This window comes from Nicotiana tabacum, chromosome 15 (genome assembly GCF_000715075.1).
Source record: "Nicotiana tabacum cultivar K326 chromosome 15, ASM71507v2, whole genome shotgun sequence".
Classification (NCBI taxonomy): Eukaryota; Viridiplantae; Streptophyta; class Magnoliopsida; order Solanales; family Solanaceae; genus Nicotiana; species Nicotiana tabacum.
In genome coordinates this window covers 127974864-128046952 of record NC_134094.1, presented here as the reverse complement: position 1 = coordinate 128046952, position 72089 = coordinate 127974864, and the positions used below count along the sequence as shown (strand labels likewise).

The window sequence follows — 72089 nt, the reverse complement described above, 5'->3', positions numbered from 1 at the left end:
TTACAATATACAACCTCCCAAGACTGGTCGTACTGAGTCACGAACTTTAACTGAATACATGGAATGATTACAAGGATCGAACATACAATATTGTTTGATTACAATTTAACAGTACAATGAAATGAAAAGACTCCAAGGAACTGCGACGACCAAGCAGCTCTACCTTGAATCCTTACGATCCCGCTTTAACTCTGCTCAAGTCCGTTATCTTCAATACCTGGCTCTGTACAAAAATGTGCAGAAGTGTAGAGTGAGCACACCACAGCGGTGCCCAGTAAGTATCAAGACTAACCTCAATGGAGTAGAGACGAGGTACAGTCAAGACACTCACTAGTTTAAAAACCTATGCAATATAATATACAAAAATAATAGGAAACAAATAATAATAAAGGTAGTATAAAACAACCAGTGATATGCACAACAGACAACAGGAATACCAATAATATTACTCAGCAATTAATAAACACAATAACACTCAATTAAATCAAGCCTAATTCCTCTACGGACTTCCAAATAATATTCCGGACACATTCCTAAGCCCAAAATCACCAAACAAAGCTAACGGAACCGTCAGAACTCCATTCCGGAGTCATTTTCACACATTTCCAACTACGATCAAAATCATAAAACTTAAGCTTCCATCTTAGGGACTAGGTGTCCCAAATCACTCCGAATCATCCGTAATTCCAACTCGACCATACACACGGGTCATAATACATATTGCAAGGCTGTTCGAAACCTTAAGTCACTGAACGGGGCATAAATTCTTAAAATGACAAGTCGGGTCGTTACAGTTTGGAGCCCTGAGGGCTCGGGTGCCATTCGGGCAATGCGCGAGTTGAGTTCAAACCTCAACAAAGCTGCTGGTGCACCAAATTTGGTATACCCGCACTTGCGGACTTCTCTCCGCAGGAGCGGGACAGCAAAAACGGAACCCTGTTTGCAGGTGCAGCCCCAGTTGGCGCAGTCCTTTTCCGCAGAAGCGCACGTCCTGTCCGCACGTGCGGATGCACAGGTGCGACCAAAGCACCGTAGGTGCAAAGGTCGCTGGGTAGTGAGTTTATTTAATTCGGACTCGAGCCATCTTTTCTTCTCGTTTCAAAAGGATAGGAGGCCTAGGGCGATTTTTCAAAGACATTTTCTTCCCCAAATCATAGGTAAGTGTTCCTTAACTCATTTTGTTCAATATTTTACATCATATTTACAAGAATTCAACCTAAAATCTAGAGTTTTCATGGTATAATTAGGGGTTAGGGTAGAAACTAGGAATTTCGGAAATTTTGGGATTTAGACCTCAATTTGAGGTCGGATTCCAAAAATAATTACATATTCGAGCTCAGGGGTGAATGGGTAAAAGGATTTTGGTCCAAACCTCGGGTTTTGACCAAGCGGGCCCGGGGTCGATTTTTTGACTTTTTGGAGGAAAATTTGGAAATTTTAATTTATGCAATATAATTGATTCCTTTAGCAATATTTGATATTATTGAGTCATTTTTTAGTAGATACGAGAGGTTTGGAGGTGAATTCCAAAGGAAAAGCTGTGATTGAGAATTAAGTGGCCTTCGGAGCAAGGTAAGTGTTGTGTCTAACCCTAACTTGAGGGACTTACGAACCTTAGATTACTTGCTAAGTGACATTCATGTGAGCGGCTTATATGTGAGGTGATGAGTTCTTATGTGCCACCAATTTACCTGCTTTCCATGTTTCTCTATTTTTCTTATATTGTCTCATTCCTATGCCAAATTGCTATGTGTTATACTAGTGTTGTTCAATTTATCGTTCTTATCATGTTTACGGATTTTTCTAGTGATAATTGAGTTTTTATTTCAAAGTTGAGATTGATATTATGGAACTAAATGTTGAAGTAAGGTTTGTACTTGTTATTCTATCTCCCTGTTGTTATTTATGCATTGCATTATGGTAAGGGAGAGTGTTAATGCACGAAGGGTGATGCCGTGCCATATTGTGAGTGTTAATGCACGAAGGGTGATGTCGTGCCATATTGTGAGTGTTAATGCACGAAGGGTGATGCCGTGCCATATTGTGAGTGTTAATGCATGAAGGGTGATGTCGTGCCATGATATGAGAGTTAATGCACGAAGGGTGATGTCATGCCGTTTCTATTTATTTTATGGTGAGATTGAGAGTAAAAGCACGAAGGGTGATGCCATGCATTTTTCCTTACTGTATTCACTATTCCTGTTGATTCATGGTATATTGACTGCTCCGGTGATCATTCTGTTATAGTTCTTTATCTTGTATTCCCCTCAGTATGTTCCTCTCCCGACATTTCCTGTTTAGTTCTTCATTTTTGTTATTTGAATATACACTGTTAAATTGTACAGGTTGATTTGTAGGTGCCTTGCCTTAGCCTCGTCACTACTTCATCGAGGTTAGGCTCAACACTTACCAGTACATAGGGTCAGTTGTACTGATGCTACACTCTGCACTTTCTGTGCAGATTTTGATACCGGCTCAGGTTGATCGAAATTTGCTACTGGTCCGCTGTCCGGAGACTCAAGGTAGATCTGTCGGCGTTCACAAACCTTGAAGTCCCCGTATACTTTTATGTCTTACTGTTTCCTTTCATTCAGAAAGTTGTATTTCTTTCAGACTATTACTTGTAGTAAATTCTAGAATGCTCGTGAATTGTGACTCCAGATCCGGGTGGTAGTAATTAATACAGTTTTATGATATTCCGCACTTATTATATTTCATCTAAGTTAATTTTTGTTATTTACTGAATGGAAATAAGGAATTGGTTTAACGATTTTTCTAACGTTGGCTTGCCTAGCAAGTGAAATGTTAGGCGCCATCACGGTCCCGTCGGTGGAAAAGTTTGGGTCGTGACATGCAGATGGATTACGAGAAGCCATAGATGCTCAACATTGCCTCAACGTGTGGTTCCGACTGAAGATGCGGATGTATTGAGAGTTCAACCAGTGAATCATGTGAGGGGTGCAACGGACCTTAGCATCTGGTTGATTTATACGAGTTGTGAAGGTTATTACTGTGGATCATCGGACGTGGTGAACTATGACTTCGCACCGAGTGGGGGGAAGTCCACTATCAATGGATGGATTGCGGGGTCATGTGTTATATCAGTTTTGGCCTGAAATATATATATGTGGTACTGAAGGTTCCCTAAATATTTACACATATTTAAGGCCTGAGATTTTGTAGAGGATAAGGTTGTGACTTGCGGTATGTCCGCCTACATAATAATCTTATACTCCAGTACCAAAGGAATTAGAGAAACAACTTTAAATCTATAGAATGTCTACTCAACGTGGGCGTCATAGTTACAGATTTCGGAGTGCTTCGGAGGAAGTACAGTGGTTGACGAGATTCTGGACTATGTGGTTCGTACCAAGATTTGCCTGTATGGAGCTCTACTTTTGTGATCGTTGTGTATAAATGGCGGTAAGGGTTACCCCTAAGAAGATTCGAATACTATGTTAAAGAAATAGGTCAGCTCAACAGTGTTGAGTCAGCATAACAAAAGAAGAAATTGGCCTTGGGAGAGATAATTCTCCACAGGTGTCCGTGGCAAGCCTATGAAGAGGGCAGACCAGCCAATGCAACACCGCCTACTTGGCTCAGTTCCCAGAACGCTTTTGAAAGAGTTTGTTTTCCGGACTCTCCGTAATGCGTGGCGCATAGGGTTTGAATGGTTGCGTCAAGTCACCATGACAGTGTCATAATATGCCATCGGGTTCAATAAGTTAGCCCATCATATTCCTACTTTTCTTCCTATAGCCAGAGAGCGAGTCCACAGACTCATTAAAGGACTCAATTATGATCGTAAAATTTTGTATGACTCGGGAGCTACAGGCTGATACTTCATTTTCACTAGTGGTAGAAATTGCCAAGATATTAGAATGTGTTCGAGGTGAGGAAAAAGGAAACTAAGGAGGCCAAGACGTCTCGAGGTTCTGGGGGGATTCAGTGGATTCTATTCTGTGAGTATAAATCATTATGGCGGGGGCTCAAGCAGTTGGCTAGCCCAGTTCGCACATCGGATTAATCGAGGTGCTCCAGTAAGTTTTTTTTTATGCACCACTGACATGAGTTTCCTATAATGGTTATTCCAGTTATCTGGCACAGACTCAATATGAGCAGCCAAACCCGCAAAGGGGTTGTTATGAATACGGTGATACTAGGCACATCATGAAAAAATTGTCCCAGACTCGGGAGAGATATATTTCATCAAAGCACTCAGGCTACGCGTCCCATTGCAGTTACCACACCACCCACACGATCAGTTAGGGGTGGAGGACAAGCGGGTAGAAGGCGTCTTAGAGGTGGAGACCCAGCCGTTGTTATATTTGTTTTATGGTATGGCGGAGGTCACTACATCAGATGGTGTCGTTATAGGTACGACTTCGATTTAATATAAAGGAATAATTTCCCTAACTTGATTCGATTCTAAGTATTGAGACGAGTCCTCCTATTGTGCTCCACTTATGAGAAAGCTTCGTAATTCTATAATCTACTTATGTGTTTACTCTTGTTGGGAGATTCTATGGAGATAACTATGCCTATCATTCCATGTTGGTCACTAATAAGAGCTGTGAGGCTAAATGTGGCTTTTTGTTACTCATTTCGGTGAGTTTTGATGTAATTTACGGATAATTAATTACAAATTATGAATTATATGCCCTATTGGTGTGAGGTTCATTATGTGTTATGATTTTGTTTAACGAAAGTTATTTAAAAGGAGAAAATGGAAAGTTTGATTGGCAAGATGTGCATATTACTTGTGATTCAGAACTGAGGCCGAGGTCCTCGTATTTTAAAATAAATTGATATGTTTAAACCGGGCTATGAGTTGCAGTGGAAGTTATATAAGGACGAGATCCTTGTGATAAAAATCCTTGTGTTTAAATCCTCCCTTGTGAAATTAAATTTGTATTATAGTACTAATAGGGAGTCATGCCTGCTAGGCTTATTTAAAAATATTTGTAAGAAATTCTCTGTGCATACTTGCTAAATTCGTGTTGTAATATTGAGTTGTAACCTACGAGGTAGGTGCCCGCCCAGGTGGCGTTAAATGTGACTCGTTAATTCGGGTAAAAAATTATGAGGTCTTCATGCCTCGCATCTCGTTATTAGTATTGTAAAGGTTTGAAACGAGATTTTTGTTAACATGAAGTTAATTGACGATTCTGTAATTGATTATGAACAACTATTAAAACCAGATTGACCCAGAAGGGTACCCCATTTAGATGGTCAGACGAGTGTGAGTTGAGCTTTAAGAAGCTCAAGACCGTTTTGACTACAACGCTAGTGTTGGTATTACCCACAGGTTCAGGATCGTATACGGTATATTGTGACACATCTCACATTGGGCTTGGTGCAGTATTAATGCAATATGGCAAGGTAATTGCATATGCGTCGCGGCAATTGAATGTTCACGAGAAGAATTATCTTGTTCATGACTTAGAATTGGCAGCCATTATTCATGCGCTGAAGATTTGGAGGCATTACCTCTACGGTGTCTCGTATGAGGTATTTACTGATCATCGTAGCCTTCAGTATCTGTTCAAACAAAAGGATCTTAATTTGAGACAGAGAAGATGGTTGGAGTTGTTGAAAGACTATGATATCACCATTTTTTATCATCCCGGAAAGGCCAATGTGATGGCCGATGCTTTGAGTAGAAACGCTGTGAGTATGGGCAGTCTTGCATATATTCCGGTTGGTGAGAGGCCATTAGCTGCATATGTTCAGACTTTGGCTAATCAGTTCGTGAGGTTAGATGTTTCAGAACCCAGTCGGGTTCTAGCTTGCACAGTTGCTCGGTCTTCTTTATATGAGCGCATCAGAGAGAGGCAGTATGCTGATCCTCATTTACTTGTCCTTAAGAACATAGTGCGTAACGGTGATGCCAAACAGGTTGTTGTGGGGGAAGGGATTCTGCGAATGCAGGGTCGTATTTGTGTGCTTAATATGGATGGGCTTCGTGAATTAATTCTTGAAGAAGCACACAGTTCCAGGTATTCTATTCATCCAGGTACCCCAAAATGTATCAAGATTTGCGGCAACATTATTGGTGGAGGAGAATGAAAAAGGATATAGTTGCATATATAGCTCGGTGTCTGAATTGTCAGCAAGTTAAGTACGAGCATCAGAGACCTGGTGGTTTGCTTCAGAAGTTAGAAATTCCTAAGTGGAAGTGGGAGTGTATCACTATGGATTTTGTTGTTGGGCTCCCACGGACTCAGAGAAAATTTGACGCAGTTTGGGTCATTGTGGACAGGTTGACCAAGTCAGCACAAATCATTCCAGTGGCAGTTACCTATTCTTCATAGAGGTTAGTTGAAATTTACATTCGTGAGATTGTCCGCCTTCACGGAGTGCCCGTGTCTATTATTTTAGATTGAGGTACGTAGTTTACCTCACATTTCTGGAGGGCTATACAACATGAGTTAGGCACGCGGGTGGAGTTGAGTACAGCATTTCATCCACAGACGGACAGTCAGAGCGCACTATTCAGATATTGGAAGATATGCTCTGTGCTTGTATTATAGACTTTGGAGGTTCTTGGGATCATTTCTTACCACTTGCTGAGTTTGCTCATAATAATAGCTACCAGTCAAGCATTCAGATGGCTCCATATGAGGCATTATACGTAACGCGATGCCGATCGCCAGTTGGTTGGTTTGAACCGGGAGAGGCTCGGTTGTTAGGTACCGATTTGGTACAGGATACCTTGGATAAGGTCAAGATTATTCAGGATCGACTTCGCACAGCTCAGTCTAGGCAAAAGAGTTATGCCGACCGTAAAGTTCGTGATATGGCATTCATGGTTGGAGAAAGAATATTGCTCCAAGTTTCACCTATGAAATGTGTAATAAGGTTCGGAAAGAAGGGCAAGTTGAGTCCTAGGTATATTGGACCCTTTGAAATTCTTGAAAAGGGTGGGTGAAGTAGCCTATAGGCTTGCATTACCACCTAGTTTATCAGCGGTTCATCCGGTGTTCCATGTGTCTATGCTCCGAAAATATCATGGTGATCCATCCCATGTGTTAGATTTCAGCTCAGTCCAGTTGTACAAGGATTTGACTTATGAGGAGGAACCGGTGGCAATTCTAGCCCGACAAGTTCGCCAATTTTGATCAAAGAGTTACCCTTCAGTTCGAGTGCAGTGGAGAGGTCAGCCTATTGAGGCAGCTACTTGGGAGTCCGAGTCCGATATGCGGAGTAGATGTCCCCACCTTTTCACCAGCCCAGGTAATTTTCTATGTCCGTTCGAGGACGAACGATTATTTTAGAGGTGGAGAATGTGATGACCCAAAAGGTCATCTTATATTTTAGAACTAGAATCTATGCTCTTAAGCCTTAAAAATCTCATTTTTACCCTCCTTAATTTGTGTGCGCAGTCCGGGTAGGTTTCGGGAAAGCTTTTATGTTGAAAATTGATAAAAATAAGAATTTATGCCTTAAAAAATTAATTTTAGTTGACTTCGGTCAATACTTTTGGTAAACGGGCCCGGATTCATGTTTTGACGGTCCCGGTGGGTCCGTATCGAATTATGGGACCTGTGCGTATGCCTGGAATCGAATTCGGAGGTCCCTAGCTTGAATTATGAATTTTTGATGAAAATTAAAAGTCTAAAAAATAAATTGTTTTTTAGAATTGATTGATGTTTGGCATTGTTAGTGCCGGGTCCGTATTTTGGTTTTGGAACCCGATACAGGTTTATTATGATATTTAAGACTTGTCTGTGAAATTTGGTGAGAAACGGAGTTGATTTGACATGATTCGAACGTCCAGTTGAGAAGATATGAATTTTAAAGTGTTCTTGAGAATTTAATTTGATTTGGTGCTAAATTCGTAGTTCTATGCGTTATTTTGGCGATTTGATCACGCGAGCAAGTCCGTATTATGTTTTTAGACTTGTGGACATGTTTGGTTTGGAGCCCCGAGGGCTCGGGTGAGTTTCGGATAGGCCACGGGATGTTTTGAACATAGAAAATTTTCCTGGTATAACTGAACCTGTTGCAGGCCTCTGATCTCACAATTGCGAGATCAGTCTTCGCAAATGCGAAATAAGCAGGCCGGCAATTGCGAGATATCTATCGCATTTGCGAAGAAGGCCTGGGCCAACATGTTCTCGCAATTGCGATGGGGGTCTGGGGAAGGGTATGTTCGCAAATGCGAATTTCTGCTCGCAAATGCGATGGGCCAATTGTCATAATTGCGATATATTCTTCGCAAATGCGAAGGCAGCGGAAATGTGAAGGATCTCGCATTTCCGCCGACCCCTTCGCATTTGCGAGCTTCGCAATTACGACATCCGCAGCTGATAACTTTGGACTTAGACGGGATTTTTCATTTCATTCTTCAATTTTTCGAACCTTAAACCTTATGAGGCGATTTTCCAAAGACTAAATCTTCCCCAAATCATAGGTAAGTGATTCTAAACTAGTCTCTTTCAATCTTTTACATCTTATAACAAGATTTCAACCTAGAATCTAGAATTTTTATGGTGAAACTAGGATTTTTGGGTAGAACTTAGGAATTTTGAAATTTGGGGATCTAGACCTCGAATTGAGGTCGGATTCCAAAACCAATTGTATATCCGGACTCGTCTCGGAATGGGTGTTCGGATTTCGTAAGTTTTTCCAAGATTTGAGACGTGGGTCCCACTGCCGAATATTTTAATAAATTTCGGATTTTATCCGAAAAATTAGTAAATTCATATGGAATTAATTCCTATGATTCGTACTGAGTATATTGAATTATTTGTGAATAGATTTGAAGCTTTCGGAGACAATTTAAAAGGAAAAGTTGTGGTTGAGTAATTGATTGGAATTTGCAAAGCGAGATAAGTATCGTGGTTAACCTTGACTTGAGGGAATAGAACCCTTAAATTATTTGTTATATGAAATACATGTGAACGACGTGTAGGCGAGGTGACGAGTGTCTATACGTCGTCAATTAATTGTTTGCGTATTTACTTGAAAAATCATAAATTGTTTTAAATCATGAATTAATTGTTAGTATAATAATTGTTTCTCTCCTGTTCTTTGTCAAATATTAATTCTTGAATTCCTGCATTAATTGTTACATGCTATTTGAATTATGCGCCTTAATTGTATTTGACATTTAGCATATTAAATATTAAACTGCATATTTTCTCTCTGATTTCCATAATAATTTGTTATTTGCCTTGTTTGTTTCATAATTAAATCATAATTATTGTATGCTTGTTGTCATATAATTTTATATTAATTGTTGCATTTATTGAGAAAATTTCTTCTATAAGAATTGGTAAATGAAAATGTTGGAGGATTGGGTTTTCTTCTATAAGAATTGCTAAATGAATATGTTGGAGGATCGGGTTGCACGCCGCAACAGAATTAATTATAATGAACATATTGGAGGATCGGGTTGCACGCCGCAACAGACTTATTAAAAGTCCATATTGGAGGATCGGGTTGCACGCCGCAACAGACTTATTTAAAAGTCGACATACATATATATATATATTGGGGGATCGGGTTGCACGCCGCAACGGGTTGCATGCTGCAACAGAATTGAATGTGAATATATTGTGAGAGCGGGTTGCACGCTGCAACAGAATTGAATGTGAATATATTGTAAGAGCGGGTTGCACGCTGCAACAGAATTGATGGAAATGATAATTGGTTATGACTGCTGAGTTGGCTTCAATTATTATAAACGAGTTACCCGATTTATTTCTATTATTGTTGTTGTTACTAATATTGCGCACAAGAAATGTAAGTGACCCGCCTTAGCCTCGTCACTACTTCGTCGAGATTAGGCTCAGCATTTACCAGTACATGGGGTCGGTTGTACTGATACTACACTCTGTAATTCTTGTGCAGATTTTGGAGTTGGTCCCATCGGCGTACCATAGACTTGCTCGGATTTCAGCTACTCAGAGGAGACTTGAGGTATAACTGCACGGCGTTCGCAGTTCTGAAGTCCCCGTCTACTTTACTTTAGCTGTGTGTTTGTTTCCAGATAGCTTTATTTTATTCAGACCTTTATTTATATTTATTCTAGAAGCTCGTGCACTTGTGATACCAATTCTGGGATGGTATTTAGACACCGTTGTTTTTATGGATTAATCACTATATTTCAGACCTTACTTCCCCATTTATTTCTTTGTTATTAATAAATCTAAAGATTGTTTAAAAATTGGTTAATATTATTCTAACGTTGGCTTGCCTAGCAGTGAAATGTTAGGCGCCATCACGGTCTGGGAATTTCGGGTTGTGACAATAAATAAGCTATATTCAATATAACATTAGATATATTAAGATGTCTATATGTTGTATATATAGTATAGTATAATATATATACTATGTGTATAGTATATAAGCTATATTCGATATAACATTAGCTATATTAAGATGTCTATATAGTATAGTATAGTATAGTGTGTATATATAGTATTGTAATGACCCTGCCAGTCGTACACACACACACACATACACACACACACACACACATACAAAGATATAGGACATTGTGATGACCCAAAATGTCATCTTTAAATTTAATAAGTAAATCTGTGTTCTAAGACCTCGAAAAGCACCATTTATCATCCTCGACTTGCGTGTGCAGTCCGTACAATTTTTCGGAAAGTTTTTATGTGAAAAATGGATTAAAATGTGAAATAGAGCTTTAAAACTCAACTAAGTTGACTTTGGTCAATATTTTTAGCAAACGGACCCGGATCAGTATTTTGATAATTCCGATAGATCCGTATCATGATTTGGGACTTGGGCGTATGCCCGGAATCGAAATTCGAGGTCCCTAGCTCAGGTTATGACCATTTAACGGAACTAGCAATTTAAACGCTAAAGATTTCCAAGTTTGACCACGGGCTTGACTTTTTGATATCGGAGCCAGAATCTGATTTTGGAAATTTGAACAGCTCTGTTATGTCATTTATGACTTGTGTGCCAAATTTGAAGTCATTCCGGATTCATTTAATATGTTTTGGCACGAGATTTGCAAATTGAAAAGTTTAAAACTCAAAGTTTGAATCGCGGTGTGAATTGTAATTTCAGCGTTGTTTGACGTGATACAAGACCCCGAGTAAGTCTGTATTATGTTATTGAACTTGTTGGTATATTCGTACGGGGTCCCGAGTACCCTGAGAGTGATACAGATTGAAATCGGATCAAGAATTGGACTTAAGCAAAATCCAAATTTTTGCTTCTGTTGTAATTGCACCTGCGGATTTTTGACTGCAAGTGCGAGCTCGCAGATCGAGCATTCAATTGCAGATGCACCCGGGCGTGGCTGGGCAAAAGTCCGCAGGTGCAAAAACCTGCACGCACCCGCGCGTCCGCAAAAGAGGACACAATAATCGCAGAAGCAAAGGTAGCGCAGGTGCGCATTTTTCCTCTGCAGGTGCGAGGCCTCGCCTGGCAGCCCCATTTCGCAGATGCGAGATTTTTCTCACATATGCGACCTCGCATGTGTGAGCCCAGGCACCGCAGGTGCGAAAATACTTGAGCAGTGTATATATAGAAGAGTCCGATATTATTTTCACATTTTGGCCGTTTTAAGCTCGGTTAAGGCGAACTTTTAGGCGATTTTGTAACGACCCTGTCACGACCCAAAATTTCCCACCGACGGGACCGTGATGGCGCCTAACATTTCACTTGCTAGGCAAGCCAACGTTAAAAAAATCATTAAACCAATTCCTTATTTCCATTCAGTAAATAACAATAATTAACTAAGATGAAATATAATAAATACGAAATATCATAAAATTGTATTAATTACTACCACCCGGATCTGGAGTCACAATTTACGAGCATTCTAGAATTTACTACAAGTAATAGTCTGAAAGAAATACAACTGTCTAAATGAAAGAAAACAGTAGGACATGAAAGATAGACGGGGACTTCAAGGTCTGTGAACGCCGACAGATCTACCTTGAGTCTCCGGACAGCGGACCAGTAGCAAATCTCGATCAACCTGAGCCGGTATAAAAATCTGCATAGAAAGTGCAGAGTGCAACATCAGTACAACCGACCCCATGTACTGGTAAGTGTCGAGCCTAACCTCGGCGAAGTAGTGACGAGGCTAGGACAAGACACCCACATATAACCTGAACAGTATAATCATGCTAGTGGCAACAACAGTAAATAAAGCAATAACGCAGAAATAATGGGAAGGGGACATACAGTGGGGGAATACAACATAAAGAGTGAGAATAATGAAAAGACAGAATTAAACAGAAAATCCTTAAACGAATTGAGCAATTAAAACAACAAAGGAAAACTACACGGCATCACCATTCGTGCTTTTACTCTCAACCTCACCAAATAAATAAATAGAACGGCACGGCATCACCTTTCGTTCTTTTCACTCTCCCTCACAATATAAATAATGCATGCACGACATCACCCTTTGTGCTTTACACTCCTTCTCACCAATCACAAAATCAATAACAACGGATATATAAGAGTATCACAAAGAAACCAGTATTTTACCCATAATCAATAGCACAATATAATCTCAACCTTGAATCAATATTCGAAAGTTACCAAATCTCAGTGAAACCAGATATGAGTCACCCTTCATTTCAATAACCCGATAAGCATGGATAGTAGAATTTAAGGCTCCAAAATAAACAAGAATAGGATTTCACTTGCATTCTATGACTCGACAACAATGCATAGATGCTTGTTACCTCACCTATACATCGTATTTAACAATCAAACACGTAGCAAATGAACACATAATACCTATTCCCTCAAGCCAAAGTTAGACACGACACTTACCTCGCTCCGAAGGCCACTTAATTCCCAATCACAGCTTTTCCTTTGGAATTCACCTCCAAACCACTCGTATCTATTCAAAAATGACTCAAAAATATCAAATATTGCTAAAGGAATCAATTATATTTCATAAATTAAGTTTCCCAAATTTTCCTCCAAAAAGTCAAAAAATCGATCCCGGGCTCGCTTGGTCAAAACCCGAGGTTCGAACCAAAATCCTTTTACCCATTCACCCCCGATCCCGAATATGTAATTAGTTTTGGAATTCGACCTCAAATTAGGGTCTAAATCTTCAAATTTCCGAAATTCCTAGTTTCTACCCTAACCCCTAATTCTACCATGAAAACTCTAGATTTTAGGTTGATAATTCATAAAATGTAATGGGTAATTGAAAGAAAATGGTTTAGAATCACTTACCAACACTTTAGGGAAGAAAATGACTCTTGAAAATCGCCTCTACCCGTTTGGTTCTTGAAAAATGTTGAAGAAATGACTTAAACCCATGTTTGGAGTCTGTTTTAAGTCACTGAACAGGCCTTCATCGCGTTCGCGAGAGGCCTGTCGCGATCGCGATGCACAACGGCCTAAGGCCTTCGCGTTCGTGAGTCCTTCTACGTATTCGCGTAAGGCAGCTCCCCCCAAGCCTTCGCGTTCGCGACCCAGTGGATGCGTTCGCGTAGAAGAACATGACCCCCCCCCCCTCCCCTAGGTCCCTTAAACTATCGCGTTCGTGTGAGACAGATCGATTTTGCGAAGGGTACCATCCCCAGTCCTTCGCATTCGCGAAGAAGAAAATTCCCCTACCCCCATTTTACCTTTCGTGTTCGCGACACTACCTATGCGAACGCGAAGAAGGGCACACCAGAACAGCTGCTACAGCAAAAATCTAAGATTTTCTAAGTGCAAATCACCTCGTAGCCTATCCGAAACTCACCAGAGCCTTCGGGGCTCCAAACCAAACATGCACATAAGTCTAAAAATATCATACGGACCTGGTCGCCTAATCAAATCACCAAAATAACACCTAGAACTACGAATTTAGCACCAAATCAAATGAAATTCTCAAGACCACTTTAAAATTTCTATTTTCTCAACTGGACGTCCGAATCACGTCAAATCAACTCTGTTTCTCACCAAATTTCACCGACAAGTCATAAATATCATAATGAACCTGTACCGGGCTCCGGAACTAAAATATAGACCCGATACTAACAATGCAAAATATCAATCAATTCTTAAAAACAAATAATTTCCAAACTTTTAATTTTCATCAAAAATTCATAACTCAAGCTAGGGACCTCCGAATTCGATTCCGGGCATACGCCCAGGTCCCATAATTTGATACGGACCTACCGGGACCATCAAAGCACGGATCCGGGCCCGTTTACCAAAAATGTTGATCGAAGTAAACTAAAATCAACTTTTAATGCAAAAAATCTTATTTTTATTAGTTTTCAACATAAAAGCTTTCTGGAAACCTGCCCGGACAACACACGCAAATCGGGGAGGGTAAAAATGAGATTTTTAAGGCTTAAGAGCACAGATTCGAGTTCTAAAGCATAAGATGACCTTTTGGGTTATCACATTCTCCACCTCTAAAACAACCATTCGTCCTCGAACGGACATAGAAAAGTACTTGGGCTGGAGAAAAGGTGGGGATATCTACTCCACATATCGGACTCGGATTCCCAAGTAGCTGCCTCAATAGGCTGACCTCTCCACTGCACTCGAACTGAAAGGTAACTCTTTGATCTCAACTGGAGAACTTGCCGGGCTAGAATTGCCACCCGCTCCTCCTCGTAAGTCAAATCCTTGTCCAACTGGATAGAGCTGAAATCTAACACATGGGATAGATCGCCGTGATACTTTCAAAGCATGGACACATGGAATACCGGATGAATAGCTTCTAAACTAGGTGGCAACGCAAGCCTATAAGCCATATATCCCACTCTCTCCAGAATCTCAAAAGGTCTGATATACCTAGGGCTCAACTTGCCCTTTTTTCCGAACCTCATTACAACCTTCATGGGTGATACCCGAAGTAACACTCTCTCTCCGACCATGAATGTAACGTCACGAATTCTACGATCGGCATAACTCTTCTACCTAGACTGAGCTGTGTGAAGTCGATCCTGAATAATCTTGACCTTATCCAAGGCATCCTGTACTATGTCTGTGCCCAACAACCGAGCCTCTCCCGGCTCGAACCACCCAACTGGCGACCGACACCGCCTACCATATAATGCCTCATAGGGAGCCATCTGAATGCTCGACTGGTAGCTGTTGTTGTAGGCAAACTCTGCAAGGGGCAAGAACGGATCCCACGATCCTCCGAAGTTTATAACACAAGTGCGGAGCATATCCTCCAAGATCTGAATAGTACGCTCGGACTGTCCGTCCGTCTGAGGATGAAATGCTATGCTCAACTCAACTCGCGTACCCAACTCACACTGAACTGCCCTCCAAAAGTGTGAGGTAAACTGCGCATCTCGATCATAAATGATAAACATGGGCACACCGTGAAGACTGACAATCTCACGAATGTAAGTCTCTGCCAACCGCTCTGAGGAATAGGTAATTGCCACAGGAATGAAATGTGCTGACTTAGTCAGCCTGTCCACAATGACCCAAACTGCATCGAACTTCCTCTGAGTTCGTGAGAGTCTAACAACAAAATCCATAGTGATACGCTCCCACTTCCACTCAGGAATTTCTAACCTCTGAAGTAAACCACCAGGTCTCTGATGCTCACACTTTACCTGCTGGAAATTTAGGCACCGAGCTACATAGGAAACTATGTCCTTCTTCATTCGCCTCCACTAATAATGTTGCCTCAAGTCCTGATACATCTTGGCGGTGCCCGGATGAATAGAATTCTGGGAACTGTGGGACTCTTCAAGGATCAACTCACGAAGTCCATCCACATTAGGCACACAAATACGACCCTGCATCCTCAAAACTCCATCATCTCCAATAGTAACCTGCTTGGCACCGCCGTGCCGCACTGTGTCTCTAAGGACAAGTAAATGCGAATCATCATCCTACCGATCTCTGATGCGCTCAAACAAAGAAGACCGGACGACTGTACAAGCTAGAACACAGCTGGGCTCAGAAACATCTAACATCACAAACTGGTTGGCCAAGGCCTGAACATCCAATGCAAGAGGTCTCTCACCAACTGGAATATATGCAAGGCTACCCATATTGACTGACTTTCTACTCAAAGCGTCGGCCACCATATTGGCCTTCCCAAGATGATATAATATGGTGATATCATAGTCTTTCAATAGATCCAGCCACCTCCTCTGCCTCATATTGAGTTCCTTCTGCTTGAACAAATACTACAAGCTCTGATGATCAGTGAATACCTCACATGGCATGCCGTAAAGGTAGTGCCTCCAAATCTTCAGCGCGTGAACAATGGCTGCCAGCTCTAGATCATGAACAGGGTAATTCTTCTCGTGAACCTTCAGCTGCCGTGAAGCATATGCAATAACCTTGCCACCCTGCATCAATACCGCACCCAGACCAATATGAGATGCGTCACAATATACTGTATAAGATCCTGAACCTGTGGGTAACACCAATACCGGTGCCGTAGTCAAAGTTTTCTTGGGCTTCTGAAAGCTCGCTTCACACTCGTTTGACCACCTGAACGGGGCACCCTTCTGGGTCAATCTGGTCAACGGGGCTGCTATGGATGAAAACCCCTCTACAAATCGACGGTAATAGCCCGCCAAACCTAGGAAACTACGGATCTCTATAGCTGATGTGGGTCTAGGCCAGTTCTGGACTGCCTCAATCTTCTTAGGATCCACCTGAATACCCTATGTTGATACAACGTGACCCAAGAAAGTAACTGAACTCAACCAAAACTCGCATTTTGAGAACTTAGCATATAACTGGCTGTCTTTCAGAGTCTAAAGAACGATCTGAAGGTTCTGATCATGCTCCTCTCAATTGTGGGAGTAGATCAAGATATCATCAATAAACACAACCACAAAGGAATCCAAGTAGGGTTGGAACACCCAGTTCATCAAATCCATGAATGCTGCTGGGGCATTTGTCAGCTCAAATGACATCACTAAAAACTCATAATGCCCATACCGAGTCCGAAAAGCTATCTTAGGAACATCGGATGCCCTAATCCTCAACTGATGGTAGCCAGATCTCAAATCAATCTTTGAAAACACCTTGGCACCCTGAAGCTGATCAAATAAATCATCAATCCTCGGTAATGGATACTTGTGCTTGATGGTGACTTTGTTCAACTGCCGATAATCTATACACATCCTCATCGATCTATCTTTCTTCTTCACAAACAACACAGGTGCACCCCAGGGCGAGACACTAGGTCTAATGAAGCCCTTATCAAGCAAATCTTGCAACTGCTTCTTCAATTCTTTCAACTCTGGCGGGGCCATGTGATATGGCAGTATGGAAATAGGCTGAGTGCCCGAAGCCAAATCAATGCAGAAATCAATATCCCTGTCGGGTGGTATCCTCGGTAGGTCTGCAGGAAACACCTCTGGAAACTCACGAACAACCGGCACCGAATCTATGGAAGGAACCTCCGCACTAGAATCGCGGACATAAGCCAAATAAGCTAGACACCCCTTCTCGACCATATGCCGAGCCTTCACATAAGAGATAACCCTGCTGGCAGAATGGCCAAGATTTCCTCTCCACTCTAATCGAGGCAACCCCTGCAAGGCTAAGGTCACTGTCTTGGCGTGACAATCTAATATAGCATGATAAGGTGACAGCCAATCCATACCCAGTATGACATCAAAATCAACCATGTCGAGAAGTAGAAGATCTACATGAGTCTCAAGACTCCCAATGGTGACCACACACGAACGATAAACACGATCTACAATAATAGCATCTCCCACTGGTGTGGACACATACACAGGAGCACTCAAAGAATCATGGGGCACAACCAAATAGGAAGCAAAATAGGATGACACATAGGAGTAAGTAGATCCTGGATCAAATAGAACTGAAGCATCTCTACTGCAAACTGAAACAGTACCTGTGATAACAGCGTCAGATGACTCAGCCTCAGGCCTCGCTGGGAAAGCATAACACCGGGGCTGGGCCCTATCACCCTGAACTACATCCCTGGGATGGCCTCTAACTGGCTGGTCTCCACCTCTAACGGCTTGACCTCCACCTCTAACAGTCTAGCCTCCACCTTTGGCTGCCTGACCCTTGCTTCTGGCTGGCTGAGCAGGTGGTGCAGCAACTGGTGTTGGGACCATGGCATGCGAACTCTGATGCTATGATTTGCCCGTTGCTCGAGGGCAAAATCTAGCAATGTGCCTCGGATCACTACAAGTATAACATAACTTCGGCTGCTGTGACTGTTGACCCTGAAGCTGGACCTGTCGACCTAAATAACCACCCTGATAACTCTGGAGGGGAGGTTCACTAATAGGAGCTGGTGGTGCACTGTAGGCTAGCTGGTCGGAATAATGCATTTGAGGACCACGACCACCTAAGGCACCGTGGGATGCCTGGAGCGCTGAATAAAACGGCCTGGGAGGATGGCCTCTACCAAAAGTACTCTTGCCTCTAGGTGAGGCACCGCTAAACTCACCGGAATGACGAGGTCTCTTGTCAGACCCCTGACCTCCCTAAGTAAGAACCAGTTCGACTCGTCTGGAGACATTAGTAGCCGCCTGAAAAGAAATCTCACTCCCAGTCTCCTTAGCCATCTGCAATCTGATAGGCTGAGCAAGTCTATCAATAAACCTCATCACCCTCTCTCTCTCTCTCGGTGGGAAGCAGAAGAATAGCATGACGGGCCAAATCCACAAAACGGGTCTCATACTGAGTAACAGTCATACTGCCTTGCTAGAGACGCTCAAACTGACGGCGATGCTCCTCTCTCAATGTGATAGGTAGAAACTTCTCTATGAAGAGCTGAGAGAACTGGTCCCAAGTAAGAACGGGCGACCCAGCTGGTCTGGTCAACAAGTAATCTCTTCACCATTTCTTGGCGGAACCAGTCATCTGAAACCCAGCAAAATCAACCCCATTGGTCTCCACTATACCCATGTTCCGTAAAACCTCGTGACAGCTGTCAAGATACTCATGGGGATACTCTAAAGGAGCACCACTAAAGTGAAATGGAAAGAGCTTGATAAACCTGTCCAATCTCCATAAAGCCTCGGAAGACATAGCTGGCCCATCTCCGACCTGTGCCGTAATAACCGGCTAAACTAATCCGACTGGCTGAGCTGCTGGAGCATGATACTGGGGAGCTATCTGCTCCGAAGCGGGAGTGGTGGGAGTCTGAGCTCCTCCTCCAGCCTGAGAGACTGCTGGTGCCATGGGAAATGCGCCAGTCTGGGACACACTCTCCATAAGGCCCACCAAACGGACCAAAGCGTCCTGAAGTACTGGGGTGGCAATGAACCCCTCCGGAACCTGAGCTGGTCCGGCAGGAACAGTCTGGGCTGGAACCTCGTCGTCAAGCTCTATCTGAGGCTCCACTGCTGGGGCTGCTTCTCGGGCCCTAGGCTGAGCCCTGCCCCTGCCTCAGCCTCGACCTCTGCCCCGCGTAGGAGTTGTCACTGGAGTCTCTGGTTGCTGCTCAGCTAAGAAAGCGATACGTGTTCTCGCCATCTGCGAGAGAATAAGAGTATAAGAGTTCAATTAGTATTGAGAAAGCAAAATCGCACGACAAAGAAGAATAGAAGTGAAACTTGTTCCTAAACTTCCTAGCCTCTGGAAGATAAGCGCAGATGTCTCCGTGACGATCCTCCAGACTCTACTAAGCTTGCTCGTGAATCGTGAGACCTAAGAAACCTAGGGCTTTGATAATAACTATCACGACCCGAAATTTCCTATCGACGGGACCGTGATGGTTCCTAACATTTCACTTGCTAGGCAAGCCAACGTTAGAAAAATCGTTAAACCAATTCCTTGTTTCCATTCAGTAAATAACAATAATTAACTAAGATGAAATATAATAAGTGCGGAATATCATAAAACTGTATTAGTTACTACTACCCAGATCTGGAGTCATAATTCACGAGCATTCTAGAATTTACTACAAGTAATAGTCTGAAAGAAATACAACTGTCTGAATGAAAGAAAACAGTAGGACATGAAAGATAGACGGGGACTTCAAGGTCTGTGAACGCCGACAGATCTACCTTGAGTCTCCGGACAGCGGACCAGTAGCAAATCTCGATCAACCTGAGCCGGTATAAAAATCTGCATAGAAAGTGCAGAGTGCAACATCAGTACAACCGACCCCATGTACTGGTAAGTGTCGAGCCTAACCTCGGCGAAGTAGTGACGAGGCTAGGACAAGACACCCACATATAACCTGAACAGTATAATCATGCTAGTGGCAACAACAGTAAATAAAGCAATAACGCAGAAATAATGGGAAGGGGACATACAGTAGGGGAATACAACATAAAGAGTGAGAATAATGAAAAGACAGAATTAAACAGAAAATCCTTAAACGAATTGAGCAATTAAAACAGCAAAGGAAAACTGCACGGCATCACCATTCGTGCTTTTACTCTCAACCTCACCAATTAAATAAATAGAACGGCACGGCATCACCCTTCGTGCTTTTCACTCTCCCTCACAATATAAATAATGCATGCACGGCATCATCCTTCATGCTTTACACTCTTCCTCACAATATAAATAATGCATGCATGGCATCACCCCTCGTGCTTTACACTCTTCCTCACAATATAAATAATGCATGCACGGCATCACTCTTCGTGCTTTACACTCCTCCTCACCAATCATAAAATTAATAACAACGGATAGATAAGAGTATCACAAAGAAACCAATATTTTACCCATAATCAATAGCACAATGTAATCTCAACCTTGAATCAATATTCAAAAGTTACTACATCTCAGTGAAACCAGATATGAGTCACTTCATTTCAAATAACCCGATAAGCATGGATAGTAGAATTTAAGGCTACAAAATAGACAAGAATAGGATTTCACTTGCATGATATGACTAGACAACGACGCATAGATGCTCGTTACCTCACCTATACATCCTATTTAACAACCAAACACGTAGCAAATGAACACATAATACCTATTCCCTCAAGCCAAATTTAGACACGACACTTACCTCGCTCCGAAGGCCACTTAATTCCCAATCACAACCTTTTCTTTGGAATTCACCTCCAAACCACTCGTATCTATTCAAAAATGACTCAATAATATCAAATATTGCTAAAGGAATCAATTATATTTCATAAATTAAGTTTCCCAAATTTTCCTCCAAAAAGTCAAAAAAATTGACCTCGGGCCCGCTTGGTCAAAATCCGAGGTTCGGGCCATAATTCTTTTACCCATTCACCTCCGAGCCCGAATATGTAATTAGTTTTGGAATCCGACCTCAAATTGGGGTCTAAATCCTTAAATTTCCGAAATTCCTAGTTTCTACCCTAACCCCTAATTCTACCATGAAAACTCTAGATTTTAGGTTGATAATTCATAAAATGTAATGGGTAATTGAAAGAAAATGGTTTAGAATCACGTACCAACACTTTGGGGAAGAAAATGACTCTTGAAAATCGCCTCTACCCGTTTGGTTCTTGAAAAATGTTGAAGAAATGGCTTAAACCCGTGTTTGGAGTATGTTTTAAGTTACTGGAAAGGCCTTCATCGCGTTCGCGAGAGGCCTGTCACGATCGCGATGCACAACGACCTTAGGCCTTCGCATTCGTGAGTCCTTCTACGCGTTTGAGTAAGGCAGCTCCCCCAAGCCTTCGCGTTCGCGACCTATTGGACGCGTTCGCGTAGAAGAACATGACCCCCTCCCCCGGTCCCTTAAACTATCGCGTGAGATAGATCGCATTCGCGAAGGGTACCACCCCCAATGCTTCGCGTTCGCGACCAGTCCTTCACATTTGCGAAGAAGAAAATTCCTCTGCCCCCATTTTACCATTCGCGTTCGCGACACTACCTACGCGAACGCAAAGAAGGGCACACCAGAATAGCTGTTGCAGCAAAAATCGCAGATTTCCTAAGTGCAAATCACCCCGTAGCCTATCTGAAACTCACCTAAGCCCTCGGGGCTCCAAACCAAATATGCACATAAGTCTAAAGACATCATACGGACCTGCTCGTGCGATCAAATCGCCAAAATAAAAACCTAGAGCTATGAATTTAGCAACAAATCAAATGAAATTCTCAAGAACACTTTAAAATTTCTATTTTCTCAACTGGACGTCTGAATCACGTCAAATCAACTCCGTTTCTCACCACATTTCACCGATAAGTCTTAAATATCATAATGAACCTGTACCGAGCTCTGGAACCAAAATACGGACCCCATACTAGCAATGCAAAATATCAATCAATTCTTAAAAACAAATAATTTCCAAACTTTTAATTTTCATCAAAAATTCATAACTCAAGCTAGGGACCTCCGAATTCGATTCCGGGCATACGCCCAGGTCCCCTAATTCAACCTACTGGGACTGTCAAAGCACGGAACCGGGCCCGTTTGCCAAAAATTTTGACCGAAGTCAACTAAAATTAACTTTTAAGGAAAACATTCTTATTTTCATTAGTTTTTAACATAAAAGCTTTCCAGAAACCTGCCCGGATAGCGCACGCAAATTGAGGAGGATAAAAATGAGATATTTAAGGCTTAAGAGCGCAGATTCAAGTTCTAAAGCATGATATGACTTTTTGGGTCATCACAGACCCGACCGGCCATTTTGTGCATTTACGCTCCCTTCAACTATTTGAAGTCTTGAATAATTTCCTACGAGGTATTATGACTTATGTGAATTGTTGGTTTTGGTTTTAAGGTATTTCGGAGTTAGCTTGGAAGCTTAAGTTGAAATAGTTGACCGGATATTGACTTATATGTAAAAGACATCAAAATTTAATTCTGATGATTCCAATAGCTCCGTATGGTGATTTTGTACTTAGGAGTGTGTCCGCAAAATTATTTGGAGGTCCGTAGTGGAATTAGGCTTGAAATACCGAAAGTAGAATTTTGGGAAGCTTGATCGGGGGGTTGACTTTTTGATATCAAGGTCGGAATCCAATTCTGAAAATTTGAATATCTCTGTTATTTCATTTATGACTTGTGTGCAAAATTTGAGGTCAATCGGACGTGATTTGATATGTTCCAGAGTCGTTTGTAGAAATTAGAAATTTCATAGTTCATTAGGCTTGAATAGAGGTGTAATTCATGATTTTAGCATTGTTTTAGGTGATTTGAGGGTTTGACTAAGTTCGTATGGTGTTTTACGACTTGTTGGTATATTTGGTTGAGGTCCCGAGGGGCTCGGGTGAGTTTCGGATGGTTAACGGGTTGGATTATGGACTTGGAACTCTACTGGAATTTTTCTGATGCACCATCTAGTTTCCTTCATCGCATTCGCGAGTGGAGCCTCGCATTCGCGAAGAGGAATTGAGAGGTGTGCATCGCGAATGCGAGAGGTGCTATGCGTTCGTGAAGAAGAGAGGAAGCAGCTAAGGACCCCAGGCAATTGGTCAATGCGTTCGCGTAGGGGGTGTCGCATAGTGAGGGGGAACGAAGCATCGAATTCGCGAAGGGTTGAACGCGTTCGCGTATGTAACGACCCGGCAAGTCGTTTAGAGAGATAGAGCCCCGAACCCTACTAACTACTTTCCTCATATCTATTTCTGCTATTGTGACTTGCCGGGATAATTGGTTTTGAGTTTCGAATGGTTTTGGGACACTTAGTCCCTAAATGAGAGCTTAAGTCTTAGAATTTGGACCGTAGTTAGAACTACGTGAAGACGGATCCAGAATGGAATTCTGTCGACTCTGTTAGCTCCGTTGAGTGATTTTGTGCTTAGGAGCGCGTCCGAAATGTGTTTTGGAGGTCTGTATTAGATTTAGGCTTGAATTGGTGAAAGTTAGATTTTCGGCGATCTCGGCCGATACTGAAAATCTTGATATCGAGCTCGGAATGGATTTCCGAAAGTGTTTGTAGGTTCGTAGTGTCATTTGTGACCTCTGTGTAAAATTTGAGGTAATTTGGACTAGATTTGACGTGGTTCGGCGTCGTTTGTAGAATTTGGAAAATTTCTAAGTTCTTAGGCTTGAATCCGTGCTTAATTCATGATTTTTGGTGTTGTTCGATGTGGTTTGAAGGCTCGACTAAGTTTGTATGGTGTTATAGGATTGGTTGGTAGGTTTGGTTGAGGTCCCAGGGTACTCGGATGTGTTTCGGATGCTTAACAGAATGAAATTGGACTTAGGAAAATATGGTACTTTTGTTGGTTCTACTGTAATCGCACCTGCGCAAGGCAGCCCGCAGGTGCGAGCAAATTGGTACAGAAACGAGAAAATGGAGAAGTGCCAGGGATCGCAGGTGCGAGGTGTTTTCCGCATCTGCGATTCCCGCATATGCATTAGGGGTCTTCGCAGGTGCGCAAGGTCCGCAGAAGCGGAAGGGAATTCCACAGGCGTGCACGCGGAGATGCGGCCCTTTCATCGCAGGTGCGAAGGCAGAGGGGGCAAGTAAATTGCGCAGATGCGCACAATTTCTGTACAAGCGCACCCGCAGGTGCGAGCCCAGGCTCCGCAGGTGCGAAAATACCTGGGCAGTGGTTAAAACTGAAGGGCTTCGTGACTTTTATCATTTTTGACTTTGCAAACTCGGTTTAGGGAGATATTTGAGAGCATTTTCGAGGCATTTCTTGAGGTAAGTCCCTAGTTCTTATTTTTGATCAATAATCTTGCTTTGCCATGTATTTTCCCACCTAGTTAATGTGTATTTAAGGTGGAAAATTGGAAGTTGGAGGCTAGGGATTTGGAAGTTTGATTTGTGGATTTGGAGTACCATTTGGTATCGGAATTTAGTAATTTTGGTATGGTTCGACTCGTGGTGGAATGGGCGTTACTATTTTGTAACTTTTACCCGATTCCGAGATGTGAGGCCAGGCCAGGCCAGATATAATGCGCTCCCTGCTCAAACAGAGGCAGTTGCTTCTGATTCTGTCATTACAGGTATTGTTCCGGTCTGTCATAGAGATACGTCGGTATTATTTGACCCAGGCTCTACATATTCTTATGTGTCCTCTTATTTTGCCCCGCATTTGGGCATATCTCGGGATTCTTTGAGTTCCCCTATTTATGTATCTACTCATGTGGGAGATTCTCTTGTTGTGGACCGCGTGTATCGGTCGTGTTTGATTGCTCTTAATGGTTTTGAGACCAGAGCCGATTTATTATTGTTCAACATGGTTGACTTTGATATTATTTTGGGCATGGACTGGTTGTCGCCCCATTATGCTATTCTTGATTGTCACGCTAAAACCGTGACGCTGGCTATGCCAGGTTTATCGCGATTAGAGTGGAGAGGTACCTTAGAGTATACTCTTAACAGAGTTATTTCTTTTCTTAAAGCTCAACGAATATTTGAGAAGGGGTGTGACGCGTATCTAGCTTATATGAGAGATGTCAATATTGATACCCCTACAGTTGAGTCAGTTCCAGTAATGAGGGACTTTCCAGATGTGTTTCCAGCTGATCTTCCAGGCATGCCGCCCGACGGAGATATTGATTTTGGCATTGATTTGGTGCCGGGCACTCAGCCCATCTCTATTTCTCCATATCGTATGGATCCTCCTAAATTGAAGGAGTTGAAAGAGCAGCTACAAGAATTGCTTGATAAAGGCTTCATTCGGCCCAGTGTGTCACCTTAGGGCGCTCCTGTCTTATTTGTGAAGAAAGATGGTTCTATGCGAATATGTATTGACTACCGCCAGTTGAACAAACTCACAGTAAAGAACAGGTACCCATTGCCTTGTATTGATGACTTATTTGATCACTTACAGGGTGCCCGAGTGTTTTCCAAGATTGACTTACGTTCAGGTAATCATCAGTTGAAGATTCGGGAGCCGGATATCCCGAAAACTGCTTTCAGGACCAGATATGATCACTATGAGTTTCTTGTCATGTCATTTGGGTTGACCAATGCCCCAGCAGCCTTTATGCATTTGATGCACGGTATGTTCCGGCCTTATCTGGATTCCTTCGTCATTGTATTTATTGATGACATCCTGGTATATTCCCATTCTCGGGAAGATCATGAGCAGCACCTGAGGAACGTGCTTTAGACTTTGAGGGAGAAGATGTTGTATGCAAAATGTTTTAAGTGTGAATTATAGCTTGATTCAGTGGCATTCTTGGGCCACATAGTGTCTTGTGATGGGATTAAGGTAGATCCGAAGAAGATTGAAGCAGTGTAGAATTGGCCTAAGCCGTCCTCAGCTACAGAGATCCGAAGTTTTCTTGGTTTGGCAGGGTATTACCGTCGCTTTGTAGAGGGATTCTTATCTATTGCAGCACCTATGACCAGGCTGACCCATAAGGGTGCTCCATTCAGGTGGACAGAGGAATGTGAGGAGAGCTTTTCAGAAGCTCAAGACAGTTTTGACTACAGCCCCAGTATTGGTATTACCTACTGGTTCGGGATCTTATATTGTGTATTGTGATGCATCTCGGATTGGTCTCGGCGCAGTGTTGATGCAGGACGGTAGGGTGATTGCCTATGCGTCCAGATAGCTGAAGGTGCACGAAAAGAACTATCCTGCCCACGACCTTGAGTTAGCAACTATTGTTCATGCCTTGAAGATATGGCGACATTATTTGTACGATGTTCCTTGTGAGATTTACACCGATCATCGTAGTTTGCAACATCTGTTTAAGTAGAAAGATCTTAACTTACGTCAGCGGAGGTGGTTGGAGCTGGTAAAGGATTATGATATCACTATTTTGTACCACCCTGGGAAGGCCAATGTGGTGGCTGATGCTTTGAGTCACCGGTAGAGAGTTTGGGGAGTTTAGCATATCTACCAGCAGCAGAGAGGCCATTGGCATTGGATGTTCAGGCCTTAGCCAGCCAGTTTGTGAGATTGGATATTTCTGAGCCGAGTCGAGTATTGACTTGTATGGTCTCTCGGTCCTCTCTTTATGATCGTATTAGGGAGCGTCAGTATGATGACCCCCATCTGCTTGTCCTTAAGGACACGGTCCAGCACGGTGATGCTAAGAAGGTTACTATTAGAGATAATGGTGCATTGAGGATGTAGGGCATGCTATGTGTGCCCAGTGTAGATGGTTTGCATGAGTTGATTCTTTAGAAGGCTCGCAGTTCGCGGTACTCTATTCATTCGGGTGCCGCAAAAATGTATCAGGACTTGAAACAGCATTACTAGTAGAGGAGAATGAAGAAGAACATAGTAGAGTATGTGGCTCGATGTCTAAATTGCCAGCAGGTAAAATATGAGCATCAGTGACCAGGTGGATTGCTTCAGAAGTTAGATATTCCGAAGTGGAAATGGGAGCGGATGACTATGGATTTCGTTGTTGGACTCCCACGGACTCAGCGAAGGTTTGATGTAGTTTGGGTGATTGTGGATAGGTTGACCAAGTCGGCTCATTTCATTCCTGTGATGACTATTTATTCTTCCAAGAAGCTAGCTCGAATCTACATCCGTGAGATCGTCAGGCTTCATGGCGTACCGGTATCTATTATCTCTGACCGGGGTACGCAGTTTACATCACGGTTCTGGAGAGCTGTACAACATGAGTTGGATACTAGGGTTGAGTTGAGCACAGCATTTTACCCTCAGACGGACGGGCAGTCCGAGCGCACTATTCAGATATTAGAGGATATGCTCTGTGCGTGTGTGATAGATTTTGGGGGTGCTTGGGACCAGTTCTTGCCACTTGCGGAGTTTGCTTAAAATAATAGTTATCAGTCCAGCATTCATATGGTACCATATGAGGCTTTGTACGGTAGGTGGTGTCGGTCCCCAATGGGTTGGTTCGAACCCGGTGAGGCCAGATTATTGGGTACGGACTTGGTTCAGGATGCCTTGGAAAAGGTGAAGGTGATTCAGGATAGACTTCGCACAGCCCAGTCCAGACAGAAGATTTATGCGGATCGGAAAGTTCGTGATGTGGCATTCATGATTGGAGAACAAGTCTTGATCCGGGTTTCGCCTATGAAGGGCATTATGTGGTTTGGAAAGAATGGCAAGCCGAGCCCAAGGTTCATTGGTCCATTTGAGGTGTTGCGTCGAGTTGGGATGTTGCTTTTAAGCTTGCCTTGCCTCCCAGTCTAGCAGGAGTTCATTCGGTATTCCATGTTTCTATGCTCCGAAAGTATCACGTTGATCCGTCCCATGTGTTAGATTTCAGCTCAGTTCAATTGGACAAGGATCTATCTTATGTTGAGGAGCCAGTGGCTTTTTTAGACAGGCAAGTCAGAAATCTAAGATCAAAGAACATTGCTTCCATGAAGGTTCATTGGAGGGGACAGCCGATCTAGGAGGCGACTTGGGAGACCGAGTAAGATATGCACAGTCGTTATCCTCATCTTTTCACCACTTCAGGTATGTCTCTAAACTCGTTCGAGGATGAACGATTATTTTAAGAGAGGGAGGATGTAACGACCCGGCCGGTCGTTTTGAGAGTTAGAGCCCTGAACCCATATTAACTGCTTTCCCCATATCTATTTCTACTATTGTGACTTGTCGGTATGATTGGTTTTGAGTTTCGGGGTGTTTTGGGACACTTAGTCCCTAAATGAGAGCTTAAGTCTTAGAATTTGGACCGTAGTCGGAACTGTGTGAAAACGAATCCGGAATGGAATTCCGTCGACTCTGTTAGCTCCGTTGAGTGATTTTGAGCTTAGGAGCGCGTCCGGAATGTGTTTTGGAGGTCTGTAGTAGATTTAGGCTTGAATTGGCGAAAGTTAGATTTTCGGCGATCTCGACCGATAGTGGAAATTTTGATATCGAGCTCGGAATGGATTTTCGAAAGTGGTTGTAGGTTCATAGTGTCATTTGTGGCCTGTGTGTAAAATATGAGGTAATTCGGACTAGATTTGACGTGGTTCGGCGTCGTTTGTAGAATTTGGAAAAATTCTATGTTCTTAGGCTTGAATCTGTGCTTAATTCATGCTTTTTGGTGTTGTTCGATGTGGTTTGAAGGATCGACTAAGTTCGTATGGTGTTATAGGATTGGTTAGTAGGTTTGGTTGAGGTCTCGGGGGCCTTGGGTGTGTTTCGGATGCTTAACGGAATGAAATTGGACTTAGGAAAAACTGGTGTTTTTGCTGATTCTGCTGTAATCGCACCTGCGCAAGGCTGCCCGCAGGTGCGAGCCCTCATGTGCGAGCAAATTAGCGCAGAAGCGGGAAAATGGAGAAGTGCTAGGGGTCGCAGGTGCGAGGTGTTTTCCGCATCTGCGATGCCCGCAGATGCGTTAGGGGTCTTCGCAGGTGCGCAAGGTCCGCAGAAGCTGAAGGGAATTCCGCAGGCGTGCATGCACAGATGCGGCCCTTTCATCGCAGGTGCGAAGGCAGAGGGGGCAAGTGAATTGCGCAGATGCGCACAATTTCCGCACAAGCGCACTGGCAGGTGCGAGCCCAAGCTCCGCAAGTGCGGAAATACCTGAGCAGTGGTTAAAATCGAACGGCTTCGTGAGGTTTGTCATTTTTGACTTTGAAAACTCGGTTTAGGGCGAGTTTTGAGAGCATTTTCGAGGCATTTATTGAGGTAAGTCCCTAGTGCTTATGTTTTATCAATAATATTGCTTTGCCATGTATTTTCCCACCTAGTTAGTGTGTATTTAAGGTGGAAAATTGGAAGTTGAAGGCTAGGGATTTGGAAGTTTGATTTGTGGATTTGGAGGACCATTTGGTATCGAAATTTAGTAATTTTGGTATGGTTAGACTCGTGGTAGAATGGGCATTCCTATTTTGTAACTTTTACCCGATTCCGAGACGTGGTCCCCACGGACAATGTTTGAGTTAATTTCGGGATTTTTGTTAAAGTGTTGATTTCATTAATAAGATGAGTCTATTATTATTGTATTTATGATATGTAATTACTTTTGGTTAGATTTGGGCCATTCGGAGCCGGATATTCATGGGAAAGGCATTGTGACCGATTGATTTAGCTTGGTTCGAGGTAAGTGGCTCGCCTAACTTTGTGTGGGGGAAATCCCCTTAAGATTTGGAACTATTGTGATATGTGAGCGCCATGTACGTGAGGTGACGAGTACGTACACGGGCTAGTTGTGATAAAACCTAATTTTCTTACCGAGCAGCAACATGTCTTCCTGTTATTTTGAGTTATATCGTTTTAATGAGTACTAATCTATTTTCATTCTTAATTGAGTTATTCCAATATGTGTAGCTATCATGTTTAGTCTAATACAACGTGTCTACGTATCTTAAATGTTTATGTGAATTATGTGCAGCATGCTTAGTGAATTTCCTGCTTCTTCCCTGACTGGTACTTAGTCTAAATTGTAAGAATTTTGTGATGTAGTTGTATTTCTACCATTCACGCTGCATATTTACTTTGGGACTACGGAACGGTATTCCGGGAGATCCCCCTGTACTGCATATTTACTTTGAAACTACGGAACGGTATTCCGGGAGATCCCCCTGTACTGCATATTTACTTTGGGACTACGGAACTGTACTCCGGGAGATCCCCCTGTCTTGCATATTTACTTTGGGACTACGGAACGGTATTCCGGGAGATTCCCCTGCACATTTACTTTGGGACTACGGAACGGTATTCTGGGAGATCCCCCTGCTCATTTACGTTTGGGACTACGAGACGGTATCTCGGGAGATCACGTGTTGTGTTTTTGTGTACTGAGCTGTTACCTTCTATGATTTCATTGTTGTTAAATTTCAGCCTTTATTTTATTGCAGTATTACACTCTATATTGTTTTATTATATATTTACCAGTAGGGCACTGACCCGACCTCGTCACTACTCGACCGAGGTTTGGCTTGGCACTTACTGTGTACCGATTGTGGTGTACTCATGCTACTCTCTGCACATATTTTTCATGTGCAGATCCAGGTGAACCTTATCAGCCGCACTATCAGTGAGCCAGGACAGTTTTGGAGACTTCAAGGAATATCTGCTGCATCCGCAGGCCTCGGAGTCCCATTCTACTCTTTCCCATGTCCATTATCTTTTGTATTTTTCCTTGTTAGACTCTGATGTATAAAGACACTAGATCTTTCCTTCTGTAGTTTGTGATTCACGATGTTCTGGGTTTTGGGATTTGTTGTGTATTTTTTAATAATTGGTTAAATTTATATTTTTATTTCATTATTCCGCAAAATGTTAGGCTTACCTAGTTGTAGAGACTAGGTGCCATCGCGACGTCACACGGAGGGGAAATTGGGTCGTGACAGCATAGAAGGTATTGAGGCAGAGGCATTTTGTGCTTCGCGAACGTGAGGGTGATGTCGCATTTGCGAAGGAGGAATTTGGATGGGAGCTATTTTGTGCTTCGCGAACGAGAGGCACTGACTGCATTCGCGAAGAAGAAAAGCCTGGACAGTGAGTTTAAGTTCTGAAAATGGGAGTTTTTGACGGATTTGAGCTCGGGAATAGGCGATTTTTGGGAGTTTTTCAAGGAAAACAACGGGGTTAGTGATTCTAACTCGGTTTTGGTTAAATTACATGAACCTATTATTGTTTTTATCAACAAATTAGTATTTTGGATTGAAAATAGTAAAAAAATTCATAGACTTTAATTGAGGATTTGAAGGCCGAGTTGTGGTCGGATTTGAGTAATTTTGGTATGGTCGGACTCGTGGTTGGATGGGGGTTCGGATTTTATAAGTTTTATCAGATTCCGAGATGTGGGCCCCATGGGTGATTTTTGGGGCGTAATTTTAGATTTTTGGAAAATATTAGTATTTTGATATATTGATTCCTATAAATTGTGTGGACTGAATCAAATTAGTTGTGGTAGATCCGAACCATTTGGGAGTTGATACGCGCATAATGGGATTTCTGGAGCATTGTTTAGCTTGCTCGACATTGGATTTGGCTTGTTCGGGGTAAGTAACTCTTCTAATCTTGGAGCTGAGGGTATGAACCCTGAATGTATGTATTTCGTGAATTGTTGGGAGGTGACGCACATGCTAGGTGACGGGCGTGTGGGCGTGCACTATAGAAATTGTGACATAATTATTTCTGTGGAATTTTGTAGTTAAATGATCTTGGCATTTTCCATGCGATTTTATGAGTTAAAGAAATTGAGCTGAAAAGCATATTAAAAATCATGTTGAGGCTATGTGCCAGTATTATTGGGACCTACGGAGGTCATATTGTTGTGAAATATTTATTTTAAAATGAAAATTCATACTCACTCATATTCATTTCATTGCATATCATATCTCAGTCTCTGTTGTTATTTATTGATACATCACATCATCATTTTTGGGTTATTCTCATGACATTATGAGCCCATGAAAGAGAGAATGGAGAGATTGATGACTGAGGGAGGCCGAGGGCCTGATTGTGAGGATATATTTGGGATCGGGCTGCACGCCGCAGCAGGCCATGTTCGCTTTATATATATTATATTATTGCATGTGAGTTGGCCGTGCAGCACGTGAGTTGGCTGTGCGGATCCAAATATTTATATTATGGCAAGTGAGTTATCTGTGCAGCACATGAGTTGTCCGTGCTTATAGAGCTTGGGCGGTAGGAGCCCCTCATGAGTCTGTACACACCCCCAGTGAGCGCAATCGACTATAAATAGGGATCGGGCTGCACGCTGCAGCAGGTATTGTATAGCGCTGAGTGATTGAGTGTATTGAGCACAGTGAGTGAGAATGCGAGACAGTGAGATTGAGTACTCTGAAAGTGTGAATACATGAGTACAATCTCTAATATATATTGCATTGACATGCACACATGACATATATGCATAGAGATGTGTTTTCCTCATGCTGTACGATATCACATTATTCATGATTTCTCACACATGTTGACAGATGGGCATAGTGATGCATTTGTTTTACACTGGTTATCTGGAAAGAAAATGAGATATTTTATTTATTATTGAAAGAATTGTGGAAAAATTTTATGTTTTCAAACTTATTCACATTTTTGGTAACTTTGGCAAAAGATTTGGATTTTCACTGATGTACTTGAAAGGAAGAACTACTATTTCTGAGAACATGATGTGACTAAGCATTTATCTATGAGTTACTTCTGGTATTATTTGCTTTATGTCGTTATTAACTATTGTGGATTAGTGGTTTTGGACCCGACCTTGGTAGAAGCTCGTCACTACTTTCAACCTAAGGCTAGGTTTGTTACTTATTCAATACATGGGGTCGGTTGTACTGATACTACACTTCTGCACATTGCGTGCAGATGTTGACTGTTGTTGTTGCCGTGCTCGATGGTTGCGGGATTTGAAGATGTACTTGCGTTCCTATTGTAGCTGCCTCTTGTTCATGGTAGCCTTATATTTATAAAAGCTCTGTTTATGTACTATTCAAACAGACTATGTATTAATTTCATTTCCGTTTTGTATACTCTATTCTTAGAAGCTCATGATTTGTACTACCAGTTCTTGGGGATTGTATAAGATTAAGATCTTTATTCACTTAAATTGCTTTAATAATTATTATTGGAATTGGATAATTGAAAGTTGGCTTACCTAGTGGGTTGGGTTAGGTGCCATCACGACTAGTTGGATTTTGGGTCGTGACAAGGTGGTATCAGAGCTCTAGGTTCATAGGTTCTACAAGTTATGAGCACGTGTCTAGTAGAGTCTTGCGGATCGGTATGATGACGTCCATACTTATCTTCGAGAGGCTACAGGGCATTTAGGATATATATACTTCCCATCTTTCTTTCCTTATCGTGCGAGATTGATTCAGCTTGAAACATAACTCTTTGAATTTCTTCCACGCATTCGTATGCGCACATGAGCGCTCGGTATCAACTGTGCATCGCCGACTTGTGATTCTATGAACGAGGTTCAAAATTTGTATTCTGTGATTTGGTGATGGGCCAGTCTGGAGGACTTGAGGCTAGGTTTAGACCATAGCTTAGGCTGGGTAGCTTCAGTTATAACCTATACATTTGGACTCATATGTACGGTAATGTCCCTATGAGTGGAATTTGTGGCTCGATGAGCGGTATAACGGCTTTGTGATGAGTATGATGTAACTGAGGGGTGTGTTAAGACGATTTGAATGTGACGATAAGTGATTCCTTGAAATGTAAAAGAAGTCCATTGAGTGCTTTATTTTTGTTTTGATGTGACGTACAATCTCGAGTGTGAATGTTTTGAAATATCTTTCACATTGTTAAATTTTGGGGTAAATTAATTCTCATGTTTTGTCAATGAATTTGGACTCAAGAAGAGTAAGTGATTGTGTAGTATTTGTGGTTTTGAATGGGTATTTCTGATGATGATGGCTCGAGAAAGATAATCTTCGAAGAGAATTAGAGTCGGTAACATTTTGTTGGTTCTGGTACGACAGAGATGTGTTTCGAGTTGATGCAGCAATTGGGCAGCAAAGTATTAGGGAAGACATGACGAGAAGCATTCTGCGGTGGTTGAAATACTAGCAGGTCAAGTAGGGGAAGTGGAGTTTGAGAAGTTGCTTAAAGGAAATGGTTAACCGAAGGAAGAGTGGCAGATTAGCTTATGGATTCTGTGGTAGGGTAGTCGCGCGCCTTGAGAAAGAGTAAAATGGTTTGGAATCGCGATAGAATATGATTTGGCCTACAGACTGTATTTGGAGTGATGGTTACTGTACGGAGAAAGATTGAATATGCAGAAATGAGTTTGTTTGAAATGAAGAGGGATGTGAAGATTTGATTATCATTTCAGGCACAATATGACTTACAGAGGAGGAGATCGAGGATGACTTGGGTAAGTAAATTCCTGGATACGGGATACATTACACTTTATGAAAACATGATGTTATTTTGAAGGATGTAGTGCACACGAAGTATGAATTTGATTGGTCGTGATAAGGCAGGGTTACTTATTTGAGTGTTGATTGTGCTAAAGGAGCACATGTCTTTCGGCCCGTTTGGGGCAGAGTAAATTAGATTTGAGCAGAGTGGATGACTCTCGAGAGGGTTCTAATGGATTCAAAACGTATATGTGGAAATTGAAAAAAAAAATTGAACTTGTATATCACTAGAATCAATTACTTACATTGGATGGTATCAGGACGTGCGGTAATTCTGTTTGACTAAGGATTCTACATTTCAGTATAAGGAAAGAGGAACAATTTTAAATTCGTATAAGGTATTTTCAGAGTGAGTGTTACGGTTGGGGTATTTATGGAGGTGCTTAAGAAAAATACAGTGGCTTATGGGCCTTAGGGCGATGTGGTTCTATGTTAGGATGTCTTATAGGGAGCTTTGGGTAAAGATAGAAGTGTTCTGACAAGGAGAAATATCAACTTGAGGGTAATTCAGAAGAATTTTGGAGAAAATAGGACAAATGGGTAATATGCTGGATTGATATGGTAATAGTATGCTCGGTTCTTTTGGTTCTTATGATGGGGTGAGGCTTTACGGGTGTTTTTGTGGCAATACTCACGGATTTGGCAACATGTGTGGCTTGGTCGAGTTAGAGGAGTTCAGTTCTGATAGCTTGGTTATGTGCAGATAAATTTCAAAGTGTTCATGATGGTTTCTACCATGGTTTGAACCGAATATTTTCTACCGGTGTGGGAAACGTGTAGTGCCGGATATTGATTTACATGTACAAGGTGGCAGTTCATTCTTAAAAGGAAGATCACGAATTTTGGACAGAATGGTCAATTTCAGATAATTAGATGAATGTTATAACTGCTCAGTAATCCCTGAGAAGGGTGCGCATTTCAAAAGGCGCATTGTATTTTGACTTACGGATATTCATTGGTATTGCAGTACTCACCTGGTTGATAGACTGCTGATATTCAAATTATTGCTATATGGCACGGAAGAATTATGAAAGTATTCCTTATGGGAAGATCGTGAATGGAAGATGTGCTAGTCATGCTAGTGTTGGAGTTGGGATCAGTTACGATAATTCATGTGTTCGATGAATTTGGAGACTAGGAGTTCTCAGAAGTATATTGTTTCGGGTTACCGCCTATTTAAGGTGAGTATTTTATTTTAACTCAGAGGAGGCACTAGTTGTGTTAATTATTTGTGATAGCTACGCGCTATAAGTGTACATATATGTGAGGTTGGAGCCCATGTGCGGGCATTAGAGCAAGTATTCATATTCGGAAGAATGCTTAGACTATTATATTCCTAGAGTCAACTATTAAGCGTAAAATTATAACGTTTTCCGTAATCGTACCTTTGTTGAGAACTATCTGGGCTATACTTGAGGTTACAAAGAAGATGACTCCCTAAATAAACAGGGTAGTTACTAATTCTGCGTAAAATTGCCGATTTGAAGAGTGATAGCAGACTTTGCACATGCTTGCACTATGGCGTGCTAATTATTCTAGTCCATGAGCATGAGAATATTATTTCATTATCATATACAAGTGTACTTGTTTAATTGCTCCTCTATAATATGCTGGGACTGGAGGCATGTGACCATGCTGGGCGTTTCATATTATTGGCACGTGAGTTGTCCGTGCCGTGTGTGGGAATTCTATTTCTATGATAATTTATCTTATTCATTAATTTTCTTCCTCTACAATTATGCCCATGCGTCTACGGTTATCCTCTTCACGAAATTTGAGGAGTTGGTTGTAATATTATGGTTGTAGTGGTGCTTGTTGAACGTGCAATATGGTTCCCTTCCATAAGACATCTCCCATATTTGGGTACACGGATTGTGCAGTTGTGTCTTGAGTTATATTGATGTGGCGTGTCTGTGGGATAGTTGTGTTTAAGTATATAAGGTCATTGGACCTAGAATGGGTACTATCAGGTTTGATTACGGTATATTCGGGAGGATAATATTGAAAGTCGGCTTAGAAAGTGATTATGGTTCTGGTTGGGGCGAGAGAGCTCCATGACTTGTTGCTCTGATAAGGGGTCATGAGATTTTTGCATGTTTCTTTTATTATCAGCAGTGTACGAAGGTTTTGGAACGAGGTTTGGCTTGATATGAGGTTTAATACTTGCACTTGGTTGGTTTGGAGTAATTACCGTGATCGGGAATAGTGCTGCGAGCATGTGAGTTGTGTAGTATGCAATGTGATTATATCTGAGGTTATGGATATGGTTTGATACAGCTTGTTCAGGCTTATACGGTGTGTGGATGTGAGATTCGGGTCTTGAAAAGAATTCTGGATGTTAGAAATTTGGCTCCAAGGAATTTTGGGCTAATGTTAAATTAATGATTTTCAGTTATTTTGTGTGGTCAGGCCTATACAGAATAGGGTGACGTGATATCACCCCCGGGGTATGTGCGTGGTAAGGTGGAATAGAGATTTAAAGGTTAAGAACAACTCTTGGCACATTCGAGGACGAACGTATGTTTAAGTGGGGGAGATTGTAACGATCCAACCGGTCGTTTTGAGCATTTACGCTCCTTTCAACTATTTGAAGTTTTGAATAATTTTCTACGAGGTATTATGACTTGTGTGAATTGTTAGTTTTGGTTTTAAGGTATTTCGGAGTTAGCTTGGAAGCTTAAGTTAAAATAGTTAACCGGATATTGACTTATGTGTAAACGACCTCAAAATTTAATTCTGATAATTCCAATAGCTCCGTATGGTGATTTTGGACTTAGGAGTGTCTCCGGAAAATTATTTGGAGGTCCGTATTGGAATTAGGCTTGAAATGCCGAAAGTTGAATTTTGGGAAGTTTGACTGGGGGGTTGACTTTTTGATATCGAGGTCGAAATCCGATTCTGAAAATTTGAATACCTCTGTTATTTCATTTATGACTTGTGTGCAAAATTTGAGGTCAATCGGACGTGATTTGATAGGTTCCGTAGTCGTCTGTAGAAATTAGAAATTTCAAAGTTCATTAGGCTTGAATTGAGGTGTAATTCATGGTTTTAGTGTTGTTTTAGGTGATTTGAGGGTTTGACTAAGTTCGTATGATGTTTTAGGACTTGTTGGTATATTTGGTTGAGGTCCCGAGAGGCTCGGGTGAGTTTCGAATGGTTAAAGGATTGGATTATGGACTTGGAACTCTCCTGAATTTTTCTAATGCACCATCTGGTTTCCTTCATCGCGTTCGCGAGTGGAGCCTCGCGTTCGCGAAGAGGAATTGAGAGGCTGATAATATTTCCTCTTCGCGTTCGCGAAGAGAAGAATGCGTTTACAAAGGGTGGACTGGGTGTGCATCGCAAATGCGAGAGGTGTTACGCGTTCGCAAAGAAGAGAGGAAGCAGCAGAGGACCCCAGGCAATAGGTCTACGCATTCGCGTAGAGGGTGTCGCGTTCGCGTAGTGAGGGGGAACGAAGCATCGCGTTCGCGATGAGTTGAACGTGTTCGCGTAGAAGGCATTGAGGCAGAAGCATTTTGTGCTTCGCGAATGCGAGGGTTATGTCGCATTCGCGAAGGAGGAATTTGGACTGGAGCTATTTTGTGCTTCGCGAACGCGAGGCACTGACCGCGTTCGCGAAGAAGAAAAGCCTGGGCAGTGAGTTTAAGTTCTGAAAATGGGACTTCGTCCCATTTTCAATTTTTGACGGATTTGAGCTCGGGAAGAGGTGATTTTCGGGAGTTTTTCAAGAAAAACAACGGGGTAAGTTATTCTAACTCGGTTTTGGTTAAATTACACGAATCTATTATTGTTTTTATCAACAAATTAGTGTTTTGGGTTGAAAATAGTAGAAACTTTCATAGACTTTAATTGAGGATTTGAAGGCCGAGTTGTGGTCGGATTTGAGTAATTTTGGTATGGTTGGACTCGTGGTTGGATGGGGGTTCAAATTTTATGAGTTTTATAAAATTCCGAGATATGGGCCCCACGGGTATTTTTGGGGCGTAATTTCGGATTTTTGGAAAATATTAGTATTTTGATATGAAATTGATTCCTATAAATTATGTGGACTGAATCAAATTAATTGTGGTAGATTCGAACCATTCGGGAGTTGATACGCGCATAATGGGATTTTTGGAGCATTGTTTAGCTTTGTCATGACCCAATTTCACCTATAGGTCGTGATGGCGCCCAACACTACAGCTAGGCAAGCCAACTTAATAAATTAAACATATATTGACAAAATTTAAAACCAAGAAAATAATAAAATACCAAATTTTACCAATGTGTGTGCCAAGACCTTGTGTCACAAGTGTATGAGCATCTAGTAGATTATACAAAGTCTGAAATACTGTCTGAAATAAAAATAGACAGAATGAAAAATACAAGGAGAGACACTAGTAGCTGCAGAGCAGCTCAGAAAGGCAACTCACCACTATGCCCCTGGATAACGTGGGTGTAAGACGATAAGTCCCCCACTAATACTTGCCTCAGGTCCTGTACAAAAAGTGCAGCAAGTGTAGTATGAGTACGTAAACAACGTGTACCCAGTAAGTATCAAGCCTAATCTCGAAGTGTTAGAGACGAGATGACCGACTTTGACACTCACTATGAGTCAATAATAATAATAATTGAAATACAACTAGGATATTTAAATTAGCATGATTTACAGAATTTACAATAATTTATTTAATCAGTGAAAATAATCAAATTCCTTCAAATGCAACAATTCTCAATATATTAATTAAATTCCTTAAATTCAAATAATTTCCAATTTATCAATTAATCTCATTTACAGGAATAACAATTAATTCATTAACAAGCGGGAATAATAATTCATTAAATTTCAAGGATTCTCCAATTTATCAATTAGCTTCGCAAGCTGAAATAACTATTAAAGTATCGTGTAATTATTATTATTAAATACGATTTCTGCTGAGGACGTACGGCCCGATCCAAAGTGTCGTGTACACTGCTGAGGGACGTGCGGCGCGATCAATAGATGCATCTATCCTGCCGAGGCGTTCGGCCCGCTCCACAAGAAAGGAGGACATTTCTTATGTACCTCCGGAAGGAGAGTATATTTATTATAAGATAAGTTCGGGAGGAAGAACAATTTCTTTTAACAATTAATTAATTTAAACAGAAAATCAAGCATATGAGATTTCCATCCTTTAATATCTTTATCTAACAATTCACAATATATTCATATATATCAATTAATATTAATTAAACAAAGAATATAATTTACACAAGTAATTCATTCTTTGAGTCCTAAACTACCCAGACTTTAGCATTTATAGTAACTACACATGGACTCTCGTCACCTCGTGCGTACGTAGCCCCCGCAATTAGCAACAATTATTTAATTTAATCCCTATGGGATAATTTTCCCCTCACAAGATTAGACAAGAGACTTACCTCGTCTTAAAGTCCACTTTCCGCTTACCACGCCGCGTTGAATTCTTGATTCGACGCCGAAATATCCGAAACTATCCAAATATTATACACAATAATTAATATATGCTAAATGATTCAAAATTTATCTATTAAATAAATTACCTTATCCAAAATGGTAAAATTCCTAAAATTCACCCCCGGACACACGTGCTCGGATTCTTGAAATTTTCGGATGGAAACGTTACCCATAATCTCAAGAACTCAAATATATAACTTCTATCCAATTTCATAACTATTTTCGTGGTTATATCCCATTTTTATAAAAATCTAGGTTTTTCATCTAAACCCTTGATTTCTAAGATTTCTAAGATAATCTACCTATAATCTATATATTTAACTCAAAGGGTGTGGAATTAACTTACCTCCAAGTTGTTAGTTGAAATCTCCTCTCAAAAAGCTCCAAAATCGCCCAAGAATGGAAGAAAATGGGCTCAAAATGACTGAGCCCCGATTTTTAACACATTCTGCCCAACAGTCATTTTCGCACCTGCAGATAGTGTACCGCACTTGCGACTTTCGCACCTGCGGAAAATCCTCGCAGGTGTGAGTCTCACTAGCCTTGGCCAAACTCGCATCTGCACACACTGCTTCGCACATGCGCGATCGCAGGTGCGCCAAAATTCTGCATCTGCGGCGATGGCCTCCCCTTCCCTTTTCCGCTTCTGCGAAGAAATCTCGCATTTGTGAGTGCCGCGCCTGCGAGCTTCTATCGCATCTATGAATGTTGCACCTGCGACTGGCCAAGCACAGGTGCGATTCTGACAGTAGCTGGGAGCTTCAGTTTTGGCTCCCAACTTCCAACTTGGTCCGAGCCTCGTCCGGTTGACACTCGGGGCCCCGGGACCCCGCCCGAACATACCAACAAGTTTGAAATCATAAAACGGACTCGCTCGAACTCACGAAACGTGTAAAACAATATCAAAAGTATGAATCACACCTCAAACCAAATTGATTCAAACTTAAGAATTTCAAGTTCATCAATTTACTTCCAATGCGCCGAAATATACTTAAACTACTCGGAATGACACGAAATTTTGTGTGCAAGTCTTAAATAACTATACAGAACTATTCCCAAACTCGGAATTCCAAACGGACTTCAATTACTTAAAACCCTACCCCAAAACAAATTTAAAGAATTTTAAACCTTCAAATAGTTAATCTTTACTATTAAGCGTCAAAACGCTCCCGGGTTTTCCAAAACCCGATTCGGACATACGCCCAAGTCTAAAATCATCATATGAACCTATTGGAACCGTCAAATCCCGATTTCAGGGTCATTTTCTCAAAATGTTGACCGAAGTCAAACTTATCCATTTAAAGCTAACTTAAGGAACCAAGTATTTCGATTTCAACCCACACACTTCCAAATCCCGAACCAACCATCCCCGCGAGTCATAAATTAATATAAGCATGTTCGGGGAGTTTTATTTTAGGGAACAGGTTTCTAAAAGTTAAAATGACCGGTTGGGTCATTACAAGCCTGCTCGGCATTGGATTTGGCTTGTTCGAGGTAAGTAACTCTTCTAATCTTGGAGCTAAGGGTATGAACCCTGAATGAATGTATTTCGTGAATTGTTGGGAGGTGACGCACATACTAGGTGACGGGCGTGTGGGCGTGCACTATAAAAATTGTGACATAATTATTTCTTTGAAATTTTGTAGTTAAATGAACTTGGCATTTTCCATGCGATTTTATGAGTTAAAGAAATTGAGCTGAAAAGCATATTAAAAATCATGTTGAGGCTATGTGCCAGTATTATTAGGACCCACGGAGGTCATATTGTTGTGAAATATTTATTTTAAAATGAAAATTCATACCCAGTCATATTCATTTTATTGCATATCATATCTCAGTCTCTGTTGTTATTTATTGGTACATCATATCATCATTTTTGGGCTATTCTCATGACATTGTGATCCCATGAAAGAGAGACTGGAGAGATTGATGACTGAGGGAGGCCGAGGGCCTGATTGTGAGGATATATTTGGGATCGGGTTGCACGCCGCAGTAGGCCATGTTGGCTTTATATATATTATATTATTGTACGTGAGTTGGTCGTGCAGCATGTGAGTTGGCCGTGCGGATCCAGATATTTATATTATGGCAAGTGAGTTGTCCGTGCTTATAGCGCTTGGGCTGTAGGAGCCCCTCATGAGTCTGTACACACCCTCAGTGAGCGCAGTCGACTATAAACAGGGATTGGGCTGCACGCCGCAGCAGGTATTGTATAGCACTGAGTGATTGAGTGTGCTGAGCACACTGAGTGAGAATGCGAGACATTGAGATTGAGTTCTCGGAGAGTGTGAGTACATGAGTACAATCTCTGAGATATATTGCATTTACATGCACACATGACATATATGCATAGAGATCTATTTTCCTCATGCTGTACGGTATCACATTATTCATGATTTCTCACACATGTTGACAGATAGGCATAGTGATGCATTTGTTTTACAATGGTTATCTAAAAAGAAAATGAGATATTTTATTTATTATTGAAAGGATTTTGGAAAAATTTCTATTTTCAAACTTATTCACATTTTTGGTAACTTTGGCAAAAGATTTGGATTTCCACTGATGTACTTGAAAGGAAGAACTACTATTTCTGAAACCATGATGTGACTGAGCATTTATCTCTGAGTTACTTTTGGTATTATTTGCTTTATGTCGTTATTAACTATTGTGGATTAGTGTTTTTGGACCTGACCTTGGTAGAAGCTCGTCACTACTTTCAACCTAAGGCTAGGTTTGTTACTTACTCAGTACATGGGGTCGGTTGTACTGATACTACACTTCTGCACATTGCGTGCAGATGTTGACTGTTGTTGTTGTCGTGCTCGACGGTTGCGGGATTTGAAGATGTACCTGCGTTCCTGTTGTAGTTGCCTCTTGTTCATGGTAGCCTTATATTTATAAAAGCTCTGTTTATGTACTATTCAAACAGACTATGTATTTATTTTATTTCCGCTTTGTATACTCTATTCTTAGAAGTTCATAATTTGTACTACCAGTTCTGGGGATTGTATAAGATTAAGATCTTTATTCACTTAAATTGCTTTAATAATTATTATTGGAATTGGATAATTGAAAGTTGGCTTACCTAGCAGGTTGGGTTAGGTGCCATCACGACTAGTTGGACTTTGGGTCGTGACAGACCCGACTTGTCGTTTTAAGAATTTAAGCATTGTCTGGCGGCATAAGGCCCTGAGCAGCTTCTTATTATATGTATTGACTTGCGTGCATAATTGAATTCAGTTACCGGAAGAATTTAGAGTGATTTGGGACACTTGGTCCCCAAAACGGAAGCTTAAGTCTTAGGATTTTTACCGTAGTCAAAACTATGTGAAGACGACCCCGGAACCGTATGGTGGTTATGGACTTAGGAGCGTGTCCAAAAAATTATTTGGAGGTCTGTAGAGGAATTTGGCTTGAAATGGCGAAAGATGAATTTTTGAAAAGTTTGACCGGGGGGTTGACTTTTTGATATCGGGGCCGGAATCTGATTCTGGAAATTTGAATAGCTTCGTTATGTCAATTATGACTTGTGTGCAAAATTTAAAGTTATTCCGGATTGATTTGATGTGTTTCGGTACGAGATATAGAATTTGAAATTTCAGAGTTCATTAGGCTTGAATTGGGGTATGGGTCGTCGCTTTGATGTTGTTTGATGTGATTTGAGGCCTCGAGTAAGTTCGTGTTATGTATTGGGACTGGTTGGTACGATTGGACGGGGTCTCAGGGGCCTCGGATTTGATTCGGGGTGGTTCCGGACCAAGTTTGGGTGTTTTGATGCTGCTGGTTGCTGGTTCTGGTGTTGTTCTTCGCGTTCGCGAGAAGCCTCTCACATTCGCGAAGAAGGATTTTGCTGTTGGGACTTTGTTCTTCACGTTCGCGAAGAGGTTCTCGCGTTCGCGAAGAGGTTCTCGCGTTCGCGAAGAAGGAAATTTTATTGTTTGTTGTCTGATTTTAGAGGCTCATATCTCACAATCTATTAAGAATTTGGAGATGATCCAAAACTAAAAGTTGTAGCTCTTTGTGTCTAGTTTTCAGAAAGGTAAACCATTTGGCATTTGGAGTTGTGTACAAAAAGTTATGGTAGATAAACTATAGGCTATCCGGGAAGAATTTGGAAATCTCTGTTGCACATGACTGCCTTTGGAAGCTTATATCTCATAATCTATAAGGAATTGGGAGATGAGCAACAAATGATAGTTATAGCTCTTGGAGTCTAGTTTTCAGAAAGTCAAACCATTGATCATTTGGAGTTTTGTATAAAAGGTTATGACCATTATACTAGAAACTGTCTTAGAAGAGTTTGAAAATGACTTTTGAAGAATTTGTTCATCGCGAACGCGAGGGGAGTCTCGCGAACGCGAAGAACAAACCCTGGGCAGCAGAATAAAGTCCAAATTCGTGTCACTCTTCCATTTTTGGACCAAGGAAGCTCGGGTGAGGCAATTTTTCGAGAGTTTTTCAAGAAAAATATTGGGGTAAGAATTCCTAACTTGATTTTGGTTAAATTACATGAATCTATTGTTATTTTTATCACTAAATTAGTGAATTGGGTTGAAAAATTTAGAAAACCCTCTTGGTTTAAATTTAAGATTTGGAGGTCGATTTATTATTGGAATTCGATAAAATTGATATGGTTGAACTCGTATCGGAATGCGTGTTCGAATTTTATGAAAATTATGTCGGGTTCCGAGAGGCGGGTCCCGCGTTGACTTTTGTTGACTTTTTGGAATAAAATTTTAAGTCGACATATTATTATCCGGAATTGTTTCCGATGAATTTTAATAAAGTTGTACAATTAATTTGGATAGATTTGAGATGTCCGGAGGTCAATTCAAGCAAGAAGGCTATTTTGGAATATCGGCCTAACTTCAAAAAGGTAAGTGTCTTGCCTAACCTCGAGTGGGGTAATTACCCCTTAGGCATCGAGTCTTATATGCTGTTTGTGAAATGTGAAAAATTGTGTATGCGAGGTGACGAGTACGTACTCGGGCTTGTATGTGCAAAATATATTGGGTTTAAGTCTTAGGCATATTGTGTAGTAAATTGGATAATTGTTGGCATTTATTTAATCATCTATTTGCCATGCCTAAATCCTTGTTGGTTGAACTTGTTTTTATATAATAATTTGATGTGATTGTTATTTTAATACTTATGTAATTCTGTGAGTTTGTTGGTTTGATAATTCTGGGAATTTAATTTCATTTTGAACTTTTCCTATGCAAATAATTAATTAAGCAAGTTTAAGAAGAAGCGTTAATATAATTATCTAAATTTGCATCAATGAAGGTTTTGCTTTATGCTGAGTAATTTCTATCTCTATTGATTGTTTTGGGGTGTTATATACATTGTGTGGGGCCTTGGGCTATTTGTTGTGAAATTAATTGATTTTGTTATATCTTTGAAATTTGGTTGTGGCCATTGGGCAAATTGTGATATGAATTGATTTTATTATATTGTCGTGTTAATTTTCCGTGAAAATTGTTGTGTTGTGTGAGTTATTATTTTGGGGAAATAAGGGTGGCATTTCACCGTTGATATTATGTGGGTATAAGGGTAGCATTTCACTGTTGTTGTATTTGTTAGAATATTGTTTGAGCGGAGCGATAAGGATGGCTATCGGAGCAATAAGGGTGGCAATAGGAGTGATAAGGGTGGCTATTAATATTGTCTGGGCAGAGCGATAAGGGTAGCTATAGGAGTGATAAGGGTGGCAATAGGAGCGATAAGGGTGGCTATTGTCAGGGATGATATGTGATGATGTGGGGTTGTGGTGTTGTTAATTTTCATGTGATGTTGTGATTTTCTTGTGTTTATTTTTATACCTTGTGCAATTTGTCTTGTTGTTAGTAAATTGATAACAATCTGATTTATGTTGAAATTGAGAGCATGTGGCTATTGCCAGGCGGATTATAAAATGAAATGTGGGCACGAGGTGCCGTGAGTAAATAATGAGGATATTTGGCACGTGAATTGTTCGTGCAGTTATGATATGAAATGTGGGCACGAGGTGCCGGGAAAATATGATGATTTAATTATGGGCACGAGGTGCCGTGGAAATATGAAAATGGGTTGAGACCCGTGTTTACGAAAAATATGAAAATGGGCTGAGACCCGTATTTTGATGATTATGAAATGAGGTATCACATGATGACTTTTTAATTGAAAGAATTATATTCAAAATATTTATTTGGAAGGATTTTTACTTAGAAAGTATTATATGAAAGAATTGTATTTGAAAGATATTTATTTGAGGAAATTATATTTGAAAAGATTTATTGAAAGAATTATATTTGAAAAATAATTATTTGAGAAAATTATATTTGAAAGAGAGTTATCTGGAAGAATTATATGTGAAAGATATTTATTTGAAGGGCTTGATTTATTTGGGTGTAATTGTGTTTATTAATTATTGAGTGATATTAATGGTATTCTTGTTGTTTGTTATGCATATTACTGGTTGTTTTATCCTGCCCTTATTATTATTTGTTTCCTATTATTTTGTATATTATATTGCACAGGTTATTAGACTAGTGAGTGTCTTGACTGTACCTCGTCTCTACTCCACTGAGGTTAGTCTTAATACTTACTGGGTACCGACTGTGGTGTACTCATACTACACTTCTGCACATTTTTGTGCAGAGCCAGGTATTGGAGATATCGGACTTGATCAGAGTTAAAGCGCGATCGTAAGGATTCAAGGTAGAGCTGCTTGGCCGTCGCAGTCCCTTGGAGTCTTTTTATTTCATTGTACTGTTAATTTGTAATCAAACAGTATTGTATATTCGGTCCTCGTGATCATTCCATATATTCAGTTAGAGTTCGTGACTCAGTACTACCAGTCTTGGGAGGTTGTATATTCATATTTATTTCGTTGTTAGTTTTTATTACTTAGTTTTAAAAAAAAAATGGCTTCAAAATGCAATTGAAAACAGTTTACCTAGTCTTAGAGACTAGGTGCCATCACGACGCCTGTGGTGGGATTTTGGGTCGTGATAGATTTTCACGAAAAACATTGGGGTAAGTGTTCCTTATCCTATATTGATTATATTTCATGATTCCATACTCGTTTATATCATGAATTCGTGAATTTATGGAAGAAAAATCAGATTTTTCAAAAATCTTCCAAAAAACTAAAATTTAAGATTTGAAAGTCCATTTGATATCGGAATTGGATAATTTTTATATGGTTGAACTCGTAGCGGAACGGGTGTTCGTATTTCGTGAGTGTTTCCGGGATTTGAGACGTGGGTCCCACTGTCAAATATTTTAATAAATTTTGGATTTTTATCCGAAAAATTTATAAATTCATATGGAATTAATTCCTATGATTAGTATTGAATATATCGAATTGTTTGTGAATAGATTTGAAACTTTTGGAGATAAATTTAAAAGGAAAAGTTGTGGTTGAGTAATTGATTGAAATTTGCAAAGCGGGGTAAGTATCGTGGTTAACCTTGACTTGAGGGAATAGAATTCTTAAATTAATTGTTATATGAATTGCATGTGAACGATGTATAGGCAAGGTGATGAGTGCCTATACGTCGTCAAATTAATTGTTTGCATAATTATTTAAAAATCCTAAATTTGTTTTAATACATGAATTAATTGTTATAATAATTGTTTCTCTCCTATTCTTTGCCAAATATTAATTCTTAAATTCTTATAATAATTGCTACATACTTATTTGAATTATGTGCACTAATTCCTACTTGACATTTAGCATATTAAATATTAAACTGCCTATTTTCTCCCTGATTTCCAAAATAAATTATTGTTGCCATTGTTTGTTTATAAATAAATTGTAATCATTGTGTGCATTGATGCTTAATAGTTTCTCATTGGATGTGGTATTTATTGGAGTAACTTTTATTTATATTATGAGCTGTTTAAAGTTATATATATTGGGGGAACGGGTTGCACGCTGCAACGGAAATGAAAGTAAATATATCTAATTTGGAGAATCAGATTGCACGCCGTAATAAACTTATTTAAAAGTCAATAATGAGGGATCGGATTGCACGCCGCAACAGACTTATTTAAAAGTCTATATATATACTTGATTGAAATAAATATATGACAGACTTGATTAAAAGGAATATATTGGGAGAGCGGGTTGCACGCTGCAACAGAATTGAATGTGAATATATTGTGAGATCGGGTTGCACGCTGCAACAGAATTGGTTGAAATAATAATGGATTATGATTGCTGAGTTGGCTTCGATTATTATAAATAAGTTACCTGATTTATTTCTATCATTTGTTGTTATTATTAATATTGCGTACAGGTTAATGTAAGTGAACTGCCTTAGCCTCGTCACTACTTCGTCGAGGTTAGGCTCAGCACTTACCAGTACATGGGGTCGGTTGTACTGATACTACACTCTTCACTTCTTGTACAGATTTCGGAGTTGGTCCCAGCGGCGTGCCATAGACTTGCTCGGATTTCAGCTACTCAGAGGAGACTTGAGGTATAATTGCACGGCGTTCGCAGTTCTGAAGTTCCCGTCTAATTTACTTTAGTTGTGTGTTTGTTTCCAGACAGCTTTATTTTATTCAGGCCTTTATTTGTATTATTTTATAAGCTCGTGCACTTGTGACACCAATTCTGGGATGGTATTTAGACACTGTTATTTTTTTATGAATTATTCAATATATTTCAGACTTTACTTCCGCAATTGTTCTTTGTTATTAATAAATTCAAAAATTATTTTTAAAATGGATAATACTATTCTAACGTTGGCTTGCCTAGCAAGTGAAATGTTAGGCGCCATCACTGTCCGAAAGTGGGAATTTTAGATATAAGACATAGTGTCCATATAAAAGTAATTTTAAAACACACACACAATATATATATATATATATATATATATATATATATATATATATATATATATATATATATCAAATAAGTATTAAATATTGTTTATTTAAAAGCTATTTATTATTTACACACACACACACACACAAATATTCATAAATTTATATTTTAATTATTTTAAAATTATTTTTCCGACCGAAATCGGTCGGAAATATTTAATTATAACTTATTTCGGTTGTTTAATTAAATATATATAATTTTTGTCTTGGGCGGGAATTAATTATTTCAAACTTTCCAACCGATTTCGGTCGGAAATTTGGAAAAGTTTTAATAAATAATTATTTTTGTACATTATATACACGTATGACCAAATATTTGACCAATTTCCAACCGAAATCGGTCGGAAAGTTGGAAAAATTTAATAAATAATTATTTTGTATATTATATACAAGTATGACCAAATATTTGACCAATTTCCGACCAAAATCGGTCGGAAAGTTGGAAATATTTTAATAAATAATTATTTTTGTACATTATATACAAGTTTGACCAAATATTTGACCAATTTCCGACCGAATTCGGTCGAAAATTTGGAAAAATTTTAACAAATAATTATTTTTGTACATTATATACAAGTATGACTAAATATTTGACCAATTTCCGACTGAAATCGGTCGGAATTTTTATTTTTTTGCTGTCACAAAAATTTTGTTGACTTTTGCGACCAAATACTCTTATTTCCGACCGATTTCGGTCGGATTTTTTTTCTGACCGATTTCGGTCGGAAAGCCTTGGGCGGAAATCACCTGATTTCTAGTAGTGTCCGTGCAAAAAAGAATGACATCTTTCTATATTTAAAAATAATTTACCTTTATATAATGATTTATAGCCACACAAAATATACGTACCTCATTTTACACCACAAGTTCAAAAGTCTTCTCTTGTTTCTTAAATTTCGTGCCCAGTCAAATAAGTTTAGATAAATTGAAACGAAAAGAGTATTATATTTCGTTTGCGTATCAATGAACTTATCACTAAGAGAACCGAGTCTAGAACATGAGTGAATATATATATATATATATATATATATATATATATATATATATATATATATATATATATATATATATATATATCATACTTGTTAATAATATAAATATAATAGAAGAATTAACCTAAATAGCCTCTCACCCAATACGTAATTAAAAGTATTTGGCGCATATATAAAATATATCTAATCCATATATAATATATGTGTAACCGTATATGATCAATGTATACCAGCTAAGAAAAGTAATCATCCGTCCGACTATTTATGTAAAGATCTCATAATAATACCTCAAGAAAACACAACATAAAGTAGACAACTTCAAGCCAAAATGCCAAAAATTAATTAATCTTGGAACTTTTGAAGAGTTGATAAAAGTATATATTAAGCATAGGAAGAAGGATTAGCAAGGAGATAAGCTTCAACAGCCTTGAAAAGTTCCACAGCTTTCTCTTCACCTTCTTTAATCTCCTCTTCCTTTACCACAAAATCATCTTTGGTATGGTAGTTGCTTATTGTCTTGCAAATACAGCCTCCATTTTCAGATCCCTCAAAACTAACAACGTACGAAATGTATTCAAGATTTTCTCCTAGAACTTCTCCTTCGATCAATGAATACTTGATTACCATGTTCTTGCCGTCGACGATATGGATCTTGTGTTTCAAGTACTTTATCGGATATCCTGCCATTTTCATAAGGAAGATTATTTTCTTGCTATTCCTATTTAATTAGAGTACTATAAGTCGTTTATTAAATTTATTTTTTCTTCATGTTGGAGAAGTTATAATTGACTTATTTTTTCAGCTTCCTAGCTTACTTTTGTGCTTTTAATGATATAAAATTTTATGAAATTAAAGAAACACAAGAAGAAACCGAATGTATGCAAGGAAAGTGGCCATAAGAAGTGGAAAAGTTGTCAAAAAAGACTTTTCGTAGTAAAGGGATTGTCACGTAAAGTTGCCATGGAAAATCTCATTTCTTGTAGGGAAGAAATTCTCACTTTTTCATCGATTAAATGATATTATAGCTACCTCTTTTTTTTTATAGCTAGATAATTATATAAAAAGTTGATCATTGCACTAACAAATCATATAAATGAGTTGTTCATTGTCTGACAGTTCACACAACCTATGATAATAGAACCACTTTAACCTTTTAAGGCAAAATCTTTTTTTCGAAAAACTTTAAACAGCAACTTTTAGCTTAAAGAACTGTTTATTTCATTTCTTTCGTTAACCACTACGAAAATCAAGATTCTCGATTTGAAATGAATTAGTAAACCTAAAAGCTAAGAAGAAAAGTAACCTTCAACAAAGTTCATCTTCTTGATGCTTTGAGCACCACCATCACCTTCAACAATCTCAATGTTTTTCACAGCTTTTGGCATTAACTTTGGTACAACGTTTTCTGCATCAAGAACCAAAGCCTTGAAAACCCTATCAGGAGCAACTAGAGTTGCAATATCTTGTGTATATGTGGTAATACCCATAAATATTTTTGCCTAAAATAAATGAGAAGGTTAATTTGAGCTAAAGGATAAAGTTTCTAGTTGAGAAAGTTATTTTGAGCTGTGTTGGTATAGTGAAATTTTAGATGGTATTTGTAGGAAAAATGAAGTGAGACTTTAGATTTCAGTCAACAGGTCCACTTCATTCAATTTCAACATTCAAAGCACTCCATTTTGGACTTCCTTTACCCAATTTAGAGATGTCTTCTATACGGTCTCTGAATAAAGTTTTAGGTAATTCACCCTAGCAAAAATTCAAAGGGACCTTCGGGAAAGGATAAAGTTAATTTCAGTGTAACCTATAGGCTATAGCAGTGGCGAAGCCAGGAAATTCAATAAGGATGTTCAAGTTTTGAACACCCTTTGCCAGTAAGCTATGCAAGGTGTTCAAAGTCTATTTTTAATCAATAACAAGTAATATTTTACCTTATACGTCAGTTGACCACCCTTGGGCCAATATAGCTTCGCCCCTGGGCTATGAGTTTGAGCAGTAGAATCAATCAGTACTGATACTTGTATCAAGTTAGGCTGCCTACATAATATCTCTTGGGATGTTGCTCTTCCTCGGATCCTGCGTGAGTGCGTGATACTTCGTACACAGATGCTTGTATCAAGTTAGGCTGCCTACATAATATCTCTTGGGATGTTGCTCTTCCTCGGATCCTGCGTGAGTGCGTGATACTTCGTACACCGGAATGTACTTTTACCCTAGCAAAAACCCCATGCTTTTGGAAAAGTTTTCTTTACGACTGGTCAAGCACGTCTAGAATATATTATGATGGATTATAATGAGATCCTAAGTCAAGTGTATTTAGAACAATGTTGAAAATTCTGAAAATAGTACGTATGTAGTATTAGTTATAGAAGATGTTGACTAGCTAGACTACAGAGTTTAAGGGAAAAACAAATACTTTTGGATTTTTTTTTTGTTGTTGAATAAAGATGCATACTTTGGGAATTTGATTTGTGAAACTAAGATTTCTTAGCTATAAAAAGCATATTATCAAGAGTAAAATAAAATTATATTGATAACTACTTGGTTTGTCCTCTGTGTGGTCTAGCTGATGAAAGTCATGATCATCTCTTCTTTCTGTGTGAGTTCTCTACTAATGTTTGGAGTAAACTATTACAATGGCTAGGAATCTATCAAACTGTACAAAACTGGATTAATGGAGAAATCAGTTGGGCAACTACTCATGCTAGGGGAAAGAACGTGCAAGCTGTGATCTTTAGAATGACACTACCTGGTGCTGTATATCTTATTTGGCAAGAAAGGAACATGAAATTATTTCATAACAAGTAAAAGAACACCTGCGATAATAATTAGGCAACTCGTACAATAAGTATATTGCAGGGGGGCAATGAAAAGTAGATTAGCAAGAGGTTTGGAACAGTTTGATTTTTATCCTAGTTAGATGTTGAGCTGATCTAATAGGATAGTACAACAATCTTACGTAAAGTTATCAGAGTACGATTAACCTCTGGATTTGAAATCACTGCTTATATATCCAGTATTGGCCATAATTTACAAGAACATTCTGTAGTCTTAGTAAGAGGGGGAAGGGTTAAGGATTTACCCAGTGTGAGATATCACATTGTTCGAGAAACCCTAGATGCTGTTGGAGTAAAGGATCGTAAACAAGGGCGTTCTAGTGCGTTGTAGATTCTTATCCAAGACTTGTATCATTTGATGATGTCATGTGAATCGCTAGAAACATGTAAAGTGTATAGCTAACCCAATAACGAAAGTTTCGTAAGGGGATTGGAGCATGCTACCATGAGACAAAAGATCTTCTTTCTAAAGAGATTCGATTCGGAACTCTTATACGTCCAAGGTTCAATATTGAAATAATTTCAGAGGTTTTTCCTAACTTTGTCCGTGTCAACAAACAATTCGAAATACCTCGACTTTTTTAGAACAGGTCCAAGTCAAATAACAATGATTCCAAACACTTTTTTTTACACTCTTTCGGAAATCCAAAGACTCAATCGTATAAATATGTAAAATAGAAGTTTGCTGGGATTAGCATGTTTGGGGCAATTGTCCAAATCTTGCTTTTTTGTTTTGTACTGTTATACTTGGTAATAAAAGTTTCTTTATTTACCAAAAAAAAAATTAAATTATTCTTAAATATCAAAATATATTATTATTGTTGTACAAATTAATATGAAAATAGTGTCACATCAAATAAATTGGAGCAGAGTATAAATTATGTCCTAATACGGAGAATATAAATCGATAACATCTTCGATATTCTAGGCTTTTACTTTTGTCTGTCTTTTAGTCTCTGTTTCCCTTTTCATCTACAGTCACTCCTCATATATGTCCCATCTGATTAAATCCAAAACATCGAATCTAGTAAATAGTAATCATGTTAACCTAAATGGCGTAATTATATTTTTAGAGTTCATTATTCAAAAATTACTCAATTATCTAAACTTATCTAGTAAGGTTGTGCTTATTTTGTTTGTAACAGAAAAGTCATTTAACTATTTTTATATCACTTAAAAAATTATTCAATTAGATTTCTCAAACTTTCGGTGGTCAAATCCATATTTACTCTTTAAAGTATCAACTTTTATATTTGTAATACTTTTTGAATATTATAAGTTTTCTCGTTTTACTCTATATTATGGACTTACCTATAAAATAAATAAATCTTATTTATAAATTTAAAAAGAAAAAAATAATTTTCAAGGCATGTATTAATATTGGAAGAAAATAATTGAGTAAAGTTTTCAACCATATATAATGTATATTATAAATATACCTCTATTTTAAATAATTAGTATTTTTTATCATGCATGAAATTTATCCTTTAAAAGCTTTTATTCTCTTTCATTGTCAATTGTGTAAATAAATTTTTGAGTTTTTCTTGTTATTATCAAAATTATTGATACGAACAAATTATTCTAATTAAACTTCTTACCGTGCTCAATTATTTTATTCATCAATTTAAGGTGGTTAAACTCTTATTTTATAACTCAAATATAGTTTTTAATATAATATTTATGTGATTTAAAAAAAATTACTCATCAAAAAAAAGATACACACAACCATAAAAATCAGCGATAAAAGACAGCAAACCATTTTTTTTTTGTTTTTTTGAAAAATAAATAAATTCGGACAGATGAAATTTTCTTTCTTTCTTTCTTTTGAAGTTCTGATCTTTCGGCTGTTGGGACAACTGGACAATCTCCCTTCTCCATCCAAAGTTCTTTCCTTTTCCCCTCATGCACATAACTAAAAACAGCAAAATAATAAGCATCCCTTTCTACATTCACGTTCTTTAAAAAAAGAAAACCATTGTTTGTTCTCAATTTTAAAGCTTCTGAATTGGGTAGCAGCTAAAAATAGGGGGGGAAAGGAAAGAAAGTGGAAAAAAGCTATGAATGCCATAAAAGATACAGTTTCTGAGAAGCTTTCACGTCTTTTTTCTGATTCTCCTTCTAAATCTTCTGATCAACAACCTCCTGTTCAGGTTCTTTTTCTCTCCTTTCTCTCTTTCTCTATTTCAAATTCTTATTATAAAAACCCCTATATTTTGTATGAGTATGTTGTTATGAGATTGAGATCTTTGCTTTTAATCTGTTTTTGAGGTAGATATTTTGATTATTAAGCAATGTCATTGTAGTTTGGATATTATTGTTTTGATTAACGTAGTGTCCCGGCCAGCTTGCGCTCACTGCAAATCTCCTGCCAACAGAGATACCGGGTAACTCGGACCACTAATTTGTAGGCATATGAGGAAGAACATTGTAGTTTCAATATTAAAGTTTGAATCTTGATGATCCCTTAATGAGCTGACTAATCTGAATGTATTAAAATTAAATTGTTTGTCCTTAAAAATAAAGATAGAGAGAACTATGTATTATGTGATGGGAATTATTTTTCTTTCCTTATTAGAAGGATTGATTGGTTTTCATTATTGTTTGCTTTTCCATGGGGCTTTGGTCTAGTGTTAAGAGCGCTACACGATGTTGTGGATTAGGCGCATATCATGAGTCAGAATCTTGCGCAGAGTCGCAAACAAAGCCTAGTATTTAAGTGGATAAGGGTAGAGGAGCATATGCCCATTATCCACAGAGTTTCGAACTGTGCGGACGCTCGGGGATTTCCTTGGTTAAAAAAAAAATATAACCCGTTCCTTAGTTTTTGATAACAAAAGACAAGTTGAGTTAAGCACTAGTCATGTTGGTGTACTTACATTAGGTGTTTGCGAGGTGTCTTTGAAGTCTTTTTGAGACTTGTATGTCAGTAGAAAGTGCAGAGAACCTCTAATGTTAAAGACCTCCAAGTTATTGTGTATTGGCATGAAACAGGTCCAAAATGAGTGACACGGATATTGAGGATTTATATAGCCACACCAGCAAGCTTTATCATGTTCCAAGAACAAAACTTTTATCGCAAAGAACACTGGACATTCTAACTGAAGTCCATTGATTTCAATTTTCTGCTAAGTTGAGCAACATCCTACATATTTTCCTATTTGATCCTTTTGAGGTAGGATTTTGGTTTATTCAAGCAGAAATTCTGAGACTTTTTTCCCCTTTGCGTTTCCATATCAGGAGACTTACTGTTTTCTAAAGTATTTTAATATGCAACCTTTGATTGACCTATTATTTGTGACACTGTGCTTCTCTGTGTTTAGGCCAGGCCATACACCAAAGAGGGTAGATCTTTATCATCTATACTTTCTTTCTTTCTACCGTCGACAAATTTTGTTAAGCTCAGAGATCAAAATGATGCCAAGTCACTTAAATCTCATTCTTTTACATGGAGAAGTAAAAGTTTCTCATGGCGCGATAGACCTTTGGAGAGATACACAGATTGTGATCATGATGATTACAAAGAGATGCCAAACGAACCATTCTATACACCTAGATATAATGGAGAACCTAATTCTGCAAGGAGTGTCGCCAGCGGTTTCGAAGCTTTTGAAGATGCTCCTGATGGAGACAATTTAGAGCAATCCGTGCCTAATCTCATTGATGATTCTGTTTTCATATCGCCGGGCTTGTATGATTTTTTCCAGTCTTCCCTCCCTAATATAGTGAAAGGTTGTCAATGGGTCTTGTTATATAGGTAACTTCGACTTAAAACTAGTTTCTACTGCAAAATCTATTGCAACTCTCGGGCTTGAATATTCATATTTATTCTGTTTATTTTAATGAAGGGCAGCACTGCGAAACATGGTATATCACTTCGTACTCTAATTCGTAAGAGTGCTGATACTTCTGGTCCTTGCTTGCTGGTATTTTCGCCTCCATAATACTGCAAAAACTATCTGTGCATGCATTCCCAATATTTTATCATTTCTCAAAATTCTTTTTCCTTATCTTCAATGTGAATTTTTCATAATCATGCTTGTTACAGATTACTGGTGATAAGCAAGGTGCTGTCTTTGGCGGATTGCTCGAGGCGCCACTCAAGCCTACTGCGAAGAGGAAGTACCAAGTAATATCTTTTTTCTCCTTTTATATGACACAAGTGATAATAGCCAGTAATTTGATTTTCTTTAATCAATCCGAACTAAAGGTAAACTAAGATTCAGAGAGCAAACACCATCTTTTGTTGTCTAGTGTTGAACACCCTTCCGCAAGAAGAAATATTGTATATCCTTAGCAATCAAGTAAAACAGTTTGAAAGGTGCTGTATTTGGTGGATTGCTTGAGGCACCACTTATGCCAACTGTGAAGTGAAAGTTCCAAGTAATATTTCTTTTCTCCTTTTATATGAGACATGTGACAATACCGCATATTCACTTTCTTTAATCAATTTGAACTAATGGAGTAACGGTAAATTAATATTCAAAGAACAGATTACCAGCTTTTGTTCTCTAGTGTTACCCTTGGTAACTTTGCTTAGTCAAACACCCTTCCACAAGAAGAAATATTTTATATTATTAGTAGTCACGTAAATATTTGAAACAAGTAGATATTTTTTGCCTTTTTCATCCTAACCGATCTCTTTTTTTTTTTTTATATGCTTATTTCCAATGCTAAGGTACCTTCATTCTATGACTATGACAGGGAGCAATTCAAACATTTGTATTCACAACTGTATATGGTGAACCAAGGCTATTTAGACCTACGGGTAAGTATATCACCAGGCTACAATACAAGTCCTTAAAAAGCAGTAACTGGAAATTTCCTTTAACAAGAAATTTTCAAGCTTGAATGGACTTTGTAATCCCAATTAAGTACATAGTTAATTTGTCTAAACATTTTTGTATAGAAAATGGCTACTCTGAACTGTTGCATTTTGTTGGATAGCCACCTCATGACTGAATTTCTGATAAAAATTTCATGATTGAAAATAGAGCGGAGTTTAGCCCATTTTCCTTTCCATGTCAACTTGACTTGTAGCAGACTCCACTCTAAATCCTGTGAGCTTCATTTAGGAGTTGAATCAGATCGATAAACCCTTAATTTATATATTTCTTGGATAGCAGTTCTCTTTGTTACATCTGTGAGATCAAGCTACTTATCTTCAATATAACCTATTTGAATTTACAGTTAACTGTTAAGACCAACTTCAAACTAAATTGAGGTGATAAACATATCTTATAAAGCTAACACTCTGTGGTAATTATCAGCAAAGATGCTTTTCCTTAGTCCAATGCCTTCCATATGCAGTTAATCTGTCACTTTATGAGATTCTTTCTGATCCATTAGTGTTGTATTTTTCATTTTTCCCCCTTTCTTTTCATTTGAGGAGCAGTGGTAATGGGTCAAAGTTTCCCTTTTCTATTGGCTTGTCTTTCTAAGTTAGTCTAAGATTGACTCGGCGCCTTGATATTAATCTTTAAGGCAGTTGAGGAATTCTAACATTCTATGTATTTCGTCTATATTCTCCATTATACAAAGTCGAACGAGATTATATTGGTCTAATATGTGTGTGTGTATATATACACATAAGATTTTCTTCAACATTCATATATACTGATCATGTAGCTGTAGTCTTGTTGTATGATACTGCTCGAGCTTGCTGTGTAACTATCCATATGGTTCTTAATATAAAAGGTAAACATTACTGACCTGTTTGATACATGTAATGCATAGTACAAAGACAAATCTCAGGAGCAAATTATCACTGAAGTAATGCATGAGAGGGTGCATTCATAAGCTAATCTTCTTTTCTTTTCTTGGATTAGGTGCCAACAGATATTTTTACTTGTGCATGAATGATTTCCTGGCACTTGGAGGCGGTGGACATTTCGCTTTATGCTTGGACGGAGATCTGTAAGTTTCTCTCCCTTGCATTCAACACTGCAGCTTGCAGATTTCTTCTTTCTTACAATTTTCTGAAGTTCCATTTTTGTGATAAAATAATTTTTAATGAAGGTTATCTGGCAATAGTGGACCTTGTGATACATTTGGGAACTCGTGCTTGGCACATAATGAAGAGTTTGAGTTGAAGAATGTTGAGGTAATGTCTTCTTTAATTATTAGTCTTCTCGACCATTGATTATTCATAAATATAGCTTTTGTCTCTAGTTTCCAGTACTCTTTGAGAAACATCGCTGAAAGTAAAATTAATCCTTCTTCATACAAAGCTTCTCTGGTACGAAATGGGCCACTTCAAATTGGTTCATTGCTCCGGCCCAGAATACGATTAATCCAGCTTGGGCTGCATGAGCTCTCAGATTTTAGCTCCATGTCACCTATCTGGCACAGAATAATACGAACCAAAAAAAGTCGCACCCGTGCAAAAATAAGAGGTAGGAAAGGGAACTTAGAGGAAAGGGAACTTAGGTGTACACTCATTTATAATTCCTAGTTGGGTCTGTATTCAGAAAAAGGGGAAAACTCTTGTCTGGTTTTCAGTATTTCTACCTCTCCCCTTACTTTTCTAATCTACTAAGGATAGTCCACACATGGATGCATAATAACTGTATAACAAAGGCACTTCTATTTTAGAAAAGTTCGATCTCACTTGGTCCAAAGATGAGGACAACTAGAAACCATAGTTGCTTGAATTTTTCAAGACTGCTTTTTCTGAAGCTCAACAAAATTCAAATGGTGTAATAATGCACTCATAAAAAGGTCTCTTAGAGAAGGATAAAAATAGAAAATATATTGAAGAACAATTCTCAACTGATGTGCTCTCGTTTAGAAGGGGAGCCTTCGAGCAACGGTCAAGTTGTCTCCGTATGACCTATAGGTCATGGGTTCGAGCCATGGAATCAGCCAACATCAGTCAAGTTGTCTCTGTGTGACCTATAGGTCATAGGTTCAAGTCGTGGAATCAGCCATTGATACTTGCATCAGGGTAGGCTGCCTATTTCTTGGATAGCAGTTCTCTTTGGGGTCCGGCCCTTCTCTTGACCCGTGAGCGTGAGATGCTTAGTACACTGAGCTGCCCTTTGTGTTGTTCTCGTTTACATTTTAAGGTTATAGATTAGGGCAGGAAAAGATATCATTTTATAAGGTTGTTCTAGTGTTAGGGAAGCTTATAAAACGCAATCTGCTCTGCTCTCATACCAAACCAACCTATTATTGATAAGGATTATGGCTTAAATAAGTCAAATAGGATCATTCACCAATGCCTGAAAGCTTAAGCTGTCTCAAACTCACTAGTAAGGTGTTCTAAAACGCGGACACTTTACACGTCGTAGCAAGACTCAAGAAAATTATTTAGACAATTTGCTCAAAATTGTACTACCAATCTTGTCCAGAAGGTATACTGTTTGGATTTAACATTCTATTACCGATGTTTGACAATTTCTTTTTCTTGGGTGCAGCTGTGGGGTTTTACACATGCATCTCGGTACCTTACCTCGTAGCAAGCCTGAAATGTTATTTTTTTATTTATCTGTTAAAAATTATAAATATGATTATTTATTCTTTCATGTCCAAGAAGCAGCAGTCCATTTTAATCTTGGAGTGTTCCTGCTGTAAATGGACAAGTTGATGAGATTCTAGTTAGTGTAGAATGTAGATTAAATCAGCTGATCATTATGCTTGTAAGTACTCATTCTTCTTGTTTATGACATTATGAGTCCTTTCTAATCATACAAAATACAGGTCTTAGCACTCATGAGTGTTATTATATGACCTCTTTATAATAAAAATGAGTGTTATTATACAAACCACAGCAGTTAAATATTCTGCACATAATTTGTAGTTAACCTATTTGTGTATTGCCTTTTGCTTATTGAGTGTCTTGGCAATGGCTTTCCTTTTCGAAGGCCAATATATTTTTCTTAAATCTACCACAAATGCTGGTAATCGTAATCTCACGAGGATTATTATCGATAACTAGAAAATAGATTACACTATATCCAGTTCATCTTGCGACTCTATAATTAGGATTGGATTATCTACGAATCCGTTCTTTAGTTTTCCCACAACGCAAACAGACGCAGATGAATGTGTGACAACATTCATTCTTTTTGATGGTTTTATAAAATTGTAACCAATCTTATTATTTTCCAAAAATTGAGAAATCACCACCAAGTTCAAGCGAACCAGATATGGTGCTAATAGCATTAAGATGATGGATAGTTGGATCAACGATGCTTCACTGGTTCAGGTCCGTTTTGCTCCTCTCACCAATAAGGTCGTAATGTTAGATTCTGAAGAACCAACAGTTCTGTTGGAGAAGACAGTTTTGCTGTCGTTAGATTGTGTCAACGTGAGGAGAAGATAGAAGATTGTATTCAAAATCTGAGTCCGAATTGGCCACTTAAGCAAGTTCTAATTTTCCTGGAAAATGGACAGCGGATACATATGAATGAATGATACATCACTATTCAAGAATTGTTTTACATCACTTCTATATTATCCCATGTTAGTGGGTACAAATGTTTCCCTGCTTCCCCTACTAGAATGGAACTATACTGAACAAAAAACCACTGAAGTTACACTTGAAAGAACAATAAATCTCTATCAACCTTTCTTCACCCTGCAACATAAATGTGCCGACCCCGCAACAGGACTAGTATCTCCTTTAGCAGCTCTAACTGAGCCTAACTTTCTGATTGATCCTCCCCAGGCAGCCCGAATATTCTTAAATTCCGATCCATGGATCCAACAGCTATGTACTTCGCATCTGGTCCGAATTTCAGACATGTTGCTTTACCTGCACGTGACAATAACAGGCTCCATCTAAATAAACAGGGATGAAACAGAGGACATCAAAAGCACAGATAGGCAAAAAGAGCGAGCAGAGAAAGCTTACCTGTGCCTGACAAGTCAGGGAAAGTTTTGATGAGATTCCATTCAGACTTGACACTTGCAGCTTGATGAACTCTGATTCAGAGCAAAATTATATTGATATTAATTCTAATGTATCAACAGAAAGCTCCAAACAGCACTCAGCATTTAAATACATAACGGAATAGAGGGCAGTCATAATCAAAGTAGCAACAATGACAAAGACAACTACACCTTAATCCCATTCTAGTTGGGGTAATAACTAAAGCCTCATTGATTTTTTTTCATTTTGGAGGGCTAAAGATCCTCGGAACCCAGTAAGGCGTAGGGTGATGACAAAGTACAAAATATAAGTTCAAGCAAAATTAGGAGACTTTAACAACATATGGTCTAAGGGGGTAATGCTCCTTCCTTATTCAGTACCCAGCATGGGAAGTTTGTAAAGAAGTCTTACCTTATATCTGAGCCTCCTAATGCAAGATAACTTCCACTGTGGTCAAATTCCACTGCAAGTATAGGAGAAGCAGCTGGTCAGTTTTTAAATGCATAGAAATTTCCATATAAGACACATTTACCTTAGAAAATGATTACAAACTGCAGTAATGAAAGACATTTCAGATATCATTTGTACAAAAATTATCTTTAAAAGCAAGTTTGACAGGTAACCTTAACATTATGAAACATCAGAAAGGAAAAAGGTTGAAGTATCCCAAGAGGGAAATGATCCATATGTACATGCAACTCCTAAAGATAGTATAATCATATATATATTATAGTTCATATATAAAGCAAGAAACTTGGCTTTTAAACTGCTTAGTGCGTACTAAAAGTAAAATTTTGCTACACCACTTAGCGAAGTCCTTTTGATTAACACAACTCTTCTAAAATATTTTTCATGTCAAACTCCAGTAGAATGCACTTAGTATTTATACCTGATTGAGTTGCTGTATCTTCATCATAAGGAGTAAAGCTTCTGAAGTTTCTCAATTTGCGTAAATCCCAAAGTTTGACACCATCTTGAGCTGCAGTCTGAAAAAAAATGAAAAAAGGAAACCCACCAGTAAAAATTTTAATCATAAAACTCAGGTAATGCTGGTAAAAGAATGGTCAACAAAGGTTCATTCAGTAACAGAATACTCACTGCTAAAAAATAACCATTTTCTGAGAAGGAGATTGCAGTTACTGCTCCAACATGGCCATCAAATTTTGCAACATTTGCCTATATAGCAAGCACCAAAAGGGAACCCAAGGAAAAAAAAAAGGATGAGGAACTGTAAAAACACTGAGATAGAAGAGGAATTATATCAGTAGCTTATGCAGCTCTTCAAGAATACACACCTGGCTTTTTACATCCCATATCTTGACCAGAGCCCCCGAAGTTCCTGCTCCAAGGATCAGACCATCAGGATGAAAAGCTGCAGATGTGTAGCCCTCAGATTCTGAAGCATCTGCTACCTGCATTAGAACTTTAGAGTTGATGACCCCAGAAATCTGAAAATTGTTTCTGGAAAAGAGAACAAAGGAGCAAGATACCTGAGCAAGGCATAAACCAGAAGCAAGTTCATAAAAACACCATGTGCCATCAAGAGAAGCCGTCACAAAGTACTTATTGGTTGCATGGACTGTGACAGCTTGCACCTGAATTTATTGGTAGATGCATTAACGTTAAAAATTCACTATAGTTAACAGAGAACTAAAATTTCAGTTGCGGGACCATATTGTGAAGTCGAAGTAATATTCATGCTCTGAAGAACTCGTATAATAAAACAAGGCAGGGAACAAGGTATTACCAATTTCCACAGAAAATCCTTTGTTTTTCCTACAAGCATGTGGAATGGTGTTAAAGAGCTTTCCTTCCTTTGACCCACCCAAGTATGTATTTTAGAGGTGGAAAATAGCAATGCGGCTAGCTCTGGTAAAGAAATAATGACATCTACAGCCAGCTATCTTCTCTCTTTTCGCTCCTGTCTTTCTCTAGCTAAAAATGTTCCTTGTCTCTAATTTTGTTTGTATTGCTTCCTCACAAATATTCATGGTGAAATATATACAACCATTATGTCATACAACTAAGCATCAGCCCCTATGGAATGACTTCCATCCCAATCTTTCACCACTTAGGAATGGATCACTTTCCAATGATATTCCAGCCTAGGAAAGAAACATTCAAATGGCGAACCTAAGGCGGAGCTCGAATATCAATGCAATCAACCACAAAGTGCATTCTAAGTTTGAGAGCCCAAGCAAAAGAAGGTTTTACATAATCCATCTTAATTCGTCAAATCAGGATAACTAGTAGCACCTTGTTAAAATATTTAAAAAGCCAAACAACATCATAACTTTCAGTATCAATAAATGAGATAAAAAGATGAAGTACCTCAGCACTGTGATCCTTCAAAGTATGCCTACAGTCATAATTTCCATTTTCAGAGCTTTGCCACACACATACTGTCTGCAAAGGTCAACTGCAGAAGTTCAATAGAACATGGAAGGCAAGAAAAATACATGCACCAGTTATTGAATTGAACTTCAAGCAATAACAGCATTTAACAAACCCATCTAAATTGATAAGTAACATCTGAAACTAAAGCTGTTCTTATGTTTCATATGTACCACTTTTCAATCCTACCTCAACCAGAGCTTAACCTAGATCCTACCTCAACCAGATCTTAACATAGAAATGAAGGACACAGGAATCACTAACGAACGCACAAGTTTGACCAACATGCCCTTTATCTTTATTTAGCATTCTGTTCTTTAAAGCATATCAAATAGTATAATTTTGTGGCAAAGCAAATTGTCACCAAATATTTCCGATTTAAAGAGATTATGTACTTTCACAGTTAAATCTTGGATACCATGTATTTCTATATCCTTCACAAGTAAACCCACCTTTCATTAATTCCAAACAACTATTACCGATCCATACCACCATATGATAGGAAACATTGGGAGAAGTAAATGTTCTAACTGACAAAGAAGAAGATGAAGTTGACTATCAAGGAGAATACGATCATGACAACTGAATCCAAAAAACAACACACAGGAAAGGAACAAGTCAATTGCAACTTCTGATCAAAGAGAGTCAAACAGGTTTACCTTATCTGCAGAGCCAGTAACTACTAGTTCACCCTCAGCAGCAAATCTGACACTGGTAACCTAAAAAAGAAGAATGTGAGCCACAAATTCGTTTCGGGTAAGGTTAATGAATAAATATGTATTAATCAGGATATCAGAAAAGGAGGATATCATGAATCAGACATTCTTGCTTGTAATAAAATAATGACGTATTGGAAAAAGATAACAGACCCTCTTTGAGTGACCACTTAGTGTCGATACAATCTGCCCTGAAGGCCGATCAAAGACCACAGCATTTGAATCAACCCCACCAGTAGCAATGATGTCCTAATACATAAGTAAAAAGAAATTTGAGCTACCAATACTGTGTTTGGTGATACATCTTCTACATTGAAAGAAGACATAATTTTTAACCGAGATAACAAGATGCAAATGCAATGTCTGATAAGTGACAGCATTTGACACCAATACAGTGTGACTATATATTTTGGTAAAGCACAATGCATATATTTAAAATTTGACAATAAATTTATCATGACCAATTAAATGTGTGAAGATTCAACAACAGGGAACATCCTCGAAAATTATGCAAAAGTCCTAGCACCAGACTAAACCTACCCATTAAAAATATATATAGTACAGTTTAACAGTAAAGTATTTTTGCTCATTGACCACAACGGTTTTAGCTTGATAGAATCCAAGAGGTAATCCTTAGATCTACATTTTGGTCCTAATAAAAGGTTAGTGACCTGTTGATTAAGCAGGAATACAGTAATAAAATTGGCTTTCAAGATTTCATTAGCTTTTCTATATCAGATTTACTACTTACATCCCCTCTTAGAGGGACATATGGAGTCTATCAGATAGCGCACCTCTACAAAAGAGTAGCCATGGTTTGAGAATGTACAGAAGGGTAATAGCTTTGCGAGTTGCACAAAAATCACAAGTGTTTCCTGTTTCGTACATCTAAAATGAAATTGTGAACTCAAGACAACTAAACATGAAATGCAATCAAGCATAGTATGTTTTTTCCTTCTTCTCAAGAAATGAGTTCTCCAGAACAATACTCAACAGACATTAAGTGAACATCATATGCATACTTTTGAGAAGGTTAAGAATATAAATTACTAGCTCACTTTTAAGTCCTTAGTCAAAGCACCTGATACTGTAAAAGCGTTGGACAAAGTCCAGTGAAAACTGCTGATATTCTTAAGACAAGCACTCACAATTCATGTAGAAACAAAGAAGCAACAAACCCTAGGCAACTATACATAGCCAGAAGTTTTGCTAACAAAATGACTCATATATCCACTTCTGTAGTTCAGAGATGCAATCATAATCAAAATGATCAGTTGCTCGGCCTCGTGTATGAACAAGAAAGGGAAGGGAATAGATGAACAAGAATTGAAAAGGAATCAATAAAAATAGTCCAGATAAATATGGAGCCCATACCTTAGGATAATGGATATCCAGAGACAAAATGCCTGGTTTGTTTGTTTTATGAAGAGGATAACTATTCAGCTGGGTATATCTTTCAACAGCATCAACAGGAGCCAATGTTGCAGGAATCTAGGTGGCAAACAACAGTTGTATAATCATTTTGCATTCAAACTGGGGGAAAGCTAAATAGCTCATATACTAGTGACTTTAAAATGTTCATACAATTAATTTAAAAGAGGAAAGCATATAAGCTAGAAGATGAGCGGGGAAAGAATAACACCATAACAACATCTTTCCGATTTATAGAGTTTTTTCCATAGCAGATATTACCTGTCGCCTTTTCCTTTGTTGTGAAAGAGCAGCATTACAATCTTGAAGCTCTTTAATAACATCGCCTGATATTCCTTGGCGAATTTTCTTACCACCAGGACCCATCTCCTCCTCCGCAGCTATTGATACAAGTTGATAACACAAATCAGCAAGTATGGAAAGAAACATGGCATATTATAGACCTAACAGTAAAATTACAAAAATCAAGGACCTCTTTTCCCATTGCTTAAAGCAGCACCATTAGGTGCAGTTGTAGTTGCTGCCATGGGTACTTGTCTTTCAGCCTGCGCAAGCAATGCTCTTGCCTCGTCCCTTTCCTTTTTCAGCCTAGCAATTACCCGGCATGCAGCATCATGCTGCCAAGACAGGGCAGATACTTTCAGCAAAGAATACTTTTTTCTATAAAGAGCAAAGAATGCAACAGATAAGACATGCATGTCCATACAAGAGGCAAACAAGTAGGCAACAGAGGAATATGAAAGAAAGGGAAAGGGCCATATTTCAATCATAGAATATGAGAGAGAGAACATTTGAGATACAAAAGAGTAAGATAAAAAATGAGAAATATGATTGAGCACTTTTTGGTGTCATAAAATCATTTGATTCATTCACAAAGACAGTGCTAAAAAGATATGGTAGGAAGGCTATCCATGAACCCCTATCAAGCCCAACAACCTATATAAACAAACAGGAATTCTTTATTTGCACCAAGAATATAAATGAGAAAAGGAGCTCTATAAATTCCTTAAGCTTGTCTCAATGCTTTGAAAGATGCTCTATATTACCTGATATAGAGCATGACTCAGCTCTTGCCTTGCAGTATGTAATTGTTGTTCCAATGCAAAATTGGATAGCATCAGACCATCCCACTCCTATAAGACAAAATAAAAACTATGATTTTAGACCCATCAATGTAAAATATAAAGATTTTTATATAGTTACTAAAAAGAAATCTAATATTACAGATCCACGTTTGACTCCAACTACCAACCTCAACACAGAATTGTGTATAGTATACATGAAATTAAAATGTGCAAGATGTAAATTTTTATCAGATATTGCAAACATGCTAACGGGGGTAACAATAAGAAAAGGAAAAAAAAGACACAAGAGCCAAAAAAACTAAATAAAGAGATCTCAATTGTGCAACAAATGCTGCCTTTGAAAGGAGAAGGAAGAGGACATTAATCATTTGTTTCTTCACTGCAAGTACACAACACAGTTTTGGCATTTCGTTTTCAATTTTATATCATGGGTCTAAAGTGGTGCATGCCTGTTTCTACATTTCAGTTTCTTCAAAGTTGGCATAGGAAGGATCTATACAATGCCTCATATCCTTATAGAAGCACCATTCCAGCTGCTGCTTGGTGAGCCATTTGGAAGGAAAGTAACATTAGATTTAGACTCTCTAGCTCATTACACAACTTGTAATAGCCTCAATATTTTGGTTCTAACTCCCCCCAGCTTTACCTTTTTGCTGGTAGTTCAATATAGGTTACACTTTACCTATCAAAAAAGACTGATTTCATACTACGCCTCACCTCAAAGTTTTTGAATCTATTTATGTTGCAAATAATGCATAGAAAACGGAAGCAGAAAATCTAGGATCAGAAATACATACTATCTGAAACATTCCCAACATCCCAGGAATACTGGCGGCCTGCACAGGTTGGGGCTTCACTATCTGCAAAAGGTCCCAAGTAAAGGAAGCTGCACTATAAAAGCCCATTTGGCATCATATGGTATAGAAACTTCAGAATTGCTGTCAAACACTACAAGTAAATCATGCTAATAAACTTCAAATGGATTTGTACCTTGCCAGTTTTAACTGGAATAATGTCATCCTTTGTCAGTGGCTCTCCAGTGACCGGACATTTACCATAATCCTATACGAACAAAAAGAAACGGAAATATAGAAGAAACACACCAAGCAACAACAACAACAACAACCCAGTGAGATCCCACAAGTGGGGTCTGGGGAGGATAGTGTGTACGCAGACCTTACCCCTACTCCAGAGGAGTAGAGAGGCTGTTTCCGGTAAGAAACACACCAAGCAAACATGAGAAAATGCAAAATATTTTTCTCATAAATCAAATGTATTTATTAATGTTACTCCAAGTTCGCATCGTATTACAGAACTACATCATACAAGCACGCATTAAAACTCCCGAAAATCTAAACAATTATCTATACAAATCAGAATTTCATGTACACACCAAATATACAAGGTAGACAAAAGAGAATTCGTAATGCAACAATGAACTCTTGACTCTTGGCCCCTTCAAAAGTTTTCAATCTCTCTATATAATCCAAAAAAGAAAATACAAAAGGGTGCCATATTATAACAAATTAAATGAGAAAATGGAGCATATACCTAAAATCATTAGACACCAACATTAAACATATTTTGAAACAAAAATTATGATATAGTTTACTAAAAAACTAGGAAAATTTTCCAATGATCAAATTGAAAATTAAGCGTGTAAATAATTTCATCGCTCTGTTCAGTTATTTTCCTCCGGAAAGAAGCTGATTTGACCCAAGTCAAAGATAGGGAACATCACATCAACCTAGCTATCAAGATAACCTAGGTCAGTACTCTTACTTCAGTAGGAGGGGCAGCGATGGAAGTTCGAAGAGATAGAGACCAATAAATTCCAAATTTGTGCTAATGGGTAGACATGTAGAATCATCCAACCTAATAACATTCTTAGTCGCAATTACGTAATCATAATTTTGGGTTCTAATTTTCTTTACATATAATCAATCAATCATTTTTTTAGGACGGTGGTATTCAGGCTAGTTTGTGCACACCTCGACTATTCCACCGGGTACCTGTTACCTTATACCAGCAAAGATACCAGCTAACTACAATCAATCAATCATATTAAACTTTATAGACCAATATTTCACTCAATATGGGAGCTATATGAATCTTCTACTATTCACTCCGATTTTATCATGTCCATTTGGTTTTAATATTAACCAATTCTCTTTACTTTTTTGTTTATGACAGTGATGTCCGGGCCAACTTGCTTACACCTCAACTAATTCCATTTGTACCTGCTACCAGTACAAGTACCGAGTAAGTATGTCCACCAAAGACTTAGATATATGGGAAAAACTACTTAGTATTTTTTATTCCATTGGGATTTGAACCTAAGACCTCATTTTAAGCGGTTCTCTTTACTAAGCACTTATTCTCAGATTTTAAACCTTTTTTACTTCAAAATTTACTTTAATGACTAAGATAAGCAAAACAAAACAACTTCCACAAAAAAAAAAAAAATCCCCATGAAAATATTTTCACGCACTAAACACACAGAGAGTAATAAAAAAACTAACCGAGATGTGTCTTTCGATTAAACGCTTCTCAAAAATAAGTCCAGATTTCATTGACACTACTGGATCTTCCGGTACCTCACCAGAAACTGTACGGACAATTGAAAAAACATAGAAAACGATAAATCAGATATAAAAAACATAAAAGCATATATTAAAGCTATGAAGATTATGCATAAAGAGTACGTATATAAGGGATTGGGAGTTACTTGAACAGTTCATTGTTGAAAATTGAGAGCTAGGGTTTTGGATTGAGAGCTGAGTTTCTAGTTCGCCGTGAGCAGAAGCAAGAGCAGCTGATGAGCAGTGAGAGCTAAAGAGGAAAAAAAAAATCAAAATGAATTCTTGTAAAAATAGAATTGATACCCGACCCGAAGTGAAACGGACGGATCATGACCCGTCTTCCTCTTTTTGTATTTTTTATTTTTATTCAAAATACTTTTGAATTAGGAAACTTAACTAGGTAAGTACTACTCGCTCTTGTCCCTTTAAACATTAAAAAATAACTAATTAAAAAATAATTTAACTGAATTGTGTACTTATTTATTCTTTGATCTCATTTAATCACTATTATTTTTTCACTATGTTAATTTATTTTCATAATTATTGGAGTAAGACAAAATTAATTAATGCTTTCTTCATTTTTTTACAATGACAAGTATTTTGAACTAATTATTTTAGTAACTATAACAACTAAGAGAGAGAGAGAGAGAGAGAGAGTGAGTATATTTAACACACCCATATTTACTATAGCAGCTCCTTGTAATCAGCTTTTACATTATATGGTATTATCAAATAATATTTTTAAATTATTAGGTCGTTATCTTGTAAAATAGTATTTTCAGCTACATTATTATATAAATAGTAGTTATGTCATCAAATTGTATTTTTTTTATATCATCAGCGTATGAAGTTAAAGCCATCAGTTAATTAGAATACCTAAAAGTTAAAGTTTTAAATATAATCGTCTTGATCATATATTACAATTTAATCTCAGTGCGAATAAATATAAAGTGGCATAAATCCCTCACTTTATACCAACAAAGATATTTCCTTATGTTTGACTTAAGAAAAAGAATCAAATATCTCCACGCGTTTGCAAATCTATAATAAATTACTAATAAACATATAGCATCCTTTTCAATTGTTTAAATTTCTGGGCGTGTTTCATTCATTTAAGAGGTTTTAGGCCTTCTTGCCTTTTACAATGTTAAATTTAAGAAAATATCTTTTTTAGATTTCTTACGTGTAAATGAAAGATCTCTTACGTGTAAAAGTAAATCTCTCATGTATAAAAAAAAAAGGTATGGTCATAAAACTAAAAACAAGTTTGTAAAAGGTCAAAAAACCAATTGAATACGTCCAAAACATGAGGCATGTGACTCTTGGCACAAATTTTGAATTTTCATACCCAAAAGATAGCAATGAAGCAAACTGCAAGGAAAGAAAAAGGGGGAAAGAATGAAGGAATTTTGCAGTCACTTCACATTAGAATCTCAGTGTCTTGTTTGCCCAATGTAAGCTGATGCTCTTCTCCACCCCCTTTGGCTTGAAAGATCAAGAAAGAGTTTCTTCTTAAAAGTACTCTTAAACAGCTTATTAATTATTTATATTGTGTGGACTCTTCAACACAGTTGTCGCACCCGTATCGGATCCTCTAAAAATATATTACTTTTGGATGATCCGGCATGCACTCATCGACATTTCCGAAGAATCCGAGCAACATAACTAATTACAACCATCTCATCAATGGTTCGTTGGAATATATTTTCCAAACTATAAAACATGACATATATATATCTTGGATTCCAACTTAGAACTTGTTTGGATGGTTATTACATATCGTTTCATAATGTATTGTATTGTACTGTATCGTTTAATGAATATAATAGACTGTATCGTTTGTCGTTGTTTCATGATATCACGCACCAACAATATGAAGAATAAACTTGCAACATTATAAAGAAAAATTATGATACTGGATAAAATTATTATATAAAAAGATAGGGTAAATGATAAAATAAAATTATTTAATCATAATGAAGGGTAAGATGAAAGAAAAAGACAAGGTAACGATGCGACCACATCAAATCGGTCGTTACATAAAGTGGCACATTTCTTCGTTACGTAACGATAAATTTAACGATACGATACAATAAAATTTAAATAACAATCAAAACAAACATCATATTTAAAATAACAATACGATACAATACAATACAATAGGTAACAACCATCCAAACAAGTAGCTGATCAGATTAATTATATACAACTTTCTATCGGAAAACGTTTTATCCTTTGAAGTTGTTCTTTGCTAGAAGAAGTAAAAAAACCTAGATGAACCTAGAGAATGTCTGC

At 38.7% G+C, this 72089-nt stretch overlaps 3 protein-coding genes across 5 annotated transcripts; 1 reads left to right on the top strand and 2 right to left on the bottom strand.

Annotated features, from left to right (window-relative positions):
- Positions 1-50130: 50130 nt before the first annotated feature.
- On the bottom strand, positions 50131-51467 carry LOC107808479 (pathogenesis-related protein STH-2-like). The gene is made up of 2 exons (XM_016633009.2): positions 51181-51467; positions 50131-50557 (listed from the first exon to the last, which is right to left on the bottom strand). The coding sequence occupies exons 1-2, from the start codon at positions 51362-51364 to the stop codon at positions 50259-50261; spliced, it is 483 nt and encodes a 160-aa protein (XP_016488495.1). The 5' UTR covers positions 51365-51467; the 3' UTR covers positions 50131-50258.
- A 3062-nt stretch (positions 51468-54529) lies between these two features.
- Positions 54530-60426, top strand: LOC107808478 (uncharacterized). The gene is made up of 8 exons (XM_016633008.2): positions 54530-54864; positions 56035-56468; positions 56565-56637; positions 56760-56840; positions 57416-57479; positions 58540-58627; positions 58730-58814; positions 60130-60426. Exons 1-8 carry the CDS (start codon positions 54772-54774, stop codon positions 60169-60171), a joined length of 960 nt encoding a protein of 319 aa, XP_016488494.1. The 5' UTR covers positions 54530-54771; the 3' UTR covers positions 60172-60426.
- Positions 60427-61088: 662 nt separating this feature from the next.
- On the bottom strand, positions 61089-70091 carry LOC107808480 (pre-mRNA-processing factor 19). Of its 3 annotated transcripts, none has more exons than XM_016633010.2 (18): positions 69941-70091; positions 69735-69820; positions 68203-68274; positions 68010-68072; positions 67174-67260; positions 66600-66744; positions 66389-66507; positions 66071-66187; positions 64850-64945; positions 64640-64699; positions 63918-63992; positions 63077-63181; positions 62882-62998; positions 62685-62762; positions 62476-62572; positions 61998-62049; positions 61569-61639; positions 61089-61469 (listed from the first exon to the last, which is right to left on the bottom strand). In XM_016633010.2, the coding sequence occupies exons 1-18, from the start codon at positions 69951-69953 to the stop codon at positions 61357-61359; spliced, it is 1566 nt and encodes a 521-aa protein (XP_016488496.1). In that variant the 5' UTR covers positions 69954-70091; the 3' UTR covers positions 61089-61356. The 3 variants fall into 3 exon arrangements, with proteins under 3 accessions (XP_016488496.1, XP_016488497.1, XP_016488498.1); XM_016633011.2 differs by having other exon boundaries at positions 68010-68103; positions 69941-70046; XM_016633012.2 differs by having other exon boundaries at positions 68010-68098; positions 69941-70046.
- Positions 70092-72089: the final 1998 nt, after the last annotated feature.

Excerpts from the sequence above, each read along its gene's own strand:
- LOC107808480 (XM_016633010.2), bottom strand. Across the intron at positions 66,188-66,388 it reads AACAAAGGAAAAGGCGACAG|ATTCCTGCAACATTGGCTCC; the intron begins GTAATATCTGCT and ends TTTGCCACCTAG. Across the intron at positions 63,993-64,639 it reads TTACTGGCTCTGCAGATAAG|ACAGTATGTGTGTGGCAAAG; the intron begins GTAAACCTGTTT and ends TGACCTTTGCAG.
- LOC107808478 (XM_016633008.2), top strand. The coding sequence starts at position 54,772 with ATGAATGCCATAAAAGATACAGTTTCTGAGAAGCTTTCACGTCTTTTT. Across the intron at positions 56,638-56,759 it reads CTTCTGGTCCTTGCTTGCTG|ATTACTGGTGATAAGCAAGG; the intron begins GTATTTTCGCCT and ends TGCTTGTTACAG. Across the intron at positions 56,841-57,415 it reads CTGCGAAGAGGAAGTACCAA|GGAGCAATTCAAACATTTGT; the intron begins GTAATATCTTTT and ends TGACTATGACAG.
- LOC107808479 (XM_016633009.2), bottom strand. The coding sequence starts at position 51,364 with ATGGGTATTACCACATATACACAAGATATTGCAACTCTAGTTGCTCCT. Across the intron at positions 50,558-51,180 it reads GAAGATGAACTTTGTTGAAG|GATATCCGATAAAGTACTTG; the intron begins GTTACTTTTCTT and ends TGAAAATGGCAG.